Genomic DNA, 72,089 nt, shown 5'->3' with positions numbered 1-72,089 from the left:
TCTTCTCTCTTTCTTTTCTCTTTCCTTCTTCTATTCTATTTTACATTTGTTGGACTACATAGACTAAATCTAAAATATTTATTCAAAACACAAAAGTTAATTATAATAGATTTAATAACATCCATATTATTGGTAATTCTATATTTTTACAAAATTCATCATGAAATTATGTACTAACAATATAAATTATAATTTTATGAACTTATCAATTTAAATGTTTTCAAATAATAAAAATTTAACATTAAAAAATAAAATATTATTTAGATATTTCAATAACAAAATATCTTAAATAACAAAACATTAAAGATAGAGGAATAAACATATAAAAATATTTAATATTTCATAATAATGTTAAATTAATAAAATTCAAATAATGAAAATTTTAAATATTTTACATATTATTTAAATATTTAAATAACAAAATATTTAACATGACTAAATTTTAAATAGTTAAAATAATGAAATTATATAATAAATTTATGAAATTGCTTAAAAATAAAAAAAATAATTATAATAAATTTCATAATATTCATATTAATAATAATTTAATATTTTACAAAATTAATAATGAATTATTAAATAATAGTACTAATTATAATTTTACAGATTATTAAATTCAATAAATAATCAATATTTTCAAAAATTACACAACAATATTACTTAAACAACTAAATAATATTGTAAATAAATAATTTCACTTATATTAATTAATAGTTCTTTAAAATAACTATAAAAAAATTATAATTATTAGTCATAATTTTACAATAACAGTGTATATTCATTATATATTTATATATACTAAAATTAATATTTATTTTGTTTTCTATAATTATTTACTGTATTATTTTGATAAATATGTTTTCACTAATTATATATAAATCTATTTTTTATGTTATTTAACAGAAAAATAATAATTATTGGAGATTAAACAACTTTTATTAACTTTGGAAATTTAATTTATCATATATTTTGTATTTTATTATAAATTTATTTTTAATAATTATATTTTATAATCTATAGATTAATATTTATTGGAGATTAAGCTATTATTTGAGATTACACTATTTATTGACTAATTTAATATATTTTCAGTAAATATTGTATTTTTATTAGATATGTATTACATTTTCAATCTAAATTTGTTTTCAATGATTGTATACTTTTACTATAAATTTTCAATAATTATTAGAGATGAGACTATTGTTATTTATTAGAGATTAAACTTTTAATTTAATTTAAATTAGGAATGTTCAAAGATTGATTTAGTTCAGTTGCAGGTTGTTTTGCCATCCAAATCGACCTGGTCAAGTTGGGAGTTTGCCACCCAAATCTGATTGGCCATTAGTGAAAACCTGCCAATTGGGATTGTATTGGTTTGGATCTATTTTCGGTTTGATTTGTTTGTTCAAAAGATTTCAGCTTAATAATTAAATTTAAATTTAGTAAATTATAGTGATGTTATTAAAACATAAATTAATAAAAGTTAAATTTATGACGTAAAATATTTTAGACTAAGAAATATGGGAATTTTTTCACTTTCTTATATTAAAAAATTAAATTTAAAATATAAAATATTAATATATATATTTATGGTAAGGTTGGTTCAGTTTTGGTCGGTTTATAAATGGCTAAATCAAAACTGACCTAACTTGGTCGGGTTGGAAAGTTTTTAAACCAAAGCCGATCAGAAATACTAGAAAACCGAGCAAATCGGGTTGAGTTCGATTAAATTGGTTATTAAAACGTTAAAATATAAAACAATTATATATGCTTATGTATTTCTATTATTTAACTTTCGTTTAACAAAGGCCATACATACATGGGTCACCTTACTTCTCCTTGCTCAATTACTCCAACCCTGCTAGCAAGCCAAATAAAGGCAGACATCGTGATAAATATGGAAATCGAGAAATCGGCAGAGTGAAAAGTTTAATTTAGATATATATGGAAGGAAGCATCAATTATAAATGGAAAGATGAATTTAGATAGAAACATAGATATGTAGGATTCACCATATTCTTCTCTTCTCACAATCTTCCTCCCAAAACATCAATCTTGATTTTAATTGATCCCCCCGTTCTAGGCGTTATTTCCTTGCTCTGTTTTTTGACATAGTCCCATCAAGGACTATAACTACACCACTGTAAACAAAAAAGGAATGGATTTACTTCCTTCTCAGTTTTATGCTCCAAGAAGAAAAATCATGATACTTTTCAGATTGTGAGATTTCGGTTCGTATGGTTTCGCTCTTCTCATTTTTTTAGTTAGTAAATGAGATATCAATTAGACTATAACTATAATATGCTCGCCCAAGGTATGCTTTCCCTCTTCTTTATTTTTTTGTGTTAAATCTCATTTAGAAACATTTTTGTCACTTACGGTAAATGGAGCAAATAAAACCCATTTTCTTTTCACTCATGTACTTCAGGCATCCTTGTTTCAAGTGACGATTATAGCAGAGATTCGGGTCAACCTGGTGATCGAATCTGGGTTAACAATTCGGGTAAAATATTTTATTGGATTGGTTTAAAAAATAGGTTAGCAGTTCAGTAATAATTAGGTTCAGTTAATATCAGTAATATCAATAATAATTAGTAATTAATATAAATTAATAATTAGTTTAAATTAATATCAATAACTATTTATATTATTTCTGTAACTAATAATTAGTTACAAATTTACAGGCTAACCGAATTTTGAAAAAATAAATTTATTTTTATAGATTATTTTTCCAATGGAATATTGATCATATTTTTCATATTATTTTAATATCAATTTATTTTAAAGTTAATTACTGATATTACTTCAGGCATCCTTGCTTTTTCTATGGCTCCACGTTTTTGTAAGGCATGTCCTCCCATAATTTACAAGTTTACTTTCTCATTTTCTTTATTAATCTTTTTATGTATTTCATTAATTTCATTTTAATATTGAAAATTCTTATATTTTTACCAAGTTGTTTTTGAGGAAAGTGAACAAAACATTTTATTTGGTTTTGTTGTTAGTTTTTAAATTGTTTAGTATTTTTGGATTTGGGAAGATAAATTAACATTGGGATTTAATCTTGATTTAAATTTTAAATTTTTAATATTTAATATTTAATATTTTTTTATTAAAAATGACATTATTTTTATCTTTAAAAAGTCATTTACTTATTTCCCCATCAATTTCTTTTCATCCTTGTGCATCGCATGGGTTTGCTACATTCTTTTACTTTTTATTAGTTGAAGGGATTTAGTTGGGGGTGCTTATGCTAAATCTCCATGGATTTAGTTGGAAGGTGTTATTTTGCTTAGTTAAAACCCATTTCCTAATGAGGAGATGATTATACTTCTATTTCCTGCATGGATTTCTTGAAAATATTTAGTCTCTTGCAATTGCAAGTAATGAAGGAAGTTAGTCATATAGCGATGACTTTGAATTTGTGTAATTGTTTGATAGGGTAATTGTGCTGCTCATATTTTGCTGTTGTTAGTTGGGATTAACAATTTTATTGGTGTATCTGTCTGTACTTTCTCTTAAATACTAATAAAATTATTTTTGAGTCATATTTGTTTCACTTTTGGTTTATTGGGCATGTATTATTTTCTTTCTTTTCTTGCTCTTGGATAATACTTTAATGATTACTATGTGATGTACTAAGAGTCTTACTGTTAATAATCTTTTATAGACAATTAATACTTGATAATAAAGAACCCAAGTAGAGATATTTAAAGGTGGCCTGTTATATTTTTTGTTTTGACCAACCACAACAATTTCAGTTTTGCCTTAATAGATTTTGTTTTTTGAAGCCATAAGGCAAGAACTTTATTTAACTTTCGACTTGAAGGTTACATCTCATCCAAAATAATAGATCGGATACAATCTGGAATAGAGGACCAAGTAAATGATTGATTTTGTCTTAGAGAAAATTGGGCAAGTCCATGGGCTGCTCTATTACAGGACCGAGGGGTGTGATACCAAGCACAGGATGAGAAGGATCTTGAGATGGTTTTACAATCCAAGGCAACTAACAACGATCTCCAATGGGGTTTTATATCCGAAGAGAGAACTTGGAAGCAACTTTCGCATTGCTTTCTATGATAATCGGGTCCATGATGAAAGACTTTGCTAGTCGAAGACCCTCTAGAATTTCTTTGAATTCAGATTCAATGGGAGAAGAACTTTTCACCAACAAGGCTCTAGCAAACAGGAGAGATCCAAATTCATCTCGAGCAATGACACCAACTACAGCTTTTGATGGAGTCCATGCTCCATCAGTATTGATCTTGATGTGCATATGAGGAGGTTTGTTCCAAACTGTTGAGGTCCATTGAAGAGAAGAATGAAGAGCGGAATCCAAGTTTTCTGGCTAGGTCATCAAAAGTCTTCCACACATGTTCACCAAGTCTCCAAGGTGGGAATTATAGGGAATGAGAATGGCTGAATGAGTGAATGGCTTCCCATTAAAATAGGTTTGACATATAGCCTTCCAAATATACCACATTAGAATAGTGCCTCTAGCAAATAAGGAGAGATTGGACTCCTCTTTAATAATGTTTCAATTTTTCTCCATTCCTCTAACTAGAAAATAATACATTGATCCTTGCAAAAGTTGACTCGCAAACCCATAGACAAGGCAAACCAGATTGGTTGAACTGCTGGGCAGTGAAAGAATAAGTGGTCCAAAGTTTCAGGATCTTCATGTCATAGTCTACAGATGGGATCAATGTGATTCGATCTCTTGGCTAGATCAACAACACAGGAAGGGCTCCTTTGCAATAGCGCCAAATAAAGGATTTAATTCTAGGTAGGATGAATTTTATCTTCTAAAAAGATTTCCAGCTCAATCATGGACAAACCCACATAGTGTGAATATTCTAGAGAATTGGAAATAAGCTTGTACCCTGAATTATAGGTGTAGTTACCATGAGGAGTTAAAGTCCAAACCAGGGTATACCCATGGGAATGAGAAGTAGAAGGGATACCAGCTCTCAAAATCATAGTAACTATCTCCTCATTGAAACTCTGTGTGCACACAACATTACTCCAATTATGAGAGTGTTGATCTACAAGAGTAGCCACCATGTTTATGGGTTGGTTCCAAGTTGCAGGTTTGCCTATAAGACCAATTGGCAGCCAAGGATCATAAAAAATGTTAACATTCCACTTGCTACAGATAATCCACTTACACCCTTTAATTAAGTCATTTCTAAAATCAATAACAACAGTCCAAAGAGGTGAAACACCGGATTTTTTCTTCTAACGCCAGAAAGAACCATTTAGAAGATATTTTGCACGAAGTACCTGGGCCCATAAAGAGTAATTTTCCTTTAAGAAACGCCAAGAAATTTTCATTATGAGTGCTTTGTTGACCTAGCCAAAATGTCTGAAACCTAGACCACCTTTCTCACTGCGAAGTAAAAATGAATTCCAAGACTTGAGATAAAGAGGTTTTTTCCCATGAGACACACCCCACCAGAAGTCTCTGTGGATGGCAATTAGTTCCTTACAAATGGTTGAGGGTAGAGAGTAAGATAGCATGTGGCAAATAGGCATTGAGGTAAGAGTAGATTTAATGAGAGTAGCTCTTCCTGCATGAGAAAGAACCCCCATCTTCCAACCTTTAAGTTTAGCTTTAACTTTGTCCAACAAAATCTACCAAGAAGAGAATTTTCTACTAACTCCGATGAGTGGACCACCAAGGTAGGTATCATCCTTTTTCATTTCAGCAACACCCAACAAATTCTTAATTGAGTTTTGTGTAGATGCTAGGGTATTTTTACTGAAAAAAATAGATGATTTCTCAAGGTTAATCACTTGACCTATCCAATCATATATATATTTTTTTTTAAATGGCATTCAAGTGCTGGACTTCTTTAATTTCAGCTCTTCCTACTAATAATAAATCATCAGTGAACATCAAGTGGTTGATTTTCACATTTGACCTGCCGAATCTGAAGCCTTTTAATGTGCTAGTCTCCAAGGCATTAGATAACATCCGAGAAAGAACTTCCAAATAGATGATGAAAATATAGGGTGAAAGTGGACAGTCCTGTCTTAAGCTCCTCTTAGGAGAGAAACATAGCTTGGCTTTCCATTAATCAAGATTTTCATAGAGTTGGAGGAAATGCATGCCTTAATTAATTTGCAAACAGATTCAGAAAAACCCAATAGATTCAAACACTGAATGAGGAAAGGGCACTTCACCCGATCATAGGCTTTTGAAAGATCCACCTTCAATAGAAAGAAACCTTCTTAGCAATTGCTCCTATTTATCGAATGAATAAGTTCACAAGCTACCGCAACATTATCAATTATCTGTTTCCCAGGTATGAAAGCATTTTGAAAAGGAGAGAGAATTTTCTGCAGAAGAGGCTTTAGGCGGTTTGCAATCAATTTTGCCATAACTTTGTAAGTTATATTTCAAAGTCCAATTGGATGGAAGTCACTTGCAGTTTCCACCTTTCCTTTCTTTGGAATAAGAACAATCCAGGTATCATTAATGGATGTAATGCGGGACGGTTCATCAAATAGGGTGCGAATGAAATGACAAAAGTCATCCCCCACAACATTCCAACCATTCTGAAAGAAAAGAGCATGTAGGCCATCAGGGCCAGGAGCCTTTAGTGGGTTCATACTGAAGAGGGTTTGCTGGATTTCCAGGTTGAGGGGTGGAGTGCACAACATCGAGTTCTCTTGATCAGTGATGCAAGGCATTATCAGATGCTCGTTGAGATAATAAAAAGACGGATTAACAGAAGTAAAGATGGATTTAAAATAATTAATTAATGAGGCCTCAATTACCTCTGGATCAGAGCTCCAATCACCATGAGAATCCTTGAGCCAATATATACCATTCTTGTGCTTCCGATTTGTAGCTGAAATATGGAAGAAACGGGTGTTGTGATCTCCATAATTTAACCAGTTGCATTTTGCTCTTTGCTTCCAATAGATTTCCTCCCTATTATACCATTCTTTGAGCTCTTCTCTTAGCTTAGTCTCTTCAGCAATAGCCCATGGAGAAGAAGGGCTGCATTGTAAATCTTCAATTCGGTGAATTAAATCCTTGATCTTAGCTTTAAAATTCAGCTTAGACGAATACCAAAACCATAGCTTGAACAAGATTCTCAGAATAATCTGTATAGGTCAGCCATGCTGCTTCAAAACGTCTTGTGGGTTTAAACTTCTTGTGGAAACCCACAAAACTGCAGATAATAGGGCTGTGGTCACTACCAACAACAGGGAGATGCTTGACCATTGTTTTTGGATACAGTTCAAGCCACAAGGTTGCACTAATATCCTATCCAACCTTTCTCTGATGAGTAGACGAGCTGATCTTCTATTCATCCAAGTGTAGGCTGGGCCATGAAAACCAAGATCCAGTAAACCACAGTTCTAAATGAGAGAGTTGAATTCTCTTGTATTTCTGAAGGAAATTCGGTGACCACCCTCTTTTTTTTTGTCATTCATAATGGCATTCAGGTCTCCAATTAAAGCCCAGGGAACTATAGACATTAAACTCTTTGCTTTTTGTTCACAAGCCTTTGTTTCATATAAGGAAATAATATCAGGCTTAGTGTTGGCGAGGAGAATTGAAATGTGATGAAACTGCATGGGGGCTCCCCATCCCTTGGTAGTTCCAAGAGAGCAGCTTCATGGGGAGGTGGGGAAATGATTTTGGGTATGCCGCCTCCACCCCTGTTGACGCAGCGTGGAAGCACTAAACCGGACTGGCTATGCAAGCACCGGGCGAACACCTGCTTCGTAGCGAAGCTACACGTGAATCTCTTAGAGGAGACAGAAAAGTTGGCAAAAACTGTATTGTGTTTATTAGCTTGGAAAGAACAATATTTATAATACATCTGAAAATTGTAGAATAATTAGGAAAGAAAATTTGTAGTTGATGAAAACATCTTGTAGCTAGGATCGAACTCTTCTTGATGTTGCTTTGCTTGGATCGAAATCTTCTTTGACTTGATCTCCACCGTCCAATCTTCCTGGAGCTTATCCATGCATGGGTTATCCTAATCTTGGTATGAATCTTGGATTATCTTGAACTCTCGGTTTCTTGTATTATCTTGGATTCTTAAATTCTTGAATGATCTTGGGCTCTTGAGTTCTTGATTTATCTTGAATTCTTGCTTCCTATGAACTGTCGCCCATATGGTGCCTGTAGTCAAGAAAGAAGATATGTCATTATCAGTGCCTGAGGAACGAGCCAAGGTTTTCACATTATGACGATCGGTACATATACTGCTACTGCATTGGGTTCTTTGTAATTTTGAAACTGGTTATTCTTCTACAGGTTCCAAATCTCTTCTTTTTGCGCAAGTTGTAGGGCTCTTTCTTGTATGGACTGAAGAATACTCATATTGCATCATAGTTCTATCCGAATGATTGGGTGTACTCAAAGAAGAAGATGAATAATGGGGGGTCCATCTTCCTTATGAGAACCACTGGGATCCGAATCCAAAAACCTTAACTCCTCAGAACCTTTTATCACATTTGACTTAAAAGATACTTGAGCTGGATGGTCCAAAAGTAATTGCTCCTTCCTGATTTGATCCATGCACGTGGAAATAACCCCCGTAACAGTAGGATCGGAAGCTGAAGCAGAAAGATTGGAACCATTTAAAGTGATTGAAGGAGACGAGCCTGAATTTGCGGGGTCATCTCCAAAAGGATTGGGGTGGGACCCACCATGTTTTCCAGACTGGGAGGGCAGAATGGAAGGTGCGTTGCCAACATTGACAAGATTACCTTCGAATTTATCGGCAGTAATTCCGCCATCTAAGGGGAGTGCGCGAGTTTCAGTGGTTGCTTCCAAACCGTTCGGATTCAATGTCCCTTCCGGTAAGATGTTGTTTGGATTCCGGTGAGAATCCTATGAGGGGGGGCCTGATGAAAGGTCTTGTGTCTTTCGGCCAGCTACAGGGCGGGGCTGATTCTGAGCTCGTAAGTCATTGGATATTTTGTTCACCAACATCGCTTCAAATTTAGCCTTAATTTCTTGATTAGAACAATCTTCAATCGCAACTTGCAGACTATGTTTTGTTTTACAACCCACTGCTTCATGTCCAATTCTAGCACAAAAAACACAAAATCTAGGGAGACGTTCGTATTGAACGTCAATAGAAATTGTTTCACCATTTAACAGAGTAAAAGGAACTTCTTGGAGTAGTTGATCAAAAACATTGATTGAAACTTTAACTCTAGCAAATTGGCTCCACTTCGGAATATCCTTCGGATCGGGTTCATAGGGTTTACCTATTTCCAGTGCAACCTTTTTAACTGAACTTGCTGAGATACTCAACAAGGAAGCCATATAGATGCACCCAGAAATCTGCACGATCTAGAACGTAGGCTGTAGGACTCTTATTTGGTTCACCATTTTGCATAGTGATGAGGTAATTTTCGAAGAGCCACGGGCCTTGATCCACTATCTGATCACGTTCAAAACTACTTGGAAAATTCACTCTTAAAGTATTTGATGTAAATTCTGAAATAGCTGATGGTTTGATTTGCCAAACTTTTGAAACCATATCCTTTAGACCTGCAGGTTTAACAGGACGGTCGGAGAGGACCCTGAAAACTAACAATCGTCTCCAACCTTCATTGGGAAGAGCATCGTCCAAGTTAGCCTCAACTACATGATTGGATCTAGGGAGAAGAATACGAGATAAATCTTTTAATAGATCCTCCTCAGCCATGCTAATGAACTAAGGGGAATCTAGGGTATGAAAGTAGGGAGGGAGTCCATCATTTGTGTTACTATCTGCCTTAATAGATTCGGTCCAACATCCTTTTAGCAATTTTATTTAAGGAAAAAGATCGAGTTGATCTCACCTCATGGAATGAAAATTTTGGGGTTATATATATATATATATATATATAAAAGAAGACAATCCATGTCACCTTTCTTCTCCTTGTTCCATTACCCCAACCTGCATTCTCATTGGCTCTCTCTCTTCTCTCCCTTCCCACCATTCCCAATTTGCCATTTCAGCACTCTCTCTCTTCATTCCTCTCCCTTCCTATTGGGTCCTCTCTCTCTCCCCTACAACTCGCGTCTCTCACTTTCTATAACAACTTTACTTAATTAGCTCAATATATGTTTAATCCTCTCCATCATTTCTATTTCTAATTCCCCTCTATTCTCTCCACTTTCCCATAAAAATAGGGTCATAAGTTATTAAGATTTGATTTTTCCAATCAAAAAACATTTATATCTATAGATGTGATTTCAAGCAAAGAGAGGCGAATAAGGAGAATTTGATATTTCTTATATATATTCATGGCATCTTCCATTACTGTTAAATAATCTATTCTTAAATAATCCTTTAGTTATGAAAATTATTAAACATTTCTGTAAAATATTCTACCAAAAATTATGAAAAAAAATTTCATAAATAACCCATTATTTAACAAATATTAAATAATTTAATAATCTACCAAAATATAATTTATAATCAATTATTTAATAATTTTTGGTTATTAATAAATGTTCAAAATTTCAACGTTTAGCATAATTTACTTCAATGGTTGTAATTTAATAAAATTTTTATTAAATTTTTACAATAATAGTTTATTGATAAAAGATATTACTAATTAGCGTAATTTACTAATTTCTATAAGGTCAATAATTATAGTTAACAATAATCAAATAATTTAGGAAAACTCTTTAACTAATAATCCATTATTATTACTATTCAACTAAATAATTATTAAAATAATTAGGAAAATTAAATTAGAAAATTAATCTATCAGAAATTATTTCATAATTATTTAAATAACAATCCATTATTATTTATTTCAATAAATAATTTTTAAATAATTTAGAAAAATTATTAAGTCTATCCACACCGATCTAGGGCACTTGGTTGAGTTCGATCATACCTTGGTTTTATATTAATTAACAACAAATTGTTTACTTCTAATTAAAAAATAATGTAATTTACCATAATTACATTAATTTACTATAATTACATTTACTTTGATTAATAGTAAATAATTTAGGCTTAAAAAATAAAAAATTACTTTAATTTATTGTTATTGTAAATAATTAACTGACTATACATTACTACTAATTAATAGAAATTTTAATAATTTTTAGGACATTATCATAAAATATTGTAATTTTTTTTTTTTGTTATTTAATATACTATTAGTTAATTAGTTATAAAAAATATTAGGATTGTAGGGATAACAATTTTTCTTGTAAAACTGGGGCTCTACCCTACGCTACCCTGAACGGGGCAAGTTTTCTCAGTTCTTAAATGGGGAATGGGGTAGAGATGGTGTTGGGACAGGGAAAATATTTTTGCTCCAAATTAGATATGGGGTTTGCATATAATTCCCTGCACCCGATGGTAAATTAGTAAAATATCCATAGATTTAATATTGATTTTTATGCCCAAATTGTTATAATCCAATTCCTAAAATACTCACAAATTTTCATAATCCTATTTGTAAAATACCCATAAATTAGATTTTTTTAGGTGGTTGCCTCAGGGTGGGGGAAATTTGGGGATTCCCCATCCTCGATGAGAATGGATGTCTTGCCCTTAACCCACCTTGCCAATGGGGTTGAGGCATGGATGAAGTAGAGTGTATTGACTTATGGGCCGGGGAGAGGGACAAGCAGGGGTGCCCCATCCCGTGCAGCGCACGGGCCCCTGGTAGTATGTATATATATATACATACTATATATATATATATACATACTATATATATATATATTTTCATATACATACTATATGAAAATGCTGATTTAGCTACATCCATTAATCCGAATCTGATCAATTTACAGTCCTATATCAAATGTTCAACCCAGATCAGTGGTGAAACCATGCACCAAATTCTATCACTGACAAAAGATTTTGTACTTTGCGCTAAGGTATGGGTTGTAAGCCTAGCTGTTCTGTTTTTATAGACAAACACATCCAAAGAGAATGATTTAGATAAGTTCAAAATAATATCATCCCTAGGTGCCATTGTGCCAACCAGCTGATCGGTATGGTCTCGGCTGTTCGTAGCGGAGACTTGGAATTGAGTCCCACCTGGGTTGGGGGGTTATGGCATTGAAAAGAAATTATAATAATAATAATAATAATAATAATAATAATAATAATAATAATAATAATAATAATAATAATAATAATAATAATAATAATAATATACTCCCTATCTTGTTCTGTAGAAAAAATCAATGATCTTAAAATTGCCTGCAGCTCCTCTTTTAAGGTCATGTTTGGTTGCAATGCAAATACATTTTTACTGAATCAAAATTATGATAGTCCAAATGATTTGGGCATAAATTCTGACTTATTTTTGTTTCAAAATTTAATTTATTTTGTTTGGTTGCAGTACAAATGAAACAAATTATGACATGAAACAGAATAAAATAAAACCCAAAACAAAATTAAACAAAAATTTGCAATTTTTTCATTTGCACTTTCATGCATTTGTACTAGTGCAAATAAAATTGCACTTCTACCAAACACAGCCTAAAGGATCTGTATATAATACTATCTAGCCTCCCTCTCCTGCAGCTACAATAAAAGTCTAGCTTATTATTAGACAAAATACAAAAACCAAAGAATCCTAAATTACCATTAAGAACACCCTATCACAATGGATCGGCATAAAATTTGTATTTACAAGAGAAAAAGTTGCAGTGCAGTACAGTAGTGATCACCCATCCTAGTCCTACTCTTGTCCAAATATGTTTAACTTTGAACTTCTAATGGGGTGGTGCATCAACGCTGATGTGATTGCGTATGAATATAGATCTATTTAGCACAATTTTGACTTGGTCTTAGGCCCTATCTCAGTCTACTCCCTACAACCCTATCCCAATAGTTGCAGAAGTCAAGTCTTTATGGGGTTTATGATACTTTCCACCGAGCCCATAAGTGGGTGTACCCAGAATGCAAAGTCGGCCTTTTCTTTTGGTCAACAGAAAGGTAAGGCTTTTTGATGATGTTTGTTATCGGTGGGAGTCTCCATCGATCAGGCTGGAACCTTATCTTTGTTTTCTTTCTTAGTAGTTTGTAAAATTGATGTTTCATCCATAATAAAAGTGGGATTAGTGGTAGAAGTTGTAGAGTTAGAAAAGATGCATTTGGGGTTCATTAGTAACATTGATCAATTTGAACTCAATTGAGGGATGTTAGAATGGTCATGGGATTTAAGATTAAAACCCAACCATTGCAACCCAATGATAAAAACAAAATACTAGTCCTCTCCTTATCATAGTCTATATAATTATATAAAGCTTATAATTAATAAAGTCTATATTTATATACTTATCATAGTCTATACCAGATTTTGCAATCCAAATCTGATTCAATTTCACCATTTGCAGCACTAAATTGGGATCTATTAATGTGAATCCCATGGTATTGAGCACTGAAATGTTCACTACTAGTAGCCAGTTTTACTATATTTATTTGGTTCAAAAAATGTTTCTATGCATCAAATATAAATCAACCTCTATAGGCATCCAATATTTGCGTTAGTCATGTTTTGATGTTTTGTGTGATCCAATTTCAGCCTTAGCGGGGTTAGTGGGATTAGTGGTAGAACTAGAGCTCATTAGCATTTATTACATGAAGAAGTTATCTTTTCGTGAATTATTTTAAACCCAGTGGAGGGATGTTGTATGGCTAAAGGACTGTTGACTAAGGGTGAGCAAATGGTAGATTTTAGTAGGAATTTATTTGGAATCGGTCTTGAATTGATCCTGACCAATTTGTTATTGGTAGGGTTTGGTTCTAAATTCTTGGACTCAAATTTCACTTAGACAAGGCCTAGAGATTTACCCTACCCAAACTAACCATGAGAATTGGCCTTGGAGACAAGCTGGCCTTAAGATAAACCCCAAAATACTTTGACAATGTAAAGATTTGAACCAAAGCACTCATGGTTACAAACACCATGGTCTCGCTTGACCACTGAGTCACTTAATTTATTTGATCATTTATTTTCAATTTAATATTTTAACATATATAATAAATAACCCAAAGGGTAATATTTTCAAAATATAAATTATAAAGATAAGTTTTGAACTATATATTGTTATTAGTGAAAATCAACATGTTCCATTAAAAAGTTCGGCATGTAGACCTTGGGACTGTCACAGCCAAATAACCTAAGTTAGGTTTCCAAAAACTTAGAACTGATCCCTATAAGGTAGGTTCCAGGTTCCAACTTGGATTGGAACTGAACCGAATTCCAAGACACGTTTGTATTTGAAGATGCAAACTTTTGTGCCCAATCATGGTCAACGTAAAAGAAGAGAAATGTAGTATATATTGGGATTCATATTTGTACATATCACAACTAAAAATCATTTGGTAAGAGCACAATATTATTATTACAATACTAAACCAACTCCCATTTTTATGAAGAAAACATATTTACAATTGTACTGATGATTTTTGCTTTTATTCTGTTGGTAAATAAAGACTTAGGTTCAATTTGGAAGGAGTAAAAATATAAATATATAGAGTGCAAAACCTTGCATTTTGTGTTATTTTGTATGTACTCCCACTAGTAAATGTGCTGCATTGCATGTGGCAATTGGGCGGGTTAGGTTCAACCCAAACCCACCTGAACCCAACCCAATCCATTCAGATAAAATAATAAAAATTACACAAAAATAACCCATAAAATGAAGAAAAATAACATAAATTACAAAAAAAAACAAAGAAATACACAGAAAAGTAACATAAATTATGAAAAATCCAGAAATTGAAGAAAAATAACATAAATTATAAAAAACAAATAAATACATGAAAAATAACATAAATTACAAAAAAAACAAAAAAAATAACATAAATTACAAAACAAAGTCCAGAAAATGAAGAGGAAATTTCACCTCCACTTCAATGTCCAAATCCCTCTAGCTTGTTTCCAAATTTAAGAGTTGGGAATAATTCCTCTTGTTTTGTTGTATTGTTATGCAAATGTCGAAATTACCCAAGTTGATTGATCCTATTACTCCAATTCCCGGTTGAAAACAGAGGTACTGTAGCTGAATTCTTGATCAATGGTGGCGGTGCACCCATTGCCATTGGCTCTTTCTCTCATGCAAGATATGATAAAATTCATCTGTTCTTCGTGTGGATTGGCTCAAAGTCACCGATCAGGACCTGAAAATGGGCAATGGAGAAGATTCCAATGGCATGATGGTTGATATGCTAGTTGGGAAAATGCGAGGGATCCACTGATAAAATTGGAGAGAGAAAGAGAGAGAGAGATAGAGTGTGAGAAGAGAATCAAAATATCATCAAAGGTAATGGTTATCCGTTGGGTACCCATGACCCAATCCACCCAAACCATTAAGTCACCTTTTATTGGGTTACCCAACCCGTAATGACCCAGAATTAAATGGATAGAACCCAACCCATCAATTAATGGGCGGGTTGGGTTGAAAAGTTGCCACCCCTAGTGGCAATGCAGACATTGTTGCCCTCCTTATTGCATAAAATCATGTTTATTTATATCCTGTGTTATTTATTTGTTCTTCATTTATCTCTTCTGAAGCTAGGTTTCAACATCAAGGAATGAATTTTTTCTGTTTGTTGTAATGATTTTCTCTTTTCGTTGTTCTTTTCGGAATTTTAAGATAAGTTTGTATTTGTAATTCATCATTTCTTCACCAAAAGTGAACTAAATTAAGGGGGTGTTACACCATTATCTTTGAAACTAAACAATTAATACTACCACACATCAAATTGGTTTATTGGACGAATCCAGTTCACTACTAGACATTATCAACAGGCATATTATCTGTAACGAACTAACGACATGTGAAGATTATTTGGGTACGTATCCATATATAATAGTTCTTTCACAAAAATTCTAATCACTAAGACAAACAGATTTGATTCGGCAGAATATAGGCACGAACTGACTTGAATGCCCATTGTAGTTGCCAAGGTAAGAAGTAACTATCCTAGCGTGGAGCTAGGATAGTTATATCTTCATGAGTACCCACCCCTTCGTAAACTTTCCTGATAGAGTGTAATTTGGTGACAACATCTCTGATCTCCAATCGATCCCTTGGTGAGTCCATCGAACAAGCAACCCCAATTTTCACAACTGAGACCAACCATTCTAGTGTTCTACCTCTTGTATCTTCTTTCATCTGCAGGTGTGGATCCATGATCTCCATCACTCTCTCTGGGCAAGCCATTTTCTTAGCAAAACAATGAAGGTTTAGGCCATCCTTGAACATTTCATCAGTTGGTCTCTTCCCTGTAAACATCTCCAGCAGTAGTATTCCGTAACTGTAAATGTCTCCATGTGTAGACACTTTGCCACCTATAGCATATTCTGCACGTCCATTTGGGTATGAATTAATTGCAGTGAAGAGTATAGCATGCAAGGAATGAAAATGGAGATGGATTTTATAATATAATATTTAATTATTTAGGCTGCATTTTGTATTACTTGTTTTAAGGACTCATCTCTTTTTTGCAGTAAAAACGCCCCTATGAATGGATGGCAAAATAAGGAAAAAAAAAAGAGATAAATCTTTATGTAGGCAGGGTAAGGCTTGGTTGGGGAGCGGTCTCTTTGAAAGATAGAGAAATGTCTCATGAGCAAGGAAAAATGGAGAGTCTCTAAAGATGCGAGGATAGGAGAGCCGGGGTGTACTCAGGTGTATTGGGTGACAAGTACTTAGGATCGGATAAATTTCAGTACGAGGAGGATCTCTATTTATGAAGGAGATCTCGAGATCCTAAAAGGTAGGAGATAAAGGCATTTGTAATGTATCGGAAAAACGAATATTTGATTTACTGTCAATTATTGGTTACACTACTAGGGTTTTGCCACACGTCTCATGAGAATTTTCTCGAGGATTGACTTTCCTTATCCTCAAGATCTCTCATTGCCCATGTGTGCTACTCCCTTTTTCGCGCATTGCAACTAATCTTGCGTGGCATCGATGACGTCACCATTTGACGAGCAACGCTTAGCTGGCTCCACGTGATGGTTCGTTGTGTCTTTTGATGATATGCATTCCATGTGGCTATTGTTCCATGTGTGCCTCGCCACGGGCTCGATGCAGGTTTCTATCAGTCTAGTTCACGAGTGGGTTTATATCGTCAATTTCTCGTAAACCTTGGCGGACGTGGGTTCATTGCACGCTCGAGTAAGCTTGAGGTCCTTGGACGGGCTCGATCGAGGTTTTCCTTGGTTCAGGTATCAAGTAGGCCCAGTGGACCGGGTTTATCGCGGTTTTCTGCGATATACATTGTGAGTTCATCACAAGGTTGATGGTGTGTTGCAGGTTCATCGCAGGGTTGATAGTGTGTTGCGGGTTTATTGTAGCATGGGGATTAATTGTGGGTCATTCTTATGCAACTTTGTGGTGCTAATCTTGATGTTTGATGTTCTCTGAGGGTTTGAGTGAGCACTACGTACCTACACCTTAAAATAAAGAATTAATGCGAAATGCAGCCTTAATACCACTTCCATTAAGAAGCGCTTAATCGCTTCTATTAACTTGCTAGAATTTGATGTAATCACCACACATTGGGGGTGACTATTTTGGTTGAAGTAGGCCTACACCTAAGACCTAAAATATAGGCCTTGAGTTCTAATCCATTCTAGCCATCGTCACCGCTTCTTGAAGGATCCTATACGTGGGGAAGGTTTATTTGCTCCAAGAAATAAGTGTTTGTTTGGAACTATTTTTCCATACAAAACGATGCTCCAAGACACGCCTTGAAAATCGGGAAAGCATGGTTTGGAGTAACGCCAAATTTGGTGTGTTCGGGTTATGGTTGAGCTAGCACCGGATGCCACGTGATGCCTACGTGGTCGCCCTATCTCCTTGGCCAAGTCAGCACTGTGTCACCTCCGCGGCCCCACTCTACCTTCCTGGCCACGATGATCCCATATCATGCGGATAAGCACGACTAAGACAGAAGATAGGATGGGGGCAACTCCGCTAGGGATTAGGTCTTATCCCAACGACTTCGAAGGCTAACCTCATCCTGACAACCTCAGAAGCCTCATCCGACCAAGACACGAATCTTCGGCTATAAAAGGGTACCTCCCACTCAAAGTAGAGGATCCAATTCTTAACTTCCATACAACAACTATTGCTCGAACCAGCACGTTCTCTAACTGCTTGGCCCGACCACCCACTACCTTCTGCTGACTTGAGGGTCGGAGTACCTACCTGGGAATAACTCCTTGGCCTCTAACTTTTTCTTGGTTATAGATCTCATTGTGTGGCTTCGTCCTTCCACCTCGGCTCCATCTAGTTGGGAAGGATTATCTAACTATGACCTCAGTTCTTGCACCACCTAGAACAGAGCAGCATCAAATTGGTGCCGTCTACGGGAAATGCACAAAAAGCCTTCCTTAAATCTCTCTTACAGTGCAATCGAGATTCGACCAAGATATCAAGAAGCAACTCTGAAAGATCAACAAGCCGACCTCCATCTCAGGGATCCCGTTCTCATCGCAGCCCTCCGTGCCATGAAACCCAGCAACCCCATCAGCAAGCAACTATCAACCGTGCCCAATTTCAAGCAATGCAAGAAAAGGTCGAAAAAATCTTGGCGATGATGCAGTCTTTGGGATTTGTTGCATCGCTGCCCACTTGAACCGTCCCCCTGGTTCCGATGCATATGAAGGCTGATCCTCCCCATGAGGACCCCGAAACGCGTCAATCAGACAGAGATAGGGCGTGGACCAAGCAAGATGGACAAGATGCTTCAAGGAAATCGAACTTAACTGCCCGGTCCCGATAGCACGACAACCAGAGAAGAACTCACCAGACTGCTCGGATCTCAGCCAAGGAAAGACTCGGAAAACGGACATCGCCCCAAGTGGTCTCCATTGCCGAATCCAGTTCAGTCAAGGACCACCCAGCGTGACCCAAGAAGGAAAGAGTCACACCCATCGCAGCTCCAAACGACAGGGATGAAGAGATCCAAGAACTCCGACATTTCTTGATCAAGTTGGAGTGCAGTCAAGCCCAAAGGAGCACAAGACCACCCACAGGCCAGCCCGTCAAGGAGCTACCCTTCATCCAAGAGATTGTGGATGAGCCTCCCCCTGCGGGGTGGCAAGCACCACAGTTCGACAACTACGATGAGAATGCTGATCCCGAAGACCACATTGAGGCATTCAAAGCCCAGATGATGCTACACGGTTCATCTAAAGGCTTGATGTGCAAAGCTCTTGTAGCCACCCTCAAAGGCCTAGCCTTGATGTGGTACTCGTCCCTTCCCCACACTCTATAGCATCATGGGAGCAGCTAGAGAGCCAGTTTTTAGCACAATTTATAGCAAGGCAAAAGCACTGGAAGACTTTGGCCAGCCTCATGTAGGTGCAACAGAGGAAGGGAGAATCTCTTAGAGACTAGCTAGCGAGGTTCAACAGTGAAGCACTACAGGTCTCAAACCCGAACCAATTGGTAGCTATCACAACCATATAGCACGGACTCTGCCCTTCTCCGTTCAACTTCTCCATATCCAAGAATCCTCCTTATACATTAGCTGTGCTAATGAACCACACCCAAAAATACATCAATGTGAAGGAATCTTAGGCATAATTAAGAGATAAAGAGGAATGGCCTGACAGGAAGAGGAGGGATACCGAAGAGCGAAAGACAGAGAGGGTGGACTGAGAAAGCAAACGATAGGACCGCTGACCAGAGAGGAAGCCACACACACCGCCTCAAACCTTCAGGAAATTCACACCGTTGACCACTCTGCGGTCTGAAATCTTGATGCAGATTCGAGACAACGAGTATGTCTGGTGGCTCAAAAAGATGAAAACCCAAGCCAATAAGAGAAATCGTGACAAATATTGTGATTTCCATCGGGATCACGGCTATGAGACCGACAACGGTCTCGATCTCAAGCACCACCTTGAAGACCTAATCAGGCGTGCGACTACTTGGTGGGCTTCATCAACATAAAAAAGGAAAACCCCCCTAAGGTGTAGTCGTGCCTAGGCCCCCAGGTCGAGCTCCCTAGTCGGAGTCATAGCAGTGATCTCGGGAGGAATGGCTTTCGGAGGGGAGAGATTGTGAACTATGAAGTTCGGCGCATCCTAATAGACATTGGAAGCTCAACCGATATCTTGTTCGAAGATGCCTATGATCAGCTCGACATCGGTAGAGGTCATTTCACACCGGTCAACTCTCCCCTGATGGGCTTCTCTGGGGAGAAACTTATATCAAAAGGAAGGTTCACTATGCCCCTGTGTGAGCTCTAGGAAGCTCATGATAGGCTCGAAGGGTTGGAGTCGCCCCCCATTTTTTAGAGGAAATGGGCCCTCATTTTTAGGTTTAAAAATCTTGATTTAACTCTTCGATAGTGACTTCGTCTTGCATGGAAAAGGCACACAACCGAGAGATTTCAGGTCCCAAGGATTGGGAGAGGGAAGGTATTAGGTACCCCTCTCTCCAAGGTGTTGTAGTAGCCCAATACGGGAGTTGTTTAGGCTCAGTTTCTTTTAGAGAAAAACAGAAATGGTTGTAGGAATTTCTTAAATCTGGAGGAACATGCTTTCAACTTCTCCTAAGACCGATTTTGAGGTAATGTTATCGGGTCTTAGGTACTGATTTCCCTAAGGCCCTCGCCTCTCTGCCTCCATTTTCAGTCAAGAAGAAATTGAAAATGATGGTTCTCCAACATTTCAAAACCTCAAGCAACCCAAAAAAAACTAAAAAGAACTTACCTTTTGTATGTACCTTGACGGGAGTTTTTCAGTAGCTAAAAGGACTTCAAACAAAACTTAAGCAAGGTGGGAGTTAGGCTGAACGATTCTGGTGTTATGTTTAAACGACAGGGGATGAAGCTTAAGCTTGGCTTCAGGGCTTTCGAGATTACAGGTAGAATAGGTATACAACAAAAGTTGGAAAACTCTCCCTTCCTTCTCTTTCTTTCTTTCTCTAGGGACCTCTCTCAGGTTTCCTCCCTTTAGTCCCCCTTTCAAGCTCGAGCTGGGCCTTTATTTATAGAGGAAATAGAGGGAGATGGCTCTGAAATTCGCCTAGCTACTGTGCCTAGGATTCAATAGAGGTTTTTCACAAAATAGGTAAAGATTCTTCAAAGAAATAGGCGTTCAGTCAAGCTTTCCTATTTGGTAAAACATTTTCTTCGATTTGGGGGTGGTTTTCATGGGTTTTGTACATCCAATTGGAGCTTGGGGCGTGCCAGATGTTGCAGCCCCGTATTTGGGGCTGACAGTGGCAAAAAACATAAATTTGATGAACTTTTAAATGTAGTTTTTCCTTTTCTTAGCTTTAAGTAGGGGTATATTTGGTATTTTGAGTTTTCTAAGCCTATTAAGTGTTATTTCATTGGTTCAAGTGTTCTGATGAGTCAAGAATGGGTCTGACATCAGCCATCACCCTTTTGAGGCTTATGGTTGGGACAGATGAGGTCTGATCGGACAAAAAGGGTCAGGATCATTGAGATCTATGGCTGACAAGTTTGGGTTAATAAGATTTTCTAAAATAGCATCTTTGTTTGATGAAGGGTCAAATGAAAGAATTTTGGGATGAAATTTGGTGGGTTGGCACTTTTAAACGTCTTGAATCCAGTGGAAGTGTAGATTGATTGATTTAGTTCAGATCATGGTCTTAGCTTATGGTTTTCCAATCAATGAGATGGCCTAAAATGGAATCTTACTTTTTCAATGGTCAAACAGAGATGTTTGGTCGTGAAATTTGATGTGCTGGGATTTTTTGGGTCTCTGAATACAATGGTAAGGTCTGATTGGTCAAATGAGGGAATTTTGAGCTACAATTTGGTAAGTATGCATGGATTAGGGTGAGGGGTGAAGTGATGGTTCTGATACAAGAAAGATATGGTTGATCTTGGCAATCGTTCAGGGTCATTGTATATTTGTGGTGGGATTCACTAGTTGATTGCTCCTTAGTGATTTGGAAGTGATGGGTGTGTTGGATTTGATTTTGGAGAGTTTGAGTTTGAATATGGCATGGATTAGGACCATTAAAAAGGGGGGCAGTATGATGAACGGTGGATCTTTGCAGTTTAGTCATGAAAACTGATGTGTAGCTTTATAGTTTTTCATGTTTGGAGGTGGTGTCTGGTCATACATTGATGTTGATCTCAAGGTTATTATTTGTCCTATGGATTGTGTCAAAGGAGGGCATTTCGGGTTTTGGCGAGTCTTAAGTTGATATGGTTGTGTTTTTGAGTGTTTGGGGTATAAGAGGAGGGTACAAAGAGGTAGGGTGAAGGTACCGAGCAAAAATTAGGTGCTAACACCCTACTGATTGGAGATGACGAGATCACTTCTACAACCATGGTGGATTTCACCGTCGTCTGATGCCTCTCTTCCTACAACGCTATCCTCGGCTGGCCGACCCTAATTGCTTTGCGAGCCTTTGTGTCTACCTTCCACCTGGCCATGAAGTTCTTGACCCCATATGGAGTGGGAGTGGCCTGAGGAGACTAGAGGGTGGCACGACAGTGTTACTTGACGTCTTGCCGAGGAAAGCAGTAACCCGCGGAGACCCTTACAACTAAAAGTAGAGATTTGCATGACGAGCTGAAAACATAGCGTGACCACCCTATCAAAGACCTCATCCAGGTGCCACTCTCCGAGGAAGACCTCAAGAAGACGGTCTAGGTCGGATCTCTCCAACACGACCGTCTAGGCGAGGACCATGTCGATATATTTGCATGGATGGCGGCGGATATGCTGGAGATCGGCCCCGAGGTTATTACCCACCACCTCAATGCTGACCCGCTCTACCGACCAATCGGGTAGAAGAAGAGGAGCTTCACCGCAGAACAGTGGTAGATTATTAATGAGGAGGTCTAGAAGCTGCTCGACGCTTGCTTTATCGAGGAAGTACCCGGACTAGCTGACCAACGTAGTGATGGTGAAGAAGGTGAACGGGAAGTGGAGAATTTGCATCGACTTCACCGACCTAAACAAAGCCTATCCCAAAGACAACTTCCCCTACTAAAGATATACCATCTCGTCGATGCAACAACAAGGCACAAACTCCTAAGCTTCATGGATGCATTCTTAGGCTTCAATCAGATCCAGATGCATCCCGACGATCAAAAGAAGACTGCCTTCATCACTAACCGCGGATTGTATTGCTACAAAGTAATGCCCTTTGGCCTCAAGAATGCCGGAACTACTTACCAGTGGCTGGTGAACAAGGTATTCAAGGACCAGGTCAGCTACAATGTTAAAGCATATGTTGACGACATGCTCATGAAAAGCAAGAAGGTCGAGCACCACCTAGCTGATCTCAAGGAAGTCTTCAGCACTCTTAGGAAGTACCTGATGAAGTTGAGTCTGACCAAGTGTGCTTTTGGGGTCAGTTCCGACAAATTTCTAGGGTTCATTGTCACTCAACGGAGAATTGAGGCCAATCCAGAAAAAATCCAAGCCATCCTCGATATGTAGTCGCTCTGGACCCATAAAGAAGTGCAGCGTCTCACCAGATGAGTAGCTGCCCTTAGTAGGTTCATGTCTAAATCTACAGACCAGTGCTTGCTCTTCTTCAAGGTCCTGAAAAAGGTTAAGGACTTCCAGTGGACCGAAGAATGTGAGTAATCCTTTTATGAACTGTAGAGGTACCTAAGCTCGCCACCTCTCCTCACCAAACTGAGCCCTAGGGACGAGCTGCTTCTCTACCTCTTGGCCGGAGATGAGGTGGTCAACTCGGTCCTAGTCAAAGAAGAAGACCGAATACAAAGGCTAATCTACTGCTCTAGAAAAGTTCTCAACGGTGCGGAGACTCGGTATTCAAACCTAGAAAAGGTAGCTCTGGCCCTAATTAACGCGGCATGGAAACTCAGGCATACTTCCAAGCCCACAACATCTGCGTGCTTACCGACCAACCTCTCTGGCAAGTGTTACAGAGGCTGAAAGCATCTAGCTGCTTGATCAAGTGGAGTGTGGAACAGAGTGGGTTCGACATAGAATACATTCCTCAGCCCGCCATCAAGGCTCAAGCCTTGGCTGACTTTTTGGCGGAGTGTACATTTACAGTTCAAGACCCGGCCCCAGCGCCGTAGGTATGGACTCTCCATGTGGACGGTTCATCCAACAAGCAAGGCAATGGGGCTAGCCTCATCCTCTTCAAACCAAAAGACATGGTGCTCGAGCATGCCCTATGGTTTGAGATCAAGGCATCCAACAATGAAGCCAAATACGAGGCTTCAATTACCAGACTCCAACTTGCCCTAGACCTCAGTGCTCGGCACGTCGAATCCTTTAGCAACTTCCAGTTGGTTGTCAACCAGTTCCATAGCTCGTTTGAGACGCAGACCCTGACTATGGAAAGCTACCTGAAAAAGGTGCAAGAGCTCATTCAACGGCTCGATCATTTCACTATTTAATAGATCCCTTGAGCTGAGAACGTCCAAGCTGATGCACTCTCAAAGCTGGCTAGTTCACCGTGCACCGACCTCAACACAACAGTTCGGGTTGACGTCATGGCTCAACCCAGCATCGCTCCTATGGCGCTCCTTATTCTTCTAGTTCAGCAAGGCTCATCTTGGATGGATCAGATAGTACAGTACCTACAGGATGGAAAATTTCCCGAAGACCGCATAGAAGCTATGAAGTTTGCACACAGATCGACCCAATATTGCCTCATCCAGGGAAAACTCTACTACCGGTCTCACACTCTCCCCTACCTGAAGTGTCTCCCCCCTTCTGAGGCCGACTATGTCCTTAGGAAGATACACAAAGGAATCTGCGGGGATCACCCCGATGCCTAGACCCTGACTCACAAGACACTCCAGCAAGGTTATTACTGGCTGACCATGAAGCAGGATGCAACCTAGATCATCAGGAGATGCAACCAATGCCAAAGACATTCAAATTTCCATCACCAGCCAGTAGTCCCTCTGAAGCTGATCACCAATGGGGAATGGACATCCTTGGACCCTTCCCTACTGCGGTTGTGCAAAAGAAGTTTCTCTTAGTTGTTGTGGATTATTTCACCAAGTGGGTGAAGGTAGAAGATTTGGCATGCATCACTGCACACAATGCTCGACACTTCTTCTAGCAAAGTGTTGTTTGCCGCTTCGGCATTGCACGGGTTCTCATCACCGACAACGGCACACAGTTCGCTTATCGGAACTTCAAAGTGCTCTGCACCGACCTAAAGATCGACCATCGGGCTACGGCCATAGACCGAACTCAAAGCAATGGGTAAACCGAAGTGACTAACTGAAACCTACTGCACGACCTAAAAACTAGACTTGACCAAACCAAGGGGAGGTGGGTCGAGGAGTTGTCGATTATTCTCTGGCCATACAAGACCATGCCGCAGACAGCCATCGGAGAGACACCCTTCAGCCTAACCTACGGGGCCAAAGCCATGATCCCCGTAGAAATAGGCTCACCAACTCTCTAGGCCGAACTCTACAACGAAGATCAAAACTATGAAGTCCTCCACACAGAGCTCGACTTTGTAGAAGAAGCACTTGATCGGGCACATCTCAGGATGGCCGAGTAGCAACAAAGAATGGCAAAGTATTATGACTCCAAAGTCCGAAGAAGAGAGTTTAAGACTGGCAATCTCGTTCTTTGGAAGGTCATAGTGCCCACACCAGGAGAAGGGAAGTTCAGACCAAACTAGGAAGGACCCTACTAAGTCACCAGAGTAATTAGACCTGACACCTATAGACTAGAAGACCTCAACGGCAAGCCTATATAGAGGAGTTGGAATATCAGCAACCTACGAATGTACTATCAGTAGTTCTACCTTAATAAAGATGTTGTTTACCCTACAAAGTGGATTGTCTAATGCACGACACACCGCACACATTGCACGACACACACCGCACACACTGCACGGCATACACCACAAACACTATCGAGCACATTCCACACACACTACACAGCATATTGCGCACTGACTCGACTGATCTATAATGGCCCAAGCCCATAACGCATAGCTATCAGCTAGCCCGGTAGCACATAGCCAACCAATTGACTCGGCTGACTAACATCCAGAGCCTAAAACGGAGAAGATCTCTCCCGCCTTTTAAAGGCCAAAGGGCGGTCATCGAACTCCGTACCACTAACAAAGCATAACATCAGAGCTAGTTGAGGAACGACTAGCCTACGAAGAGCCAAAAGCTCTCGATACCAACAACTAAGCATCCTTAAGAGATGAGAGCTCGAATAACACTTCGGTCAAAAACTGGAGACCCAAGATCTTGGCTACGAAAGACCCCAGTCAACAGAAATCAAGGCCACGAAGGTAGAGACCTCGACCAACAAAGAACTCGGTCAATAAGGAGCAAAGACCTCTGTCAACATAAGATCGAGGCCACAAAAGCTGGAAACCAAGTTCTTGGCCACAACCAACCTTGGTCATGATAAGACCGAGGCCTAAACCTTGGTCATGATAGGATCGAGGCCTACAACTTTGCAAAAAAAAAAAGGTGAAAGTGAGCGGCACAAGTACACAACTTCGGAACCAAAAGCATCTACTTCCACCAATTTAAAGTTTGTACAATGTTTTAAGCTCGGCATACAATGTTCACATTAACAAAAAAAAGAGAAAAATAGACAACTACAAGTAGAACAAAAACCTAAGTAGACAGCAGGCAAACAGTTCAATCCTTGGTAGGGGGGTCTGTGACCTCCTTGTTCTCCTCAACTCCTACATTTTCTTCGGGCACATCTACGGCAACATCATCCTCGGCCGGAAGAGTAGCAGTGTCATAAGGGCCCCAAGTCTACGTAACCTCAGCAATATTGGGGTAATGGTGCAACACCCTCCTCCAGAAGTGGTTGAACCCCATTTCGAAGGAGCTCATGGTGAAGTCATCTATTTCATGATGGTACACTTGAGCCTCCCTGTCAACAGCCTCCTTCTTTAGCTGCTCCTGCTCGGCCTTTAACTCGGTGATACGCTTCTTCAGATTGTGGTTGGTATCTATCCGCTCCTCAATACCACGTCTCAAATTGGCCACCTCAACCTCTAGTGCAACCATCCGTTCACTTGCTGCCTCTAGCTCAGTTGTGAGACCTCAGCATGGCTTGCCTCATAGGCATGCCGAAGTGACCGAAGACGGTCAACCACCGCAATCGTTGAACAACCATTTTGAAAAAAAAAGAGTGGGGTTGTCAACACAACCAACTTCAAATTGAACGAGGAGACCAAGGGCAGACACGAACTTACCGACACAACATGGTGGATGAGAGAGCTCTCCAGGGCACCACTCCTAGACTCCGTGGCCTCCCGCTTCATGACCGGGGTCAAGATACCGCGGAGGAGCTATTCGTGCACGCCCTCCGTCTCAAGACCATCCTCCACATGAACAGTTCACTGCGGCATATGTAAAGGAGGGATGCTACCCTCCGAAGCGTTCACCCGCGGGGAAGGGGGAATAGTTCGGGTACTCTCCTTCAGGTCGATCACCACAACATCTTCCTCAGACCACTACTTGAGTTTCTAGTTCTGCCGAGGAACCCTCTCGGTAAACCTCAGCGGCACCACCCAATTTGGGTCTACGCCCTTTGAGCACCTTGATTGTGCCTCTCACGCCCAACAATCACCCTGCATAGAACTTCTTCCTTATTCGCCATCTCAACACCTACACCAAAGTAAAGCACGTAGTCAGGACAAGTTGCAAGCTCGGAAAAGAAGATCAACAAGTAAATTGAGGAGATGAAACAGACCGGCATCCCCGTTCATTAGCCAGGCATGGATCAACACCGAGAAGGACATGTAAGGCACTACGTTGATCTCTTCAATCACACTTACGGCTGCCCTCTCCTCGATAAGCCGGTGCCACTTGGGCTATGGCACCTTAGTCCCCGACTCTTGGAGCACGGTTGGAAGGGGTGAGCCCCTAGGATAGCGCACAAATAAGAATCCCTCCTTCCAATGCTTCACTGAGGATGGGGCCCTGACCAGTACCTTGATGCGCGACCTAGCCGAAAAATAGTAGTAGCCCTGCTGGTGGTGCTTCAGTTGAAGGAAATAGCTCACCATCCCCAGGGTAAGCTCAAGATCATGAACACAACAATATGATATAAGACTGATCAGAAACCTAAAATAGTTCGGCATCAGCTGTATCGACAGCACTTGATACCACTCGAACACACCGTCTACTCCCTCTTGCAAAGGGAACCTCAACCTGGCCTCCGGACTCTTCTCGTACACACAGAGCTCGCTTGACTGAGCATCTGTGGGCCTCTCACCAGCCTGCGGACACCTTAGCTCGTACTCCTCGGAGATGTAGTACAAAGCTCGGAACCGAGCAATATCCCCGGGAGTCAAATAGCAAGGGGTGGTCAAAATCGACGGCCAGCCCATGTAGGGAGCTCCACCTCTATGCTCGACATTCCAGTCTCAGCCTCCTTAGCCTTGGCGAATCTCCCAAAATCTACCTCCATAGCCTCAGGAACATCGAACATGGTAGCCTTGGTGAAAGACCCCGGCTCGGACTCATAAGGGGAGGCACTAAAACTAGAAGAAAAATCAGAAGAAGAGGAAGAAGAAGAGCGGGAGGATGTGGAAGACATCTTACCTAAGTCTTGGAAGCTAGGACCACAGAACTGAAGCAAACACCGAGCACCGCAGACTACTCCTCGCCAAATGGTCTAGATCAAGGTAAGATTGATAGCGGAGATCAAACGCCGCTCTGACAAGCCCAGGAAACCCAATCGACACCTCTGCCCTTCGCATGCGCATAACCTTGGGAACCAAAGCGACACTCCTGACAACCCGTTTTGGGGACGACACGATCACCGACCTGACTGGTTCAGCTTGGAAAACCAGCCCAACCCGAGTCCTTCGACCCCAGTGATCGTGCCCCGTCACGGCCGAGCACTTCTCTCTTCGACTTTGGAACTAGGGGAGTGGTGTCCGGATCCCAAATTTCGACTTCATGTTCCTTAGCTGAAGACCAAAGAGCCCTTACGCAACGTGCCATAGACAAGCATCAGATGGTGGTGTTTGGATCCTGAATTACAACAAGTTCCACGTGGGCCAGACCAAGAAGCTCAACCATACTTTAACTTTGAGTTCCTCAGCCGAGGACCAAAGCTCTCTTCCGCGCTACACATCGGTCGAGCACTTTACTCCTCGACTTTGGAATTGGGGGAGTAGTGTTTGGGTTATGGTCGAGCTGGCTCCAGATGCCACATGGTGCCTACGTGGCTGCCCTATCTCCTCGGCCACGTCAGCCCAATCTCTTTGGCCACATCAATACCACGTCACCTCTGCGGCCCCACTCTACCTTCCTGGCCACAACGATCCCACATTATGCGGATAAGCACGACCAAGATAGGAGATAGGATAGGGACAACTCCGCTAGGGATTAGGTCTTATCCCGAAGATCTCGGTGGCTAACCTCATCCTGACAACCCTGGAAGCCTCATCCGATCAGGACACAGATCTTTGGCTATAAAAAGGTACCTCCCTCTCAAGGTAAAGGTTCCAATTCTCATTCCACACATCTACTACTGCTCGGACCAGCACTATTCTCTAACTGCTCGACCCGACCGCCCACTACCTTCTACTGACTTGAGTATCGGAGTACCTACCCGGGGATAACTCCTCGGGCCTCTGACTTTTTCTTGGTTGCAGATCTCATTGCGTGACTTCATCATTCCACCTCGGCTCCACCGAGTTGGCAAGGATTATTTGACTGCGACCTCGATTCTTGCACCACCTAGGATCGAGTAGAAAAACGGTGCTCCAAGCCACGCCTTGGAAATTGGGAAGGCATGGCTTGGAGCAACACCGAATTTGGCATTTCCTAGAGTTGCAGTTCATTACTGCTAATAGGGATGTAAGGTGGTAGTGATGTGGCACTGGATAATGGGTACCAGTGCTAAAAACGTTTCTTGCAGCATTGGTACCAAATAGAAAAAGTTATTGTTGGTCCAGGAAACATCCTACCTAGCAGAAACATTTCCAAACCAAAGTTTTCTCAGATAACGGTGTTTCCAACCCACACATCAGCAGCAGTTTTCTAAGAAAACGATGTTGTATCTGCAACATCGATGCCAAACATATACTTGGTGACATTATATCTGATCTCTATTACTACTTTACTTTTTAAGATTTACTAAACTATTTAAATAATAAGGATTAACATTAGGCTATCAAAGCATGAGAATACAAGTTTGAGTGTGAGAGTGGCCACTTATAAAAGATTGTTGGGACTAATCAACATTGGGTAATGGGCTATAGCAATACCATCAAGTAAATGTATGCAATACACGGGGCTAGAATAGAAATATGGTTAGATTAACAAATTTGGGTGTTGGCATCAGCTTGGGTCCAAGCTGAGGGTTGGCTCTTAAACTAAGCCAACCCACCTAATTTAGACCCCTGATTAGAGAGGGTCAACAGAGTCCAAAAGGATTTATGAAATTAAATTAAAATGTTAAATATATTTTTCTTTAATTTTGATAGAAATTAAAATTTTTATACTGGCTAGCTAGATGCCCAGCCCAACCAGGCCATGATTTCCTTGATTCCATATCATGCTGGATGTATGTTAATTAGCAGGAGCCATTGTTGGCTCAATAGAAAACTTGCCAGCTGTCCTTTACACGTGTAAATACTGATCGTCTAAATACAAAACTGTGTTGCCAGCTTCTCATCAGTTTGTATTTGTCAGTACAGAGGCGTTTTGCTAATTAATTAGACTACTTGAGACTTTTCAATGTAGACAATTTGAATACCTAAACAAAAATTAATGTAGGAAAAGAGAGGATAGTGATATACCTGGAGCAATATACCCAATAGATCCCTTCATTGCAACAGAGTTTGTTCCATTTGATGCCGAACTGCTAGAGAACTCAGAAAGAACATATGCTAGTCCAAAATCACTCAGATGGGCTGTCAGTTTTTCATCCAGCAGAACATTGCCTGGTTTGAGATCACTATGAACTATTGTTGCATGGGAATGGTGGTGTAGATATTCCAGTGCAGAAGCTATATCAATGGCTATGTTCAGTCTCTCCATAAAGCTAAGTTTTTTCAATACTTGCTGCCCATCTGCTTCTGGATGCAACCATTTCTCAAGACTTCCATTAGGCATGAACTCAAATATCAGAGCTTTGAACTCATTACCATGGAAGTCAATACTGGAACAGGTACTTAAGATCTTGACAAGGTTCCGGTGCCGAATATTTTTCAAGGCCTCACATTCAGAGATGAAACTCTTTCCAGCTCCTCTTTGATCAAGATTGAGAACCTTCACTGCAATCAAGGTTTCATCATTTTCGTCTAGTATTCCCTTATATACAGAGCCATAACTTCCAACACCAATCAAATTGGCCTCAGAAAAACCATTTGTTGCTTTAAAGAGCTCTGCATAAGAAACTGTTAAATGCTGAGGAAATGGTGGTGCAGGAGACTGTTCATTTCTGCGAGGCCTTCTCAAATAACGCCTAAAAATGAAAGATAACAATAGAATTAAGACAAGTACCATAAAAACTACTGGGGTTATTACTTTGAGAAGCAGAGAGTGGCTCTTTCTCTTGGAGGAGGCTGTGATGATGCATGTGGGTAGCCTTAATTCAGCTATACCTCCACAGAGTTTCTGATTTCCAGCAACTGAAACCGCACTTGCATTCCTGAAGATCCCATGTTTTGGAACTTCACCTTGGAGTTCATTGAATGACAGGTTCAAATAGGTGAGGAAAGGAAGTGTTCCAAGGAATTCTGGTATTTCTCCTGACAACTTATTATGCGAAAAATCCAAGTCTTGTAGACCTCTCATTAAGCTCAGAGACTGTGGAATCATGCCTTCAAAGAGGTTGTCTTGAATGTAAAGATTCTCTAAAAGCAAACAATTCCCAAGCGTGTCAGGAATGTTTCCTGATAATTTGTTCTTAGAAATGTCTAACTTGACAAGGTTCTTCAAGTTGCCTACTTCTGATGGCAGAGGGCCAGTCAAAGCATTGTGACTAAGGTAGAGATAATCTGAAATGGTGGAAAGATAGAGGATTTCTTTGGGTATTGAGCCATTAAGGTTGTTATGAGAAAGGCCCACGCTTGACAACTGTTGACAATTTCCAAGAGTGTGAGGAATGGGACCATCTAAGCTGTTGTCTCTAATTTCGAGAACGCTCAACAGGGTCAAATTACCAATTGAAGATGGAATTTGTCCTGAGATCCTATTATCATTCAAGTACAATCTCTGCAACCTATGAAGCTTCCCAATTTCCTTTGGAATTTTGCCTGTGAAATCATTGAACTCCATGTTCAAGTCCTCCATATTGAAGAGGTTTCCAATACCTGAAGGGATGCTTCCATATATAAGATTATCTGCCAAATACAGGGTAGTGAGCTGGGTGGATAGATTAGCCATGGAGTTGGGCAGTGAACCTCTAAGATGATTGACATCTGTGACTATCAATTTTAATCTTGTACTGTTTGTTAAGGAAGATATGAAATTCATGTCATTTCCATCTGTTGTTCCGAGCTTATTTTCACTCAATTGGATTCTGTAAAGATTTGGCAACATTCCTAGATTGTCTGGGACTGGTCCTGTGAATTCATTACTACTAAAGTCTATATACTCAAGTCTCGAAGCATTGGTTAGTGAGACTGGAATGGTTCCTGTAAACAAGTTATTTCCAACAGATAACCATTGGAGATTAGCAAGAATGAGGCCTATATCTCCAGGAATTTCTCCATGTAATCGATTATCATAGACTGAAAATGTAGAAATGTTGGATAGATTGTAGAGGCTAGGAGGAATTGTACCTACAAGGTTATTACTAGAAACTACAATAAATTCTAAGCCCGTGATTCGTCCAAGATCGTCAGGGATGCTTCCCTCCAAATTGTTATAACCTATAGAAATTTCTGCTAAAGACGAAAGGTTCCCTAGAGAGGGTGGGATGTTTCCTGTAAGATTGTTAGAAGAAAGGCCTAGTCCCAAAAGCATTGATAGAGTGCTGAGTTCGTTTGGGATTTTACCAACAAGCTTATTGTCGACCAAATTGAGGAGCCTGAGGCTTTTACAGTAAGTCAGGTTGGTTGTAATCTCACCCTCAAAGGAGTTGTTGCTGAGTGTGAGACTTCGCAGGTGGAACAAACGACCGATCTCCGGTGGAATTTTCCCATGGAAGCTATTGTTCTGGAGGGTGATAATCCTAAGGAAGCTGAGGTTTCCGATGTGAGGGGAAACAATCCCGGCCAAGCTCTGCGACTCTAAATTCAAGGCTATGACCCTCTGATGCCGTCGGCTACAGGTAATTCCTCTCCATTGACAGAAGTGGGTTGAATAGTTCCATGAACTCAGAGCTCCGAGTGGGTCTTCAGCGATCCTCTCCTTGAATTCCAGCAAAGCCAGTCGATCTGTTTCATTTGTAAATCTAACAGCCGTTGTGCTAGATGGTAATATGAAGCTAAGCATGATATTCCCAAGAAGAAGTAATTCCTTTAGAACAGAAGACCAAGCCATCCTTTCTTAAACCAAGACTGGAGAAAGGAAAAGAATGAAGCCAGAAACAATAGTTTTAAGAAGACAAGCTTGGATTGTACGTGGTGGTGGACTGGTGGGCTTAGGCCCTGTCTCAGTTTATTCCCTATTCCATTAGTAAGAAGTCTTTTTGATGATGTTTGTTATTGTTGGAACTATCCACCTAGCTGGTTATTGAAACTTGTCTGTTGTTCTCTTTTTTAGTAGTTTATAATTAATTGTTTTTTCATCTATGGAAAATGTGGGATTAGAGGTAGAAGTTGTAGAATTAGGAAAAGTTGTGTTTGAAGCACGTTAGTAACATTGAATTTGAATTCAATTATTGAGGGATGTTACAATGGTCATGAGATTTTTTTTTTTTTAACTTCAAAATTTACTCCATTATTAATAACATTGAAAACAATACCAGAAGGAAGCCGGGAAGCGACTTTAAATATACCAAATCTGCTTTCATCAATAGACGAGGTTAATCTAGGAATGGAAACGGGGCGGGGCGGAGCAGGGATGGGGAGCCTCTCTCCATTCCCATCTCCGCGAAAATCCCCATCCCCGATTGCATTAACGGGGACTAGGTTATCTCCATCCCTGTCCCTACGGGGATTTCAATTCCATCCCTGTGGGGATCTTCACTCTCTGTGATTTTTTATAATATCAATTATTTTATTTTTATTTTTTATTTTATTTAAAAAAATAATTAAAATTTTCAATCATATTTGAAAAGATTCAAGCATATTTAATCATATTATTTTTAAAAATATTAATATATAAACACATATATAAATATATACATATATAAATATATATACATATATACATATATTAATTGGGATCCCATTGGGCAGAGAGTGCTCTCCCTGTCCCCACCCCATCCTCGCGTGGAGAAAATGGTTCCCATCCCCAGCCCAATTGGGGCGGATCCCCGGGGAAATGAGGAATCCCTAGGTTAATCTGCACATCTTTTACCATTCCTAAGGGAATGGATAAATTTAACTTGGACGTTGGAGATTATAAATTTAATTTTCCTCAAATTATAAATGTATATAGTGGACCAAGGCGGATCAACCTTGCCCATCATGATCTCCACTAATACTTTATTTTCACTTTCAATCTCCACTCAGAAATTCCATTTCTCAAAGCACCGTTTTAACCCATCATAGAGAACTAGAAATTCAGCTTGAATGGGACTCTTGACAAAGTTGAAAATTCGATTTGTTTACAAAATCGAATTAGATGTGGATTTAATCTATCTTTGATGATTAAGATATAAGTTTCATATAAGTTTTATATGAATATATATATGGATACTACATAATTATATATTATAATTAATAAATTTTATAAATATAAATGATGAGGGGTAATTTGGCTTGACCTCGTAAGCAGTGGACACGTGGATGCAATCTGGTGATTGGACGCATGAGTTAACATCCTCAGCCACCTTGGCAAGTCAGCTCAGCATCCTCAGTCACCTCGAACATCGTGATCACCTCGGATAGCCGAAGCCCGGGTATCTTGGGGTGACCATGCCTGCCGAAGTGACACATAGCGGACCTCTAAAAGCTCGCCAATTGTCTCCAAACCTTTCGGGATCACACCGCGTTACCATAGGCTTTAATTTCATCCCGTCCGAATCGGAGGGAAATAGTAATTCTTATCAATTAGTGAAATTTTTGCCTCCCAAAGCGAAACGGACCCCTATGGCTCAGCCCGAAGATCCCTGGAGCATTTAGCAAGACCCACACCATCCCAGCTATAAAAGGGGCATCGACCCCTTGGACCTAAGTACGTGCGATTTTGTGCATTCTAGCTCTCCAGTTCTCAAGCTTTCATCTCACTATTCACATACAGTACTGACTTAAGCATCGGAGTGACCTCGCTGGGCTAGCCACCCCAAGTTCTCTGATCCATCTATCATGCAACTCAACCAACCAGCTAAGCAACAGGCGTTCGAGCTGCCTTCCAGCTAGGAGCAACTAGATTGCGCACTATCAATTGGCACCGTCTGTGATAACGATACACAAAAGCTAAGCCCTAACTCTCTTTTTACTTTTCTTGATACTCAATGGCATCATCAAGCAACACCGGAAAAGGCAACGATATGAGCTTTACTGGGGGGTAGGATCATACTATTGTTTACTTTGAGGACTCCTCGATAACTATCGGCCAGATTACAATCCCCCTTACCATTCTGGGGGTTCAGACAAGCCAAACTCAGACTTCCACTACCCAGCCGTTGCACGCCCCATTACCCCAAGTGAGCACCACTTTTTCTGTCCTGGAGCCTTCTGTTATCCACCCTGGGGTCGGGCACCAGCCGTTTGACGAACTGGTATAGAGTGTCCGAGTCATGCAACTCCAGATGCACTAGATGCATCAGTTCCAGCAATTCCAGTAGTATTACCTCTACCAACAATATCAATAGTAGTTTCCACCACTGTCGATTCAAAACCAGCATTAGTAGAATGCACGGCGATCTCCTCCACGGGGCACAAAGACATCTTGGGTCCCAACCCCTCCCCGGGTTTGGACCCCACCTCGGGACAGAGTTGAAGGTCAGTGCATACCCCCACCATGATAGGTGGCGAACCAGAAAGATCGGCCCAAGGACAACCATCGCACTAGGACTGACCCGCAATAGCACAAGTGCCGTGAGAACTACGATCTCTAGGTTAGTAACCACTAGCTCGGGGCAAGAGGAATGGACTCACGCCAAGACCCCTTTGTCCCTCATAGTGGCCAGCATACAGTTCGTGACCGAGGATACGCAAGCAATAGGAACCAGTTCCCACTCCGTGATAGTGTTCGAGAACGAGAGCGCACCAGAGTCGAGGTGCCCAACAACATCGAGGTAAATAACACCAACGTTGAAGCCACAAAGAAGTGACGTCATCGTAAAGCTCATCATATGTTAGTCAAGAACAGCCCCCCAAGGAGTAGCCTGCTATTGAAACCGGGTAGGTTGAGGGAGGAAGTGAGCTCGGCAGCCGCACAACCAACTCCACTACTATTGAGCTAGCCCTCCCCTTATCACCGGAGATTCTCACAACTCCGAGGCCACAAGGGTTCAAAATGCCTGCACTGGAGACCTATAGCGGGAAGTCTGATCCTAATGATCACGTTGACGCCTTCCAGTCCTTGATGTTGATCGCCAACACAGATGAGGCGAGCTTGTGCGTAGCTTTCTCAACCACGTTCAAAGGAACAACTAGGTTATGGTGTAGGAACCTCACGCCAAGATTGATCAAGAGCTGGTAGTAGTTCACAGTATGTTTATGGCCCACTTCATCACTTGTAAGAAGTGCTCGAAGTCCATAGTGGGCCTTTCGAACATGATCCAGAGGGACCAGGAGTTGATCAGGGGCTACGTCAGCCGATTCAATGAAGAGTGCGTACAAATACCAAACCTCGACCTAGCTGTGCGACTCACAGCAGCAATTAAAGGAGTTCGACATGCCAAATTTTCCTTGCACCTTGAGGCGAACCCTCCAAAAAAAGAAGTTCATGCAAACAGAAGAAGCCCTAGAGCCCAAGGCAAAGTCCCAGCAAGGCGAAAAAAGAAAAAGAGACGACGAAGGAACCAGCAGTAGTAAGCACCGACAACGAAAAAGTAAGTCGCCCAAGAGAAGTAAGTCCTCACATAAGAGAAGCAAATCCCCACCTTGGGGTTCTAGGTCAGGTCGGTGATCTAGAACCCCTCAAGTTGAGAGGACCAGCTACACTCCTCTCAATGCAAAATGGGGTGAAATTCTGATGGCAATCAAAGATTCTAGCTACCTCAAGTGGCCACTTAGGATGTGAGGAGACTCGACAACCAAGAACTCGAATGTTTACTGCCACTTTCACCGAGACATCAAGCATAGCATAGAAGGTTGCCAGAATTTCAAAGATGAGATTGAGGAATTGGTTCATCATGGGTACTTGAAAAAGTTTGCGAAGCATGAGGATAGGGAAACAGCGGATAGGAAGGCCGATCAGAAAAGGGAAGCTCTAGAACCAAGCAAGAGAAACGACCAAAACCCACCCCGACAACTGCCACCTTTAGAAGACAGGCCAATCCACGGGGTAATCAATATGATCATCGGCGGGTTCATTGTGGTGGGGTGTAGCACATCAGCAGGAAAGACTTCAGTTCGAGAGTTAGAACACAAAGCAGAAAACCCACCAAATCGACCTTGGGTGGAGGAGCCCATTTACTTCACTGAGGATGATGCGTGATGAATCCAGTATCCGCACAACGACACCCTTGTTGTCAAGCTCTTAATTAATGACTTCGAGGTGAAGCGAATACTAGTAGACTCCAGAAGTTTGATAGACATTTTATTCTTGGAAGCATTCAACAAGCTACAACTGAGTCAAAAAGATCTGAAGCCAAAAGAAACACCCTTGATGTCGGCCAAGCTCTGTGACTCTAAATTCAAGGCTATGACCCTTTGATGTCGTCAGCTATAAGTAACTCCTCTCCATTGATAGAAGTGGGTTGAATAGTTCCACGAACTCAGAGCTACAAGGGTGTCTTTAGTGACCCACTCCTTGAAGTCCAGCAAAGCCAGTCGATCTGTTTCATTTGTAAATCTAACAGCCCTTGTGTTAGACGGTAATATGAAGTTAAGTATGATATTCCCAAGAAGAAATAACTCCTCGAAAACAGAAGACCAAGAAGAATTCATCCTTTCTTGAACCAAGACTAGAGAAAGGAAACGAATGAAGCCAAAAATAATAGTTATAAGAAGACAAGCTTGGATTGTACATGGTGGTGGACTGGTGGCTGCTGGATATATTTAGCACAATTTGACATGGGCTTAGGCCTTGTCTCAGTCTATTCCCTATTCCCATAAAAGTCAAGTTTTTATGGGGTCTATGATGCAACTTCTACCTCCCAACCCATTAGAAAGAAGTCTTTTTGATGATGTTTGTTATTGTTGGAACTATCCACCTAGCTGGTTATTTTGTCTTTTGTTTTCTTTTTTAGTAGTCTATAATTAATTGTTGTTTCATCTATGGAAAATGTGGGATTAGAGGTAGAAGTTGTAGAATTAGGAAAAAGTTGTGTTTGAAGCACATTGGTAACATTGAATTTGAATTCAATTATTGAGGGATGTCAGAATGGTCATAGGAATTTTTTTTTTTTTTTTACTTCAAAATTTACTCCATTAATAATAACATTGAAAACAATACCAGAAGGAAGCCGGGAAGCTACTTTAAATATACCAAATCTGCTTTCATCAATGCCCATATATATAGACGAGGTTAATCTAGGAATGGAAACGTGGCAGGGTGGGGTGGGGCAGGGACGGGGAGCCTCTCCCCATTCCCGTCCCTGCGAAAATCCCCATCCCTGACCCCGTTAACGGGGACAAGGTTATCTCCACTCAGAAATTCCTTTTCTCAAAGCACCATTTTAACATAGAGAACTAGAAATTCAGCTTGAATGGGACTCGTGACACAGTTGAAAATTCGATTTTTTTACAAAATCGGATTAGGTGTGGATTTAATCTATATTTGATGATTAAGATCTAAGTTTCATATAAATTTAAATGATTATAGATATGGATACTATATAATTATATATTATAATTAATAAATAATTAATTAGACACATGGATGCAATCTGGTGATTGGACACATGACTTAGCATCCTCGGCCACCTTGGCAAGTCAATTTATCATCCTCAATCACCTCGAACATCGTGATCACCTCGAATAGCCGAAGCCCGGGTATCTTGGGGTGACCATGCCTGCCAAAATGACACATAGCGGACCTCTAAAAGCTCGCCAATTGTCTCCGAACCTTTTGAGATCACACTGCGTTACTGTAGGCCTTAACTTCATCCCGTCTGAATTCGAGGGAAATGGTAATTGTTATCAATTAGTGCAATTTTCGCCTTCCAGAGCAAAATGGAACCCTATGGCTCAGCCCGAAGATCCCGAGAGCGTTTCGCGAAACCCACACTAGCCCAACTATAAAAGGGCATCGACCCCTTGGACCTAAGTACGCGCGATTTTGTGCATTAGTTATCAAGCTTTCAGCTCACTTTTCACATACAGTACAGACTTAAGCATCAGATTGACCTCGTCGGGTTAGCCACCCTGAGTTCTCTGATCCATCTGTCTTGCAGCTAAGCCAACCAGCTAAGCAACAGGTGTCTGAGCTGCCATCTGGTGTGTCCGAAAGCGTGTCATTAAGCACTTCGGAACACCAGTTAAAACATTTATCAATTTTTCCAACTCTCAAACAAATATTAACGCAGTAAAGGGATGAGAACGAGTCATTTCCACAGGGAAGGGAGGGAAAAATTAATATATACTTATATCCGGACAAGAGAATGCAATCGAGAATGACAGAAAATACGAAAATAAAATCTATTATTGCTAAAATTAAGGCTGTTGATGAAGGGGAATTTAGCCCGACCTCGTGACAGGGGGACACGTGGACATAAGCGACAACTCGACATGGTCAGATCGGCACGTGGATATGACTTGGCACAAGTGACAGATTAGCATGATCAGTTCGCTACAAAGTGACTTCGGGTACCCTGATACCCCGAACTAAGGACACCCCGAGCTAAGGGCATCCCGAACTAAGATCGTCTCGATACCAGGTCGCGACCAGGATAAACGGAACCAAGTTCACTACAGATCGAACCCGGACAGATGAACCACCTCGGTCAAAACTACCTCGGCACAAGATCACACCAAAACCACCTCGTGTTAGACAGTTTTGTATGCCCTTAGCTTCAATCAGAATGATGTACTTTATGAGTTTAATGTAAATGAATAAAAGTACATATTTGATTCATGTTCACAGCTAGTGGGTCGATCTGGGGAGACCTATCCTGACAAGGCTGACACTGTGGTGCCACCAAGTCGGTTGGGGTGGCCGGTCTCAGCTGCCAGGGTGAGACCCTAGGCACATACAGTGTATGATTAATTGAATCTATGAATTGGACCAGATTTCCAGTATTGCCCTGGACCTTGGAGATTTATGGGCAAAACTGGAAAGTTACACCCGACCCCTAGACTCGATTATGATACTGCACTAGGTGTCGGATTGGGCTATCTTTGATATACCAATCAGTGAGATCCTTAGCGAGTATCAAAACCTGGGTATGTTGGGACAGTCTGAGAATTCATCTGAGTGGGTGATCATAGTGAAAGAATCAGCTCCTTTGTTGGACAAAAGTAATGATTGGGTATGCACTCTCACTGATGGAAACCAAGATTGTCGGCAGCCGATTTCAACCGTTGAGATTTGTTCTTGCAAAATATATTTATATACATTGCAAAAGGTTTTAATTCCCGGGATCCATATAAGTAGAGAGTGCAACACTGTTCCTTGCAGCCGAGGGAGAGGTCCTCTCTTGTCGGGTAGTGTATGATCATTATGGGCTGAGAGATTAAGTGTAAGACCATTGAGGATAATACCTGATGGGCTAATCTTGCATCTGCCCACAGTCCCTGGGTGTTACAAGGTGGCTTGGCCCAGGGACCACTTAGGGTAATTTTTGGTCCCATAGAGCCCATAAGATGGGTTTCAGGGGGTGCACTGCCCATAACAGTGTATTCGGCCAGGCCTTGTAACAAAGACTAGGCTGAACCCATGTGGCTGATGTGTAGATCAATGTTTGGGTCCCACGCTATACAAGAAAGCCCAACTGGGCAGCAGTTAGGAAGGTTAAGAGAGCACATAAGCTTAATGGGCCTAAAGCCCATTTCGAACTGGGCTATTTTATTAGTTAATTATGGGGCAAATTCTGAGATAGATTAGTAGATAGAATAGGGTCTTGACCCTACCCACTCATAGAGTCCAGATCTGAATGTGATTCAGATCTAGAAACCTCCTAATGAGATTAGGAGAAAGCTAATCTAATCTACAGATAAGATAAGGGTTTATCCCTATCACCAAAAGAGAGATCTTATCCAAATATGATTTGGATAAGCAGCTCCTAATTGGATTAGGAGCTGATCTTTTAGGTTAACAAAAGAAGAAGGGGGCGGCAGCCTTGAGAAGACACACACATTCAGATCCTCTTTAGTGCTGAAACGGCCATTTAACAGTAAGCCTGAAAGATGTACAGGAAAACCTGACCTAATACATACTGATGTATGTGGTCCCCTAAGTGTTAGGACACGGAATCAACACGTGTATTTCATCACCTTCATAGATGATTTTTCACGATATGGTTACGTGTACCTAATGTGACATAAGTCTGAATCCTTTGAAAAGTTCAAAGAGTTTAGAGAAGAGGTCGAGAAACAGTTAGGGAGACAAATTAAAGCCCTTCTATCAGATCGAGGTGGCAAATATCTCTCTGACGAATTCAGGGACTACTTAAAGGACAATGGGATAGTATCACAGTTTGTTCCTCCTGCTACACCACAACTTAGCAGTGTTTCAGAGAGGAGGAATAGGACCTTATTGGATATGGTCCAGTCACTTCTCATACACTCAGAGTTACCCACATCCTTTTGGGGTTTCGCATTAAAGACTGTGATTTACGTGCTGAATTGGGTTCCAACCAAATCGGTTCCGAATACTCCATATGAACTTTGGACCGAAAAGAAACCAAGTGTCAGACACTTGAAGATTTGGGGTTGTCCAGCACACGTTAAAAGAGCGAGTGCAGACAAGTTGGAATCCAAGACCAGTTGTTGCCTATTTGTAGACTACCCAAAAGGCTTTGTAGGTTACCTATTCTATGACCCAAGTGAGCAGAAAGTGTTCTGCAGTCGAAATGCACAATTCTTGGAAACCGATTACATCTTGGACACCCATCGTCAGGAAGTTGTTCTTGTTGATGAGAGCTCAGGAGCAGTGGGAGATATCCCACAAGTTCCAGGTAGTGACCAACCTAGAAGATCCACTCGGGTATCCAGGCCACTAGTCCATTATGGTTATGACCAGGATAGTTACTTGGTGGAAACCTTGACTAGAAGTTGGAACATCCGTTTTGACTCTGCTGTCAAATCGTTTGACTTCGAGCAGAATCCGGATGAACCCTGTGTTTATAGGAAGACCAGTGGTGACAAGGTTACGTTCTTGATTCTGTATGTAAATGACATTCTACTCATTGAGAATGATGTAGGAATGCTAACTACAGTGAAAGTATGGCTTTCACAACAATTCTCCATGAAAGATCTTGGAGAAGCCTCCTATATACTAGGTCTTCGACTCTATAGAGATAGATCGAAGTGGATAATAGGATTATCCCAATCTGCTTACATTGACAAAATAGTCAAAAGATACAACATGGAAAACTCCAAGAAAGGAAATGTTCCTTTCAGGCATGGAGTCACTCTCTCCAAGAAGATGTCTCCCAAGACTTCTAAGGAGATTGATGACATGAAAGACGTTCCTTATGCCTCTGTCGTAGGGAGCATCATGTATGCTATGCTTTGCACTCGTCCTGACATTGCTCAGGCAGTGAGTGTAGTAAGCACATTTCAGGCCAACCCAGGGCAGGAGCACTGGACTGCTGTGAAAAACATACTTAAGTACCTTCGAAGGACAAAAGAGTTTTGTCTAGTATTCGACGGTATCTCACTACAGATCCAAGGGTATACAGATGCCGATTTCCAATCGGATCCAAATGATAGAAAGTCTACATCTGGATATGTTTTCATGATAGGATCGTATGTTATTTCCTGAATGTCAGCAAAACAGGGGTCCTAAGTAGCAAATTAAAAGTCCACAACCGAAGCCGAACACATTGCCGAAAGTGAGGCTGCCTTATGAATGAAAGTGTTCATTCCTGAATTTGGAATTCAGCACATCACCCATTCCACTGTTGTGTGACAACAGGAGGTTGATGTTGAGAGGTAGCAGCAGCGGAGAATGTGGTAGACCCATTGACAAAGCCACTATCACAGAAAGTTTTTGAGAAACACGTGGAAAGCATGGGACTCCTACTTGTACCTGATTGGACCTAAGTGCAAGTGGGAGCTGTTAGACAGTTTTGTATGCCCTTAGCTTCAATCAGAATGATGTACTTTATGAGTTTATTGTAAATGAATAAAAGTACATATTTGATTCATGTTCCCTTGGTATGTTTCTGTGTAATACCCTTGAACTGGACACTTAATGAGACTCGTGTTAGTTTAGAATGTTCACGGCCAGTGGGTCGGTCTAGGGAGACCTATCCTGATAAGGCTGACACTGTGGTGCCACCAAGTCGGTTAGGGTGGCCTGTCTCAGCTGCCAGGGTGAGACCCTAGGCACATACAGTGTAGGATTAATTGAATCTATGAACTGGACTAGATTTCCAGTATTGCCCTGGACCTTGGAGATTGTTGGGCAAAACGGGAAAGTTACACCTGACCCCTAGACTCGATTATGATACTGCACTAGGTGTCGGATTGGGCTGTCTTTGATATACCAACCAGTGAGATCCTTAGCGGGGGTCAAAACATAGGTATGTTGGGACAGACTGAGAATTCATCTGAGTGGGTGATCATAGTGACAGGATCAGCCCCTTTGCTGGACAAAGGTAATGATCGGGGATGCACTCTCACTGAGGGAAACCAAAACTGTTGACAGCCGATTTCAACCGTTGAGATTTGTTTTTGCAAATTATATTTATATATATATATATATGCTATGGTTTCGAAATGATTTGCAAAAGGTTTTAATTCCCGGGATCTATATAAGTAGAGAGTGCAACACTGTTCATTGCAGTCGGGGGAGAGGTCCTCTCTTGTCGGGCAGTGTATGATCATTATGGGCTGAGAGATTAAGTGTAAGACCATTGAGGACAATATCTGATGGGCTAATCTTGCATCTGCGCATAGTCCCTGTGTGTTACAAGGTGGTTTGGCCCAGGGACCACTTAGGGTAAGTGTTGGGCCCATAGAGCCCATAAGATGGGTTTCAGGGGGTGCACTGTCCATAACAGTGTATTCGGCCAGGCCTTGTAACAAAGGCTAGGCTGAACCCATATAGCTGATGTGAAGATCAATGTTTGGGTCCCACGCCATACAAGGAAGCCCAACTGGGCAGCAGTTAGAAAGGTTAAGTGAGCACATAAGCTTAATGGGCCTAAAACCCATTTCGAACAGGGCTATTTTATTAGTTAATTATGGGGCGAATTCTGAGATAGATTAGTAGATAGGATAGGGTCTTCACCCTATCCACTCATAGAGTCTAGATCTGAATGTGATTCAGATTTAGAAACCTCCTAATGAGATTAGGAGAAAGCTAATCTAATCTATAGATAAGATAAGGGTTTATCCCTATCACCAAAAGAGAGGTCTTATCCAAATATGATTTGGATAAGCAGCTCCTAATTGGATTAGGAGCTAATCTTTTAGGTTAACAAAAGAAGAAGGGGGTGGCAACCTTGAGAAGACACACACATTCAGATCCTCTTTAGTGCTGAAATCAGAGAAGAAAGAATTAAGCAACCCTACAGAATTCTTTCTTGCCGCCTCCCTATTCTTGCCGCCCTGTTTTCCAATTCGATCTCCAGTTGTGGGAGAAGTCAAGATTCGATCTTGACATCAGTTCTTTGAGAAAGAATTGATAGGAAGTTTTGCTCACGTGCCATTTTGCTGATTCTTGCGAAGGACAGAGTTCTTGGAGAAGACACTGCTGATTCTGCTCCATCCTACACTGCGCCATATTCAGTGGGAGCAGTCTTTGGATCCTTCCTTGGGCGTGAACACCTTCGTTGGGGGATACTATTTCTCCGTATCAGGAATAATCCTCTCCTACTTCTTTTGGTTCAGATCTGGTTCAGTTTATGGTTCAAGAATGATCCTTGAAAATATGATTTTCTAAATAGGGAATGCGATTCCTAGTTGAAGGGAGAGAAATTTTTTTGAAATTCGCCCCTTATTCTGCAATCTTTGGGCATCCATACGATGGATATCCTATCCCTTCACCTCGGTCCAAGGTCACTTCAACATTCGTATCAGAACGAACCTAAAGAACACGAGCTCGGGAAGCTTGCCACCAGTTAGCTCGCCATCAGGCAGCCCGGTACCTTATAGGCAGCTCGCCTCCCATTCAAAATGACCTCCACATGGAAACCTCGAGGATCTCGCCACTGTGTTCCGCGTCTTACGGGATCGTACCTTGCAACAGCTATATTAGCTCACTCACTCCCCGGTTTAGACGGGAGAGGGCAATCTCACCAGTTGGTGACATTTTGCCCACCTAACACGCAAGCGGATCCCATCACAGCGAGGATCTAGGAACCGCTCCACCAACCCACATGGACTACAGTATATAAAAACTTTACCCCCCAGAGGTGAAGGTATGTTTTTATTGTTGTGTGTGTAATCTTTTTTCTCTAGCTCTCTAACTCACTGTTATCATCTTCAAGCTCTCTGACTCCTCTCTTGCAGACTACCCAGTTCACGTCGTTGCAGGCAGCCAGATCATCTCTAGTAGGGAGCAACCGGATTACGCCACATCAATTGACATCGTCTGTGGGAACTCGTTACTAAAAGCCTTTTATCTCATTCCAAAAACCTCAAACTCAAGATCAAACCCATGGTTTCCTCCAGCAACGCCGGACGGCACAGCGAGGCAAATGTCTCCGGGGGGGCAACCTTAGTTCCCCTCTATCTTCATAGGCCAGTTCACCATACCGCTCTCCGCGGATGGGATTCTAGCACCTACTGTACCTCAACCAACTGTGCCCGTGAATGCCCCACTTCCCCTTGTAGTGGGTGCGACCTCCGTTGAAACCTCTGTAGTTCCCCTTGGAGTCGCATCGAACCAACTAAGCGACCTGGTATACTGTGTGCGAGCTATCCAAGACCAAATGCAGCAGGTCCAACAGTTCCAGCAGTACCAACAACAAGTTCTGCACCACATGTACCAGCAGCAGTTCCCACCACTGCAATAGCACCAGCAACCAACCCCACCTCAGTGTCCAATCACCCTGAGCAAGCCTCGCCGCCAAAACAGTCATCCTTGCTAGGGAGAGACCTCCCAGGTCTCTTCCCGCGGCAGGAAAGAGAGACAAGTTCCTCCCATCTCCCAGCAAGTAAGCAGGTCGAGAGATACTCGACCCACCAGAACTAGTCTGCCTTGGCCATCGTGACCTGAATGCACTCTTGCAGGAAACCGGTTTGAGGTTCTGGCCGAGGACTCCAGACAAGGCATTTTGGCTCATAGTAGCCGGTAGTCCGAATCACTTCCGACCAAGGCACCATCTGATAATGCGGAGTTCAGCAACACTGCTGCGGAGCTAGTCCAGCAGTAGCAAAGGAGATAAGCTAGGGCACCTCGCACAGTAAATCCAACCCAGCTCGTTGGACCTAGCCAACTTGAGTAGCTTAAAGGTAGGGTGGAGGTAAGCTCGGGAATTACAAAAACCGCTCCCCTCCTCTTTGTACCCTCTCCACTATCCCCCGAACTCCTGGCTTCCCCGATGCCAATGAACTTCAGGGTCCCCCTTCATCACTAGTAAGAAGTGCCCGAGGTCACAAGAAAGCCTTCTCAGTATAGTTTGGAGGGAAGGAGAGTCGATTCGGAGCTACATCAAATGCTTCAACGACACTTGCCCACTAATCTTGGACTTAGACCCCGCCGTAAGACTCGCGACAGCAAAAAAGGGGATCATCCACAGGGAATTCAAGTGGCATGTGGTGGCAAGCAAACCCAAAGACATCACAAAATTCCTTAAGCACGTCGATCAGTTCATCGGGACCAAGGAGGAGATGAACTAAAGGACTGAAGCCCCGGCAGAGAAGAGAAAGAGAGAAGACCACAGCTCGAGCAATGGCGATGGCAAGAGGAAGAAAAGCAAGTCCCCCACCAGGGGAGGGAACAGGTCAGATTTTCATTCCCGAGCTCTCCCGGTTGAAAGAACGAGTTACACTCCTCTCAATGCGAAGCAAGGGGAGATTCTCATGGTGATCAAGGATGCTTCTTTTGTGAAGTGGCCACCCTGGTTGAGGGGGGACCCAACCATTAGAAATAAAAATGTATTTTGTCACTTTCATAGAGATCACAGTCATAGTACCAAAGATTGTAAAAAACTCCGCGACGACATCGAAGAGCTCATCCATCGTGGCTACCTGAAAAATTTTGTACAAAAAAGTAGTAAAAACCAGGTAGATCGACAGGGGGAGTAAAGGAAAGATGCTCCTGAGCCCAGCAGCCAACGCAGCGAACAACCGCAGAGAAAACCGCCCGAGGAAAGACCGATCCGCGGGATGATCAACATGATCACCAGTGGATCCATAATATCGGGCTGCACCTCGGCCGCAGGAAAGTCTTCAGTTCGCGAACTAGAGCGCGAAGAGCAGAATCCGCCAAAGCAACCCAGGCCCGAAGACCCGATAATCTTCACAGAAGACTCGCGAGGGGTCCAATACCCATGATGATGCACTGGTGATAAAAATGAGGGTCAACGACTTCGAGGTGAAGTGTATCCTGGTTGACTCCGACAGCTCAGTAGACATCCTGTTCAAAGACGTGTTTGATAAGCTCTAGCTCCAAGAAGGTGACCTCAAGCCAATGAGCACTCCACTGGTAGGCTTTAGTGGGGAGGAAGTCAGGCCCTTAGGGCGAATCTCGGTACATGTGGAGATTGGCACCTGGCCTAGCATCGCGAGGTTCGAGCACACCTTCTTGGTGGTCACGACTCCCTCCCCGTACAACACCATTATAGGTCAGCCTATCACCTACATACTTCGCGCAGTAGTGTCCACCTACTACTTGGCTATGAAGTTCCCTACGGACATCGGAGTTGGGACAATGCGAGGCGACTAGACCGAGTACCGTAAGTGCTATTTTGTTGCTCTCAAAGGGAAAGCCAAGCTGGTAGATGACCTCGAGTTAGAGCGACCTATGGAGTACTTTGAGAAGCGAGCCACACCAACCGAGGGACGATCCACATCCCGACCTCAGCGGAAGATCCAGCTAGGACCCTCCAGATCGGAGCAGTAATCGATGAGCCTCTCCGCTCTCGACTGGTAAGTTTTTTACTTAAGAATTTAGATGTGTTTGCCTGGTTTGCAGCAGAAATGCCCGGTATAGATGCTAAGGTAATAATTCACAAGTTGAACACTGATCCTTTAGTCAAGGTAGTTAGACAAAAAATGCAACCTCGCCCTAGAGCGCTGGAGGATAGTCGATGAGGAGGTTGGGAAACTCCTCACAGCCAATTTCATCAGGGAGGTCCACTACCCGAGTTGGGTGGCTAACCCCGTTCTAGTAAAAAAGGCCAACGGTAAATGGCGCATGTGCATCGATTACACCGACCTGAATCGAGCTTGCCCGAAGGATTGTTTCCCACTCCCTAAGATCGACCATCTAGTGGAGGCGACCTCAGGGCACGAGTTGCTGAGTTTTCTGAATGCATACTTGGGCTATAACCAGATCAAGATGGACCTCGCCGACGAGGAGAAAACAACATTCATAACCGAGCTAGGACTGTATTGTTACAAGGTCATGCCCTTCGGGCTAAAAAACGCCGGGGCAACCTTTGAAAGACTTGTCAACAAACTTTTTGAGACATTGATCGGCAATAAGTTTGAATGCTATATAGACGACATGGTCGTCAAAACCCAGTTTTTGAACTATTTAATAAGTGACTTGCAATGTGTTTTCGAAATTTTACGCAAGTATAGTATGAAGTTGAACCCTAACAAGTGCGTCTTTGGTGTCACCTCGGGTAAATTCCTGGGTTACATAGTTAACCGGCGTGGCATCGAAGCAAACCCCAAAAAGATCAAAGCTATCCTGGATATGAAGCCACCTCGCAAGTTGAAAGAGGTTCAGAAGCTGAACGGCCGCATGGCTACCCTAAGCCGCTTCATGTCCAAGTCAGTAGATCGCTGCTTGCCAGTTTTCAAGGCAATGAAGAAAAGTAAAGACTTTGAGTGGACTGAAGAGTGCTAGCTCTCCTTTGACGAGCTAAAGATACCTAGTTAGTATCCCGATTTTAACCTGACCCGAGGAGGGTGATGTTTTAAAGTTGTACTCTCCGCGAGCGATGAGGTGGTCAGCTTGGTACTAATAAAAGAAGTAGATCGGGTCTAACGAGCTATCCACTATGAGGGTAAAGTTTTGTAGGACGCAAAAACTAGGTACCCAGAGATCGAGAAATTGGCGTATGCACTGGTCATAGTAGCTCGAAAGATTCGTCCGTATTTCCAAGCTCACACAGTTGTAGTCCTCACGAACAAGCCTCTGAGACAAGTTTGACTCAAGCTTGAGGTATCTGGCAGATTGACAAAGTGGGCCATCGAACTCAGCGAGTACGACCTTCGATACGAACCTCGGACGGCGATTAAGGCCCAAACTTTAGCCAACTTCATAGCGGAATGCACCTTCAGCACCGCAACCTCTGAATTGATTGGGCTCGAACACAAAGAGGAGTTTTCGACCAGTATAGCACTGGTTCCGGGTAGAGCAAGGCCAACTTGGGACAAGGAGCCCTGGATCCTCCATGTAGACGGCTCATCCAATCAACAAGGAAGCGGAGCTGGCGCTATTTTGCACGGCCAGTGGGGTGAAACTAGAGTATGCACTTCGCTTCGAGTTCGCGGCATCCAATAACGAAGCAGAGTATGAAGCTCTACTAGTCGGGCTCACACAGGCGAAAGTGGTACAAGGAAACACATCATCATCTACAGTGATTCCCAGCTCATGGTCAACCAGGTCAGCAGCGATTACGAAGCTCACGACCCCATCATGGCTACTTATTTAGCCAAGGTTGGGGAAGTTCTACGCAGCTTTCAGTCATACTTTATCAGGTAGGTTCCAAGGTCTGAGAACACTAAGGCCGATGCCCTATCTCGGTTAGCTAGCACGAGTAGCAACACCATGAGGACCGTATACATAGAGAACCTGCCTCAGCCCAACATTCTCAGGGGGGCAGAAGAGGTCGCTCCTGTTGCAGAAACAGAGCCGAGCTGGATTGACCCACTTGCGAGCTACCTGCTTCACAGAACTCGACTTGCAAATCGCAACGTGGCCAGAAGGGTAGAGCAACAGGCAGCCAAGTATGTCATGATAGACGGACGGCTGTACCGAAGATCCTATACACTCCCCTATTTGCGTTGTTTGCGACCTTTAGAGGCTGAGCTCGTTCTCCACGACACCCATGAAGGCCTGTGCGGTGGACACTTGGGGGGCAGGGCTCTCGCCCAGAAAGTGCTACGGCAAGGATATTACTGGCCCACGATGAAAGCAGACACACTCGAACTCATCAAGAAATGCGATAAATGCCAGAGGCACGCTAACTGTCATCCCCAACCTACTACCGACCTAAAGTACCTCACCAGCCCGTGGCCCTTTGCACAATGGGGAATCGACATTCTTGGACCAATCCCACCAGCGACAGGATAGAGGAAATTCTTAGTAGTAGCAGTGGATTACTTTACGAAGTGGGTAGATGCGGAACCCTAGCAACAATCATAGGCCGAACTGTACAAAACTTCTTTTGGAAGAGCATAGTATGCCGATTTGGACTACCTCGAGTGCTCATCTCTGACAACGATAAACAGTTCGAAGATATCAAGTTCCAAAACTGGTGTGCTAAGATGGGGATACAACAGAACTTCACTTCGGTAGCACACCCTTAGGCGAACGAGTAGACAGAAGTCACGAACAGAGCCATACTCCACGGACTGAAAGCTCTTTTAGCCCGAGCTAAGGGGCTATGGGTAGACGAGCTGCCCAGCGTACTATGGGCTTACCGAACCACCATCAAGACCGCCATAGGTGAAACCCCCTTCAACCTCACCTATGCCACGGAAGCAGTAATCCCAGCCAAGATCGAGGTACCTACATTACGCCTAGAAGCATACGATGAAGAAGAGAACGGTGACAAACTCCGTACCAACCTCGACCTGGTGGAAGAAGTATGAGACCTCGCGTATATTCGGACTGCAACCTACCAACAAAGAGTAGCTCGATACTATAACGCCCGGGTCAGGAAGCGGCACTTCCGTGTTGGGGACCTGGTCCTTCGGAAAGTTATGGTACCCGAGCCCAGTGTAGGTAAGCTCAGATTGAACTGAGAAGGTCCCTACCGAGTAAAGCGGGTACTTGGAGAAGGTACGTATGAGGTCAAAACCCTAGAAGGAAAGCTAGTACCTCGAGTTCTTAAATTCTGTACATAAAGACAATCTTTAAGTACAATTATTCCTTCTCTAAAAAGTAACTCTACGGTTCCTATGGCCGCAGCTGCAACACTTGCAGAAGTCCCCAAGTAAAGCATTACTTCTCCTTCACTCAGCCTTTTGCTTACCTTGAACCCCTGTAGTGAGTTACACGCATGAGTTGAAGCCCGGAGTCAATACACCAGGATGTAGAAGCTACCAACAAATTGGTTTCTATGACACAAGATTCGAAATTACCTTTCTTGGATTCCAGGTATTGAGGACAATTCCTCTTCCAGTAGCCGGTCTGCTTGCAATAGTGACAAGCATCTGATGCCTTGTCTTTCCTCTGCTTCTTGGGTTTGGTGGCATTCTTCCAGGGGCTATCTCTTTGCCCTCCTTTTCTTGCCCAATTTTCCTGCTTCAACAAGCATGGCAATGGGCTCATCCTTCTTGATCAATTCTCCGGCCCTCTTCAACATATTGCTAAGTTCCTGCAAGCTGACGTTCAGCTTGTTCATGTAGTAATTCATGATGAATGGATTGAAGGACGGAGGCAAAAAGTTGAGAATAGCATCTATCTGGGATACCAGATCTAGCCCGAATCCAAGAGCCTCCAGTTCGTTAATATATCCCATCATCCGAAGATAATGGTCGTGAACTTGTTGGCCTTTGGACATTTGCGCGGTCATGAACTGTTTCAAGATCTTCTGTCGAGTAGAATAATTCTGCTCTTCGTACATTGTCTTGAAACTGTCCAATATGTCCTTGGCGAGTTCGATCTAATCAAACTTCCTCTGTATTGGATTATCCAACGAGGCAATGATATAGCAGTGGGCAAGGGAGGTTTTCTCCTCCCATTCTTGGTATTCTCTTCTCCGGGCCTTAGAAGCCCTATCTCTCGGACGATCCAGGGCCGAATTCTTGGCCACCTTATCCAATTTCTTAGAGGTCAAGACCAACATGAGGTTACGATACCAATCGACATAGTTTGGGCCCTTAAGCTTGTTGTCGTCAAGAGGCTTTGCAAATTGTTCGTTTGCCATTTTCTGATAAAAGAGCAAACATCAGTCCCCAACCTAATTTGATTCATGTTCATTACATAGATATGGCTTTTAATCTATGTTTCATTCCCATTTGTTCATCTCTGAGATTTCCCTCCTATCTCAGTGACGGAGACAGCGACTTGTCCCTGGAAATGTGGGAAACCACATAGGTTGCATGGAGCCAACTGTTTCAGCTGTAAAACCCCACTACCTTTCTGTGAAGGATCATATCCACTCATCGTATGAGCTTTCCCTTTGGCCTCTGTCAGACAAGGTTCATAGCCATTTTAGGGTAAACCTTTCTGTCCAGTGAGTGCTTACCCATCATATTCGTGAATGCCAAGGTATCGTGAAAGAGTTCCCATTTTCTGGTGAAGCCCCTCTCACATTGGTCTATGACACCCCTATCATCTTATGAAACACTCAGACAAATCCAACAGCAAATGGATAGCCCATTTTCTGGTGTGTTTCCTCATTACTGAAGGACCCATCTTCATGCTAATGATGGAAGGCCTTCAGAGAGTTCATCATATGAATCTCCCTATCACATGCACTCATATTGCTAGAGGGAACAAGAATTACGCCCTATTTCAGTTTAGGTCAAACTAGAGTGACTCCCACTGACTTTCATAAAGCCAGATTTCGGTGGGCCGTAATCGGCTAGGGTTCCGCACATAACCTCTTCAGGAGGTGTGGGGCCCACCACTGAGGGAGATCATCCAATGATCTTTAGGGACACCATGGAAATGATGTGCATTCAGCCATGGTGTGCGTAAGAGCCACTGTCGTATCTGCATGAGCCAAATACTTATGGCCCATGAACGATGCACATCACACATCCATACATCACATGCAGGGATAAATTGATTCAATCAATTAGATATCTATAACGTCTATAATAAAGCCCATTTTAATCCATAACATTAACAATTAATATTATCTAGGTATATGGGCCGAATTAGGGTTAAGTAGTTCGGCCCATATAGCTTTCCTGCAAAACTGGGCTTTTAGTAGTTTTAACAATTTAAAACTGGGCCTTACAGGTTGGGCCGAATTAAACTTTTAATTAATTATCAAACCTCAGGCCCACCAGTCGGAAATTAGGGTTGACATTCAGCCTTGATTGAACCCTAGATTCGGTCCAACCAGTTTGGACCAATTTGGTTCGAATGGGTCTAGGGTTTGATATTTAATTAAAGATTTAATCCAAGAAACTGATCAGAAATTAAACACTGATCAAAGAAAAGCATGAATCAGTCAAGCAGGGCTGTTCGCACATCACATCCTACAAAACAGAGGTTAGATCACAGAATGCAGTTTCACAAACTGCAAATCGCATATAGAGATATTCCCATCTACGAAATCTCCTTCCTGCGCCACCATCTTCAATCCAAGATTAATAAAATAGAAACCCTAAAAAAATTCTATTAATATTACATCAGATCGAATCCTATACATTCAGTCTAAAAAAATAAAATAATTATTTTACATACCAAAATAAATAGAAACTGCAAAATCGTAGTTTTCTGCACCAATCAAGATTTCGATCTCCAGTTGTACGAATAACCCATAAATCAAGAAAATTATAAAGAACAATTCTAAATAAAAATTCAAAATTATAAAATTTAATTTCAGACCATTTGTCCTTTATCTAGGAAACAATTTTCTAGATAAAACCCTAACTTGCGCAAATCGGGTAAAACACCTTCTGTCCATTTGCGCAGGGTCAGATCTAGTTTAATTTGGTTCAAGACTTGAACCATGGCTCTGATACCACTGAAGGGATGAGAGATCCATCATATGAATGGCCGAACCTTGCATGTAGGTTGGGCGAAATTTCAAAAAATTTCCTCTCCCCTCATCTGGGAATCACATTCCCTGTTTTAGAAAATATGCATTTTCAAGGATCAATCTTGAACCATAAACCAAACCAGATCTGAAACCAAAAGCAGGAGAGGGATATACCTTATATGAAGAAATAGTATCTCCCAATGAAGGTGTTCACGCCCAAGGAAGGATCCAAAAACTGCTCCCACTGAAAATGGCATAGTGTAGGATGGAGCAGAGTCAACAATGTTGTTCCCAAGAACCAAACCCTTCACAAGAATTTGATGGAGGCAGTGAGCATAACTTTAAATCAGAATTTCTCCAAAGGTTGATATCAAGACACCTCTTGATCGCTTCTACAGGGAGATCGAACTGGCAGTATGGCGGTGGCAGGAGGAGAACGCAGAGAGAAGGCTCAGTCACATTGTACTCGACTTCTCTCTATGCTTTGAGATATTGTATCTCTGAGATTTCTGGGATGGGATGAAAGGTTTGCCCCCCTCCTCCTTTTATAGGCTTAAAGAGAGCTTCTAATCTCATTAGGAGTTTAGGAGTTCTCTTTAAGAGATAAGGATAAGTCCTTATCTTATCTGCAAATTAGATCAGCCCTCTCCTAATCTTATTAGGAGGTTTCCATATCAGAATTTGTATTTAGATCTGGACTCTCTGAGTGGATAGGGTGGGACCCTATCCTATCTACTGATCTAATCCCAGATCTGCCCCTAAGTAACTGATCATATCAGTCCAGTTCAAAATGGGCTTTAGGCCCAATAAGTATATGTGCTCACTTTGTCTTCCAAACTGCTGCCCAGTTGGGCTTCCTTGTATGGCGTGGGATCCAAACATTGATCTACACATCAGCCACAAGGGTCCAGCCCAGCCTTTGTTACAAGGCCTGTCCGAGTTCACTTGAAAGCCTAGTGAACCCCTTGAGCCCATCACATGGACTCTATGGGCCCAACACTTACACTAACTGGTCCCTGGGCCAAGCCACCTTGTAACACATAGGGACTGTGGGCAGATGTAAGATTAGCCCATCAGGTATTACCCTCAATGGTCTTACACTTAACCTCTCAGCCCATAATGATCAAACACTGCCCGACAAGAGAGGACCTCTCCCTCAGCTGCAATGAACAGTGCTACACTCTCTACTCACATGGATCCCGGGAATTAAAACCTTTTGCAAACAATTTGAAACTGTAACATATATATATTTATATTCGTATATAAAATATATTTTGCAAAACAAATCTCAATGATTGAAATTGGCTATCGGAAATCTTGGTTTCCATCAGAGAGAGTGCATCCCCGATCATTACCTTTGTCCGGCAAAGGGGCTGATCCTGTCACTATGTTCACCCACTCAGATGAATTCTCAAACTGTCCCAACATACCAAGGTTTGGACCCCCGCTAAGGATCTCACTGATTGGCATATCAAAGGCAGCCCAATCCGACATATAGTGCAATATCATAATCGAGTCTAGGGGTCAGGTGTAACTTTCCAGTTTTGCCCATCAGTCTCCAAGGTCTAGGGCAATACTGGAAATCTAGTCCGGTTCAAGGTTTCAAGTAAACCTACACTGCATGTGCCTTGGGTCTCACCCTGGCGACTAAGACAAGCCACCCCAACATTTGGCAGCACACCAGTGTCAGCCTTAGCAGGATAGATCTCCCCAGACTTATCCAACAACTGTGAACATTCTAAACTAACACGAGTCTCATAAGTGTCCAGTTTAAGGGTATTACACAGAAACACACCACAAGAACATGAATCAAATATGTACTTTATTCATTTACAATAAATGTCATAATGTACATCATTCTGATTGGATCTAAGGGCATACAACTATCTAATAACTACAAGTCGCTCCTAGAGCCTAAGGGCCAAAAATGCCAAACTGGTAGGGACCTAGGCACCACACAAGACCCAGTTGCCTCTTTAGCGTGGGCAAAGTTCAGAAGTGAACTACAAGTCGCTCCTAGAGCCTAAGGGCCAAACTAGCAAGGACCTAGGCACCACACAAGACCCAGTTGCCTCTTCGGCGTGGGAAAAGTTCAGGAGTGGACTACAAGTCGCTCCTAGAGCCTAAGGGCCAAAAAAGCCGAACTGACAGGGACCTAGGCACCGCATGAAACCTGGCTACCTCGCTGGCATAAGCAAGATGCTTCGAATACTTGAGGCACAGATAGCTCGGGCATAAGCCCTATGATATCTAGCCCATTGCGGCACATAAAAGTAGATCGGACCCGTAAGGTACAACCGACATCCGAATAAGTAGCCTGTGCGGGGACAGGACAGGTATATGCCCTGTGATGTCACTCACCTCGACGTATGTTACGTGGAGTTATCCTTACTAAGCCTTTGCAGACAGTTCGGGGTAACAAACACTTAGGGTCTGTTTGATTGCTGAGAAAGGAATGAGAAAAGGGAATATTCCCGAATTATTCTTCCTATCTTGTGTTTGTTTACTAGCAAACAGTGTTTTGGGATGAGAAACAAGAGGGACGCGGGATCCCAAAATTAAGTGAGCGGGGTTGCACCAAAACAGTGCGACCCCGGTGAGAAAAGAAAAAGCTAAGAAAATTTTTCGGGCAATTGCTGGAGGAGCTCTGAAGACCAACATTACCACCCTCAGTCCTCTTGTCCTCCCAATTAGTGAGTAGCTTCTCTTCTTTGCAACTCTAGTAGCAAAGAAGTTGTTCAATGCAAAGGTGAACAAATAAGCAACCTGATCATCCATGCCAGGGAAAATAGCTCTGAGATGATTGAGTAGAGGCGTAGAATTGGCCGACGAAGGAGACAACGACAAGGCAGCAGAGATGGGCCTAGGGGGAGAGAATCGAATCGAAGAAGTAGAAGAGGAGCAATGGATTCTCTTAGAAGAAGAAACAGGGGTCGTTGTTGTCAGGTCCTCAAAGAAAGATCTCTTGCCGCACACTATGGCAGACATGTTGCTATAGTCTGCTCGTCTTCTGAACTCGCAATGAATCCTTTGCTCCCCCCCTTATAACCGTCTCCCCTCGTCCATGCAGATTCACAATCGATGATCCCTCCCTCCTCTTCTCCGACTTTTATTCTCAATCTTTGAATACCACGATGAAGACGATGACGATCGGGGAGGGTAGGGGGTGTTAGGGTTTCTGAGCAATTGCTTCTTAACTCTTCTTCTTCGTTTGGTCCATCGAGTTAAATGTGATTCAATGCCTTTTGGTTCATCAGAATCAAAGTTTGGTTTCTCAGCTTTTTCTTCTCTCTAGGTTTCGCTTTCGCTTTCGCCCTCTGTCTCTCTCTCCTTGAACGGATGCCTTCCATATTTATAGGCGATAAACACCTAAGCGGTGCCTTGTCAGGGGTTAATTCGACTTGATAGTCAACTCAATACTGAGTTACTGAGAAACGTTTTAACTTGTGATCAATCTGGACTATTAGGTTTTGGTCAACCATAGAAAATCAATTGATTGGACGGCTTCGATTGATTATGAATTTCAAGTAAATCTGGGTCTAATGCATAACGAGGAGAGATGGGTTTGGGCTTCTGGGCCCAAATTTGCCGCCTATCATTCTTTGTTTGGTGTAGATGCTAATACCTAATAGGGGTGTTTTTGTTCTGGTCCAGTCCAGATGGGCCGTGTAAGCCCAAATAAAGTATCATATATGGTTCGGTCCATTTTGGTGGTCTATACCATATTACCATATAATGAATACAAAATTTGTCTCATTTAAATTCATTGGTAATACAAATTTTGCATCTCAAGAATTAATGCAAAATTTGTCCCCACTCTCATGTAGTGGGGACATATCATCCTGCTACTTACCTAATTCTCAAACAAATAACCCTCTTACCTCCATTCTTTCTTTTTTTATTTGATGTCATCCTCCTGACCTCCATTTCCTATTTTATTTCCCACAAACAAATAAAATAAAAGCAAAATAAACCATAATTTGCATTCAACCATTTACACTCGTTTGCATTTACACCACTGCAAACAAACTGAGCCTAAGGCTTAATTTGGAAGGAGTACAAATGTAAATATGTATAGTGCAAAACCTTATATTTTGTCATCCCAACATTTGGGGGGTGCAAGTTGTCATAAAAGTAAATTACATGCATTTTTATAGTTTAGCATGATTTTTCTCCTATAAATTTTCTTGCAAAACAAACACTAGAAAGTGGATTTTCTCAGCAAACAAACAAATTATAACTAACTAAAAAAATAAATTTTCCTCTTCTCATCCCAACATTTCTCATCCCATCCTTTCTCAGTCCAATTTTCTCAGCAATCAAACAGACCCTTAGGAAATCTTCTATTACGATTATCATATTGTCCAGCTCGGTAGCTCGACAATTCGGGTAATCTGCACATTTGTTGCCTAGATCGGAAGTTATCTAAGAACATATTTGACATGAAAGATTACTCAAAAATTGGTATTTTATTCATAAAAGTAGCAGGTACAGATCTTGTTCTAACCCGAGCTCGGTGGCTTCAGGGTGTACATTTTGATACAAGAAAAGAAAAACTCAAAGCTCATGGTTCAATAGGATTGGTCTCCATATGATCCTCCGTGACCTCCTGGTTTGAAGGGCACTCCTCGACCTCGCCGTCGCTCCCTTCCTTTGATGAGCTGGACTCTGCGTTTGCTGCCTCGGCATCCTCAGGAGCAAGTTTTGATGTGGAAATGGCTCTGAGATCGAGGTCGGGGAACTTCTTCCTCATCACGTACTTACACAATTTGGAGCCAGAATGGTAGGAGCTCGAACCATACTCAACTTGGAGGTCGTGGAACTCCGAAGACTGCTTGAAGTGCTCCACGGCCTGGCTTCGTGCCTCTTCCACAATGATCTCGAAGATCCAAGTTCGTTCTTGAACCATCGCCTGAAGATCTTCAACTTCCCGTCGAAGTCTCGTTCCTTCCTCGATCAGCGCCGAATTCTCCTCAGTCAATATAGAGATCTACTCCTACTGTCTCCTCTTCTCCTCGATCAAAACAGAGATCTGCTCCTGCTGTCTCCTCTTCTCCTCGGTCAGCGCGGAGATCTGCTCCTGCTGCTTCTCCTTTTCCTCAGACAGAGACAAAATTAGCTCCTTCTAACCTTGAGCCACCTTCTTGGCCTGGAGCACCTCGCCCCGAGCTTTATCAAGCTCACGATGCAGTTTATGCACCTCCTCCTTGGCTTTTTGAAACTTCTGCAAATGGATTTGCGACTGGCACATCAGCACGTGAATGGAGGAGTTCACCTGGCAAAGAAAGAACCGAGGTAAGAACCTTTTTCGAAAAGATCACAGAAACAAATGTATAAGGTAAAAGCACCTATCACCATGCAGAGACCGGCAGCCCAACCCCCAAGCCGATGCATAGGCATCTCGGCCCACTCCGAGACCTCGATAAAGATGGCCTCCTCGCTCTTGCGAATACCAAACTTGTAAGTCAAGATGCTCCTCTTCGGAGGCTCGCCTTGGGGTCTGGAAGTGCTCGCCGGCTCGGGAAACTAAGCAGCTTCCGGCTCAGGTGCTGGGGTGCTCTTTGGTTCCTCCTACTGAACACCTCCCTCTTCTTCTTCCAAATTCACCATGGGAGGGAGAGGGCGGACTTCCTCCTGGGGGAGCTCGACGGAGATTGGCTCCGCGACATGGACCTCGGGCGGTGCAGGGGTTGAAGGGCTGACCTCCCGGCGAGGCTTCTTCGCTTTCCTCTTCTTCCCCTTCTGCACACTGTTGAGAAGGTTCCTGGCATCAACCTCCGACATGATGGCTGCAAAAAATAGAAGGTTAGCCACGAACTAATCAGAGCATTAATAAGTAAAAAACCAAAGCGATCTACCAGGACTCAAGTCGGCCTGCACGAGCTTATCTTTGGCAAGGTAGTCATTACAGAGGAAACCGAGCTCTGCCCAAGACTGGAGTGTCTCCCTTGTCTTCAGGTCCAGCCTAACACCGGAGTCCTAAATGGCAGCTCTCCAGTGAGTAGGGAACGACCACCCCTTGTGATTACAAACCACAAAGTAGTTTCGTTTCCAGGTCGGGATCCTATTGGGCAGTTCATACAAAAGTTTATAGCTCGGGCGGGGAGACAAGTAGTAAGTCTGCCTATGCTCGGGGAGGACACAAGAAGAGTTCTTCTTGATAGACAAGATAGAAGAAAAAATGATGAGGTCAAGAGGGAGACAGTACTTGTAAAAAAGGGAAATGGTTCCTACTACATTTCGGATAGAGTTCGGGTGTAGCTGATCTATGGTGATGTTGAAAAACTTCAGGACCTCTATGATCAGGGGGTGCAAAGGCAAATGGAGACCAGCCACGAGCTGTTCTTCAAATATTACGATCTCGTTGTGATCGTGTTCCCAAGAAAAGTTGCATGCGGGGAGACTATAGGAGAGCTTGCCCAGGAGGTTGTACCGATGAAGTAAGGCCCGAAGCCTGTCCACAGTCATAATAGAGGGGCCTAAGTGATTCGGCACCCGAGCTTGGAAAGAAGTGGATGTCAGGTTACCCAAAGCCTCTCGCGCATCCCGGGGTGACTGCGCCTCGGGAAGGTACCGGACTGCCCCTGGGTTCGAAACAGCCTCATCTCGACTATCTACCTGGGCTGAGGTACCCTCCTCGGCCTCATCTAAGAGGCTATCAAAGCTAAAGGAAGACATTGACAACCGAATTAAAAGGAAAAGCTAAACTGAACTGAAAAGAAGCTAAGGAAGACTCACCAAAGAAAGGCAGTCGAACTGGAAGGAAGTGGCGAACTAGAAAACCCGAGCTAAAGAAGCTAAGCGCGACCTCAGATCAAAGGCTAGTAAGCTTGTGGCGAAAAAAATGAGCCTTGGGTCCCCATAATTATAGCCACTGTACCGGAGAAACGACGGTCGAGATCAAAGCAATCCAACGGTTCTTAAGGAAATCAAATGCACGACTCTCGAGGTTGAAAACAGTTTAGCCCGTTTTTTGGCATTCGCGGGGCTGATAGATCATTTGATGTCCTTGCGTGAACCGCACGCAACCTATCTAACAGAGCAGCTAGGACTTTGAGCCAAATCCACTTGTCACATCATGAACTCCTCAAACCAGGTCAAGGCCCCTAGCTCGAGGAGTGGGGGGCAATTGATGAAGGGGAATTTGGCCCGACTTCGTGATAGGGAGACACGTGGACATAAGCGACAACTTGACATGGTCAGATCAGCACGTGGATATGACTTGGCACAGGTGACAGCTCAGCATGATCAGTTCGCTACAAAGTGACTTCGGGTACCCTGATACCCCGAACTAAGGATACCCCGAGATAAGGGCATCCTGAACTAAGATCGTCTCAATACCAGGATAAATGGAACCAAGTTCACTATAGATCAAACTTGGATAGATGAACCACCTCGGCACAAGATCACACCAAGACCACCTCGGTCCAAGGGCACTTCGGCATTCGTATCAGAACAAACCTAAAGAACACGAGCTCGGGAAGCTCGCCACCAGTCAGCTCGCCATAAGGCAGCACGGTACCTTACAGGCAGCTCGCCCCCATTCAAAACGACCTCCGCATGGCAACCCCGAGGATCTCGCCACTGTGTTTCACGTCTTACGGGATCGTACCTCGCAACGGCTATATTAGCTCACCCACTCCCTCGGTTCAGATGGGAGAGGGCAATCTTACCGGTTGGTGACATTTTGCCCACCTAACACGCAAGCGGATCCCATCACAGCGAGGATCCAGGAACCGCTCCACCAACCCACTGGGACTCGAGTATATAAAGACTTCACCCCCCAGGGGCAAAGGTATGTTTTTATTGTTGTGTGTGTAATCTTTGCTCTCTAGCTCTCTAACTCACTGTTATCATCTTCAAGCTCTCTACTGCTACTGTGTTCTAACTTAGCCATCGGAGTGTCTCCGCTGGGTGAGCCACCCCGGGATCTCTGACTCCTCTCTTGCAGACTACCTAGTTCACGTCGTTGCTGGTAGCCAGATCGTCTCTAGCGGGGAGCAGTCAGATTATGCCACATCAATTGCGTTTGGAAGGAGTATAAATTCCGATTCAGTGCATTATTGCACTCTAGTCCAGAATTGCATGTGTTTGGGAACAGTGTAGAAAAACCTCTATTATCGATCGAAATTTGCAAACACCCGATGATTTACAACGATTTAGCGGTGGAAAACTACATTGGTTTTTTCGAAGTAAAAAATCACGCCGTATTTCATTAAGGGAAATAGAAGAGGAGTTTACGCTCTTCCACCGGCACGGCACTTTGAGATCCGAGGAGTTCGAAACATCCACCAACAGCCTTGACGAGTCCGAGTGTCAATGTTTGAGTCTGCGTTGAGATCTGAGCAACGAACTTCTTCTCTGTTGAAGTCTGCGTTTAAGCTGGTGAGAGAACAACAAACCTTTTCATTTCTCCATCCGATTTACTGAACAAATATTTGATCTAGTGTTATTTTGTTCTATTATTTAGTTTTTCTCTTGTTCAAAGCTCCTGACCATCATCGTTTTTAGATCCCCTTTAACGTATCTCTGAAAGTGAAAGTAAGATTTCTCCTGTACCTGATTTTCATTTTCAAATACTGCTGCAAGATTTCTCCTATACCTGATTTCTTTCAAACACTAATTGCATACCCTATTGACATATTACTAGCTCATGTCTCCTAGACCCATCATCTCTTCACACTGGTTGAAATCTTCTTCATCTCATCAATTCGTCCTCAATTACATTTTTGGGTTAGGATCTATTCACACTGGTTGAAATCTTCTTCATATCATTCATTCATCCTCAAGTTGATGAGTGATATGGAGAGGAATTATAGTCTAACCTTGCGCATCGAATTGATCTTGTATATCACCTGAGATTGAGCAGGGTTGAAAGTCTTTTAGAAGTCGACTGAAAGGATGAGAGATCCATCGTATGGATGCCCAAAGATTGTAGAATTAGGGGCAAATTTCAAAAATTTTTCTCTCCCTTCAACTGGGAATCGCATTCCCTATTTAGAAAATCATATTTCAAGGATCATTCTTGAACCATAAACTGAACCAAATCTGAACCAAAAGGAGTAGGAGAGGATTATACCTGATACGGAGAAATAGTATCCCCCAATGAAGGTGTTCACGCCCAAGGAAGGATCCAAAGACTGCTCCCACTAAAGATGGTGCAGTGCAGAATGAAGCAGAATCAGCTATGTTCTTCTCCAAGAACTCTATCCTTTGCAAGAAACAGTAGGATGGCACGTGAGCACAGCTTCCTATCAATTCTTTCTCAAAGAACTGATGTCAAGTTCGAATCTTGACTTCTCCCATAGCTGGAGATCGAACTGAAAAACAGGGCGGCAAGAACAGGGAGGCGGCAAGAAAGAATTTTGTAGAGTTGCTTAATTGTTTCTTCTTTGATTTTAGCACACAAGAGGATCTGAATCTGTCTGTCTTAAAGGCTACCGCCCCCTCCTTCTTTTGTTAACCTAAAAGATCAGCTCCTAATCCAATTAGGAGCTGCTTCTCCAAATCATATTTGGATAAGACCTCTCTTCAGTTGATAGGGATAAACCCTTATCTTATCTGTAGATTAGATTAGCTTTCTCCTAATCTCATTAGGAGGTTTCTAGATCTGAATCACATTCAGATCTGGACTCTCTGAGTGGATAGGGTCAAGACCCTATCCTATCTGCTAATCCATCTTAGAATTTGCCCCATTATTAACTAATAAAATAGCCCAGTTCGAAATGGGCTTTAGGCCCATTAAGCTTATGTGCTCACTTAACCTTCCTAACTGCTGCCCAGTTGGGCTTCCTTGTATGGCGTGGGACCCAAGCATTGATCTACACATCAGTCACATGGGTTCGGCCCAGCCTTTGTTACAAGGCCGGGCCGAACACACTGCTAAGGACAGTGCACACCCTAAAACCCATCGAATGGGCTCTATGGGCCCAACACTTACCCTAAGTGGTCCCTGGGCCAAACCACCTTGTAACACCCAAGGACTATGGGCAGATGCAAGATTAGCCCATCAGGTATTATCCTCAATGGTCTTACATTTAACTTCTCAGCCCATAATGATCATAACTGCCCGACAAGAGAGGACCTCTCCCTCGGCTGCAAGGAACAGTGTTGCACTCTCTACTTATATGGATCCCTGGAATTAAAACCTTCTTGCAAACATTTTAGAAACCATAGTAGTATACTTTTATATCTCATATAAAATATATTTTGCAAAAACAAATCTCAACGATTGAAATCGACTGCCGGCAGTCTTGGTTTCTATCAGTGAAAGTGCATCCCCGATCATTACCTATGTCCGACAAAGGGGCTGATCCTGTCCCTATGATCACCCACTCAGATGAATTCTCAGACAGTCCTAACATACCCAGGTTTTGACCCCCACTAAGGATCTCACTGAGTGGTATATCAAAGACAGCCCAATTCGGCACCTAGTGTAGTATCATAATCGAGTCTAGGGGTCGGGTGTAAATTTCTAGTTTTGCCCATCAATCTCCAAAGTCCAGAGCAATATTGAAAATCTGGTCCAGTTCAAAGATTCAATTAATCCTACACTGTATGTGCCTAGGGTCTCACCCTGGTAGCTGAGACAGGCCACCCCAACCGACTTAGTGGCACCACAGTGTCAGCCTTGTCAGGATAGATCTCCCCAGACCGACCCACTGGCTATGAACATTCCAAACTAACACGAGTCTCATTAAGTGTCCAGTGTATTACACAGAAAACATACCAAAGGAACATGAATCAAATATGCACTTTATTCATTTACAATAAACTCATAAAGTACATCATTCTGATTGATCTAGTGTTATTTTGTTCTATTATTTAGTTTTTCTCTTGTTCAAAGCTCCTGACCATCATCATTTTTAGATCCCTTTCAACGTATCTCTGAAAGTGAAAGTAAGATTTCTCCTGTACCTGATTTTCATTTTCAAATACTGCTGCAAGATTTCTCCTATACATGATTTCTTTCAAACACTAATTGCATACCCTATTGACATATTACTAGCTCATGTCTCCTAGACCCATCATCTCTTCACACTGGTTGAAATCTTCTTCATCTCATCAATTCGTCCTCAATTACATTTTTGGGTTAGGATCTATTCACACTGGTTGAAATCTTCTTCATATCATTCATTCGTCCTCAAGTTGATGAGTGATATGGTGAGGAATTGTAGTCTAACCTTGTGCATCGAATTGATCTTGTATATCACCTGAGATGGAGCAGGGTTGAAAGTTTTTTAGAAGTCGACATCTTGCACTTGGTTAAACCAATTAGCAAAAAATACATGCTTTAAGGTCCTCTAATGACTCTCATATACTTTCAATTTCATTTTGGCATACATACACTACCAACAGTATTCTGTAACTTTTCTTTCATTGCTGCTAGAAAATTTGGATGTTTAGGAGGTGATCTAACTGTTTTAGATTCAACAAAAAAGGTTGGCTACTGGAACTAGGATTTCTGTTTTCAAATGGTGGTATCCACTGCCACCATTTTTGGTGGATTGAACAAGTCTGCAACAGAAAAGATATCTCCTTTACCAATCAACCATTGACATTGAGAGAGTGCAATTTCCAATTATTTTTACCTACCACTCTATTTTATAACAATCTCGATCCATTATGTCTAAGCGTCCATCCAAAATTCTTTTAGCTCTCACCAAAAATATTAATATTGAAATTGACTACCATTTGGTATAAGAAATGGTGCCTTGTGGTTCTCCTTTAACCAAGTTTGTTTCCTCCGGTGATCAGCTCTGCCAATGTTTTTACTAAGCCTCTTGATAAAGCCTTTTTGGAAGCACTGAGATTTGCAATTTCACAAGACTTGAAGAATGTTTGTTTTGTGTCTAATAATAGCCTTCACTAATTCAGAGCGCAACAGGGGAGGAGTCTAATATTGATTATGAAATCCTCTTTGTCTAGGGTATTAGGAAGTTGTCTAATAAGAATGTTTGTTTTCTTATTTTGTATTATTTTTTAGGGTTATTGTTATGTATATACCATTTACAAAATATAAGATTCAGAAATGTGAACTTAAGTAGCTCTGATGTGAACTTAACTAGCAGTTGGAATAAAATTCAGTTGGCTGTGTGGCAAGGAAAATACAACAGGTTTCAGTTGGCTGTGGAAATTTCAGTGAATATTTTTGTGGAATTTCAGTAGTTTTTTTGTGTAATTTCAGTTAATTTTTATGTGGAATTTCAGTAGATTTGTTTGTGGAATTTGTGTTAATTTTTATGTGGAATTTCAGTAGTTTTTTTTTGTGGAATTTCAGTTGATTTTTATGTGGAATTTCAGTAGATTTTTTTGTGGAATTTCAGTTAATTTTTGTGAAATTTCAATGAATTTTTATGTGAAATTTCAGTGGATTTTAGTGAACTTTCTGTGCAATTTCAATAAATTTCAGTGATATTCATACAAATTGGGATATAAACTGGTCATTGGGCCAATGACCAGCTTAATATTTATTATATAGCTGGCCTCTGCATATGTGGCAAAAGATGTAGATGTCTCATCTGCATGTAGGATAGATGAGAGATTGTGGCGGATCAATTAATGGTATCCTCTGATCAATCAATGAACACCGGTTGCTGGGCTTCATGTAAGAAATTAAGGCAGGTGAGAGATCGTTGTATTTTTTACATCGGTTGACACCAAACGGTCAATTAATTTTCAAAACTGGGTGACACAAGTTGTTTTGTATTTTCAAAACTGGGTGACACAAGTCTACAAAGTATTTTTTACATCGGTTAAGTATCCAAAACGGTAGCAAAAGCACACACCGTTGTTTTGTATCTCGTGCCAAGCAAGCAAAAACAAACCGTTTTACATTTTTCTGAACCAGTGAAATGCAATTTTACGCACTGCAATTTTGCATTTACACTCCTTCCAAATGCAGCCCAAATGTTTTGAAATTAAATAAGACAATAAATAAAAATCAGAATTTAATAAAGTATGGGAATCAACAAAGGAAATAAAAGAAATAAAAAAAAACCATTCAGAATCCGGATCCGGTGGATGTAGTTGTAAATCGACCAAACAGCTTGTAGAAACTCCTCCTAACAAGAACCGGGCGTCTATCCTTTCTACAACCCTCGAACCTCTCGAGACACCTTAACCTTGAACTGAACGAATTCAGATATGCAAAACAGAGAAATGAACAAGAATTAAATCTAAAAGATTATAAAAATAAAAATAACCTAAAAGAAAATAAAGAAAAGAAAATGATGGTTGATCAGATCTAGTGGCGGTAGTTGCAGATTGGTTGAACAGCTTGCAGGAACCCCTCCTGACAAGAACTGGGCGTCTTCTCCTTCTACAACCCTTGAACTCCTCAAGAAACCTTAGCTTTGTGAACTGGGTGAATTGACTAACCCCTTCTACAAGGCCCCTAAGACCCTTTTTATAGAGAAGGGTGGACACAACTAGAAATAGGGAGAAAGATGGGGGGCGGCAGCTGGGATTTAGCAAAGTTAGGGACGCCCTAGGGTTTCTAATGGATCGCTAAGATGGTTTTTGGGTGATCCTATGGCTGAAAATAAAAGGAGAGGGTGCCCAATATTATGTAGGGCTAAGATTTGGGTGCCTAGAAATGGAGGGTGAGATTAGAACATCTAGGGTTGAAGGGTTAAGATTAAAAGAATAGGTGGCGCCCTAGATTGAATGGTTGGGATATAAGATGGAGGGAGTGGCTGAGATTTAATTGTGGGGGAGATGAATGGTGAGGATTAGCAGAATAGGTGGCACCTAGGGTTTAAAATCTACAAAGGAGAGCCCTAAAATGGATGGTGGAGATTAAAAGGAGTGGATGGTGGAGATTACATCGTTGGGGCGGCTAGGGTTAGCTAAGGAGGAAAAGAATGGTTTGAAAAGGCTCCCTAGGGTTTGCTAAGGAGAGGGGAGTATGGTAATACAATAGGATGGGCGCCAACTAGGTTTAGTAGATAGGAGACGCCTTCCTGTTCTCAGTTTTTTACAAAAATACCCCCTCTCTCAGCTGGTCTATACACCAGCTTCCCAAAAACTACCCTTCAGCCATGAAAACTTCTCAGTTTTTTACATAATTTGCACAGAGGCCCTCAAAGGTCACATAATTAATTTTAACTGAGAAAATGGTACACTTCGACTAATCTAAGGCCGAAAATACCCCTAAATTAATGCCCTTAAGGCATCAAAATGCAGGGTTATCACCTTCCAGATAGGAGCATCTAGATCGCACAGTCTCAATTGGCATCGTCTGTGGGAACAATACGCAAAAGCTAAGTCCTAACTCTCTTTTTACTTTTTCTTGATACTCAATGGCATCATCGAGCAACACCAGCAAAGGCATCGATATGGGTGTTACTGGGGGGCAGGATCATACTGTTGTTTACTTTGAGGGCCCCTCGGTAACTATCAGCCAAATTAAAATCCCCCTTACCATTCCGGGGGTCCAGACAAGCTAGACTCAAACTTCCAATACCTAGCTGTTGCATGCCCCATTACCCCAGGTGAGCACCACCTTTTCTGTCCCAGAGCCTTCAGAGATCCCTCCTGGGGTCGGGCACTAGTAGTTTGACGAACTGGTATAGAGTGTCTGAGTCATGCAACTCCAAATGCACTAGATGCATCAGTTCCGGCAATTCCAACTGTATTACCTCTACCAACAGTATCAACAGCAGTTTCCACCTTTGTCGACTTAGAACCAGCATTAGCAGAATGCATGGCGATCCCCTTGTCAGGGCACAGAGACATCTCGGGTCCCAGCCCCTCCCTAGGTTTGGACCCCACCTCAAGACAGAGGCGAAGGTCAACACACATTCCCACCATGATAGGTAGCGAACCAGAAAGATCGGCCTGAGGACAGCCATCGTACCAGGACTGACCCGCAACAGCACAAGTAATGTGAGAAATGTGATCTCCAGGTTAGTAACTTCCAGCTCGGGGCAAGAGGAAAGGACTCACGCATAGACCCCTTTGTCCCTCGTAGCGGCTAGCATACAGTTCGTGACCGAGGATATGCAAGCAACAGGAACCAGTTCCTACCCCGTGATAGTGTTCGAGAACGAGAGCGCAACAGAGCCAAGGTGCCCAACAACATCGAGGTAAATAACACCAATGTTGAAGCCACAAAGAAGAGATGTCATCGTAAAGCTTGTCATACATTAGTCAAGAACAGCCCCCCAAGGAGTAACCTGATGTTGGAATCGGGCAGGCTGAGGGAGAAAGTGAGCTCGGCAGCTGCACAGTCAGCTCCACTATTATTTGAGCCAGCCCTCCCCCTGTCATTGGAGATTCTCACAACTCCGAGAATGCAAGGGTTCAAAACGCCCGCACTGGAGACCTATAGCCGGAAGTCCAATGCTGATGACCACGTCGACACCCTCCCCCTAATGACCACGTCACGCCGGGATCAATCAAGAGCTGGCAGCAATTCGCGGATATGTTTACGGCCCAATTCGTCACGTGTAAGAACTGCCCGAAGTTTGCAACTGGCATTTTGAACGTGATCCAGAGGGACAAGGAGTTGATCATGGGCTACGTCAACCGATTCAATGAAGAGTGCCTGCAAATACCAAACCTCGACCCAATTGTGCAACTCACAACAGCAATCAAAGGAGGTCAGCATGCAAATTTTCCTGGCACCTCGAGGTGAACCCTCCAAAAACCATGGAGAAATTCCTCGATGATGTCGAGAAGTTCATGTGAATAGAAGAAGACCTAGAGCCCAAGGTAGAGTCCCACCAAGGCGAAAAAAGAAAAAGAGATGAAGAAGGAACCAACAATTGTAAGCATCGGTAGTGGAAAAGTAAGTCGCCCAAGAGAAGTAAGTCCCCGCATAAGAGAAGCAAATCCCCACCTCGTGGTTCTAGGTCAGGTCGGTGATCTAGGACCCCTCCAGTTGAGAGGACCAGCTACACTCCTCTCAATGTAAAATGGGGTGAAATTCTGATCGCAATCAAAGATTCTAGCTACCTCAAGTGGCCGCCCAGGATGCGAGGAGATCTGGCAACTAAGAACTCGAATGTTTACTGCCACTTTCACCAAGACATTGGGCACAACACAGAAGGTTGCTAGAATCTCAAAGATGAGATTGAGTATTTGAAAAAGTTCACCAAGCATGAGGACAAAGAAATAAAAGACAGGAAGGGCAATCAGAGAAGGGAAGCTCCAGAGTCGAGCAAGAGAAGAGACTAGAACCCACCCCGACAACCGCCACCGCCAGAAGACAGGCCAATCTGTGGTGTGATCAATATGATCATCGGCGTGTCCATTGTGGAGGGGTGCAGCACATCAGCTACAAAGACTTCAGTTCGGGAATTAGAAAATAAAGCAAAAAACCCACCAAAGCGACCTCGAGTGGAGGAGCCCATTTACTTTACGGAGGATGACGCACGAGGAATCCAGTATCCGCATGATGACACCCTCGTTGTCAAGCTCGTAATTAATGACTTTGAGGTGAAGCGAATACTGGTAGACTCTGGAAGTTTGGCAAACATCCTATTCTTGGAAGCATTCAACAAGCTATCATTGAGTCGGAAAGATCTGAAACCAACAGACACACCCCTGATGTCAGCCAAGCTCTGTGACTTTAAATTCAAGGCTATGCCCCTCTGATGTCGTCGGCTACAGATAACTCCTCTCTTTTGACAGAAGTGGGTTGAATAGTTCCATGAACTCAGAGCTACGAGTGGTTCTTCAGTGATTCAGTCCTTGAAGTCCAACAAAGCCAGTCGATCTGTTTCATTTGTAAATCTAACCCTTGTTTAGATGGTAATATGAAGTTAAGCATGATATTCCCAAGAAGGAATAATTTCTTAAGAACAGAAGACCAAGAAGAATTCATCTTTCTTGAACCAAGACCGGAGAAAGGAAAAGAATAAGCCAGAAACAATAGTTATAAGAAGACAAGCTTGGATTGTACATGGTGGTGGACTGGTGGGTGCTGGATATATTTAGCACAATTGGACATGGGCTTAGGCCCTGTCTCAGTCTATTCCCTGTTCCCATAAAAGTCAAGTTTTTTATGGGGTCTATGATGCAACTTCTACCTCCTAACCCATTAGAAAGAAGTCTTTTTGATGATGTTTGTTATTATCCACCTAGCTGGTTATTGAAACTTTGTCTTTTGTTCTCTTTTTTAGTAGTTTATAATTAATTGTTGTTTCATCTATGGAAAATATGTGGGAGTAGAGGTAGAAGTTGTAGAATTAGGAAAAGTTGTGTTTGAAGCATATTAGTAACATTGAATTTGAATTCAATTATTGAGGGATGTTAGAATGGTCATGGGATTTTTTTTTTAACTTCAAAATTTAGTCAATTAATAATAACATTGAAAACAAATACCAGAAGGAAGCCGGGAAGCTACTTTAAATATACCAAATCTGCTTTCATCAATGCCCATATATATAGACGAGGTTAATCTAGGAATGGGGCAGGGCAGGGACGGGGAGCCTCTCCCCATCTCCATCCTCGCGAAAATCCCCATCTCTCTCCCTGTCTCCGACCCCGTTAACGGGGACAAGGTTATCTCCATCCCTGTCTCCATCCCCGTTAACATGATTTTTTATAATGTTAACCATTTTTTTTGTTTTTTATTTTATTTAAAAAAGTAAAAGTAAAATAGTTAAAAATTCCAATCATATTTGTAAAGATTCAAATATATTTAATCATATTTTTTTTAAAAATATTAATATATAGACGCACGTATAGATATATGTATATATAAATATATGTGTACAAATATACATATATTAGTGGAGGGGAGTGCTTTCCCC

General features: G+C 42.0%; 1 protein-coding gene across 1 annotated transcript; it reads right to left on the bottom strand.

The window, feature by feature from the left end:
• Positions 1 to 15,706: 15,706 nt before the first annotated feature.
• On the bottom strand, positions 15,707 to 33,494 carry LOC104606262 (LRR receptor-like serine/threonine-protein kinase EFR). Its single transcript, XM_010271365.3, has 2 exons — positions 30,722 to 33,494; positions 15,707 to 16,323 (listed from the first exon to the last, which is right to left on the bottom strand). The coding sequence occupies exons 1-2, from the start codon at positions 33,411 to 33,413 to the stop codon at positions 15,944 to 15,946; spliced, it is 3,072 nt and encodes a 1,023-aa protein (XP_010269667.2). The 5' UTR covers positions 33,414 to 33,494; the 3' UTR covers positions 15,707 to 15,943.
• Between the last annotated feature and the right edge of the window lie 38,595 nt (positions 33,495 to 72,089).

Source organism: Nelumbo nucifera, chromosome 2 (genome assembly GCF_055504915.1).
Source record: "Nelumbo nucifera cultivar China Antique chromosome 2, China Antique-T2T, whole genome shotgun sequence".
Classification (NCBI taxonomy): Eukaryota; Viridiplantae; Streptophyta; class Magnoliopsida; order Proteales; family Nelumbonaceae; genus Nelumbo; species Nelumbo nucifera.
This window is presented reverse-complemented; position numbering and strand designations above follow the sequence as displayed.

Coding starts and splice junctions, on each gene's coding strand:
- LOC104606262 (XM_010271365.3), bottom strand. CDS start 33,413: ATGGCTTGGTCTTCTGTTCTAAAGGAATTACTTCTTCTTGGGAATATC. Junction 16,324..30,721: donor TATTGGGTATATTGCTCCAG/GTATATCACTAT, acceptor ATGGACGTGCAG/AATATGCTATAGGTGGCAAA.